The following is a 72,089-nucleotide window of genomic DNA, read 5'->3' on the forward strand; positions in this document are numbered from 1 at the left end:
AATCTAAACCTGGCACTCTACTACCACCTGTGGTGATGTCCTGCCAGGAGTGGCTACTTCACTCATATAGTGCCAATCATAGTCAAATGTCCTGGGACGAGGTTATCACCCTGACACCTAGAGGACAACTGCATTACATGTATATGCTAAACAGTGCTAGATGTGTAGCATTCGTAATCACAGCTGCCCAATGTAGATCCAACAATGGGGTATACTGACATCTGTGCAGTGAGGAACATCTGGCTGAAGGCTCATTTGTGCACAATAGCACTACCACTGTATAACTCGGATACAGACATGTGGGTCATAACACAGGTACTCCAGGTGGTGGTGTTCCCATGTACATGAAGGCCACTCACATGTACTGACCAGTACACCCTCAAAAGGCATCACAGATGTGTCAGGTGCAGATCACAGTGTCAAAAGCCGCATTCTAGGCTGTAGCCCTCAGACATCACCATGTCCTTGGACCAGCAACTCACATCCATACATGTGGTAGGACATATAATAGTACAGCACCATGTGACCTATGACCAGTGGACTGTACCTAGCTCTACATCAACTGTGCATGCTACCCATGTACTGACACAGTTGCATCATGTGTTATGCAATGCAATGATACCACTGTTTGTAACCAGGTCGGCTGTACACATAACAGGGGCCCTGGGTCATATACAGCCGTAACATATGACTGTTGCTGTACACCAGTAAACACCCTCATGTTTGGATATGACATACATGTACCTGCCATGGATATGTACATGCCACACACACACACACGCACAACACCTATGTATATAGCATAGCTGTTGCTGTCCTTCATGCAGACAAGTGGCTACAGCAATTACACACATGCACATGGAAGGTTGTTCCATGGCTGTTGAATGCTAACAGTACATAAGGTGTGATATCAATGTTGACTGAGTTAACATTCCCTCTGTACTGGTTACCCATGACAACTATCATATCATACAACAGTCCATGTGTCATGTATGTCATCACACATGTCCACCAATTGCAATGCCTACAAACATGGCAAAATGACAGGAATGTAGGACCTACACACATGTACATGTAGTGGTGTGTGTTCAGCTACCATGTGTGTGCAGTAACTGATGTTTGCAGGTGACGTGTGTCTTACTACAACATGCAGTTGCAATGCAGCCCCATCATTGCCAACTGTATATGGTGATATACTGACAGTACAGTAAGATATACATCAGGTATGGACAGATGTGTGGACATAACTAAGTGGTGGGCCATTTTTGCAGATGGATGTTTGCTGAGGACAGCTCACAGGTGTGTCACAAGCAGTCCTACAATAACATGTGCAAACACTAAGCTATTGTTCTGTTAACTGAAGGGGAACACATACAACCTACACAGCGGTCAGGGTGTCACTGATCGTAAATCACTTGACACCTGCAACACTTAAGACCTCCCGTGCGCTTATATCAGCACAATTGCCAAAGGTAGCATCGGTACACATTGTAATGCAGGCAATACTGCTACATGTCTGTCATACCTATCATAAGATAGCAGGTGTTTGATTCACAGTACTGCCGTGTGTGTTTGCTTGTGTGTCCATATATGCCATGTATGGTGGGGGATACATCCCAATTGTTACTCACTCTCCTGTACACTGTTGTAGAGATCTGTACATACTGCATTGTAGAAAGCAAGACATAGGCAAGGGTGTGTATCACACACATGTGAGCTATCTGTATGTGCAGGACATAGGTGCATTCAATTGTGGACTCCACAGTGTGTGTGTGTGTGTGTGTGTGTGTGTGTGTGTGTGTGTGTGTGTGTGTGTGTGTGTATGTATGTATGACTGTCTGGTCCATGGAGTGAGGATGTACGTTACCAGAGTGAACAGAGAGGACCCTTAACCTCTCCAGGTGATGCAATGTACTACCCTGTTAATGCCGTCGATCTTAGGTATTACTGACTACCTGTACATGTGTATTCTTTGTGTCGTGTCATGTAGGTGCACAGTACTGTAATGGTGATTACCACATAGGCAGGGGTCCTCACCTCAACACTATCAAATGTGTGTGTGTGTTACAGTGTCGTTGACCCCGTGAGTGTGGGCGTGTTACTGTGTGTCTGAATACATGTGTGCGAATACCTGTGTGTGTGTGTGTGTGTGTGTGTGTGTGTGTGTGTGTGTGTGTCTGTGTGTTCACATCCTGTAATGTGAATGTGTATTACTGATACACAGTGAGGCCTCAAGCTATCAACTGGCCTCTACCCTTGTCATCAGCTAGATTGCTAGGTAAACTCCACGCCCCATGTAACTATACCTGTGATGTCACCCGGTATGGATGTCACGTCTCTAGCCACTGTAGCTTAGTACACAGCTCCCATGCTCCTGGATCAGTAGATGTGTAGACATATTTGGAATGTCAGCCTTTCTAACAGTAAGGTTGAAGCTACGAATAGCATGCAGGTATTGCCATGCATACCTGTGAGTAGTCCACATTTACACATGGGAAACTAACTGCAAACACTGACACTCAATGGCACATGCAATTAGACCTGAAGGAGGGAAGCAGGACATCATGACCAACATGCTGTTGCTGTTGATACCAAGACACATAATGTGAACAGAAAACAATGCATTCTAAACCTGTACTACATGCTATGTCTGCTGCATGTCAACAGTACACAACAATTGTAATCTACACTTATCTCCCTATTGTGTTCACCCTGTGCATCAGACCATATGAGCATGTCCCTGCACTGATGGTGTGGATGACAGAGATGTGGCAGAGGCATCATCATATGCACAGGGTGATAATGTTTGGGGCCTAGGCTGCACCAGTGGATGACATAATGTGTGTGGATTAGGGCCGGTGATCTAATTGGCCATGTGTGGTTGTTATGCATGTGTGTGTTGCGGTGCCCTACAGACATTTCTGGTGTGTGCATGTATGTGTGCACACACTTCTGCCATGTGTCTGGCCTACACAGGGGTATTATTGACAACTCCAGACTGTACAGACCAGGTTTTACAGCTCACGGTGTCCGGCCATGGCCATGTGACCTGTGCCTGCCAGACATTGCACGGGCACTGCCATGCAGAGGTGCAGATTGGGTACTGTCCGATGACACATGTCCACTGGAACCGTGTCCCTGTTGGGACCATCCAGGGCCAAGTGTACATGACCTGCTATGTCCTGGTATGGACAGCACAGCACCAGTTGCACTGCTGCTGCTACCGCCACTTTGGGAGCAGGCATGTGAGGTAGCTCGTTCACTTAGACCTGCACCAGGTGATGTAGCTGGCTTACGTCCACGTGCCCTATGCCTCACTCCTACCAGATGTTCCAGCGCAGACAGCTTATGCTTGCAGATTGTGATGCCACTGTCAAGGATTCCAACCATGTCACTCAATCGTCTGTCCAAAACCTCAGCTATCTGCTGTTGAGAATTTGCCATTGCCTGGATGTTGTTGTTTAAAGAATGGATAGCAACCCTCTGAAATTTCTGCCCTTCTCTGTTCTGCCATTCAGCACATACCTGTGCTGCCATTACAGCCTGAAACATGCGTCTGATGACCCCAGCTGCTGCACTCTGTCCTGCAGAGGGATGTCAGCCAGAGGTCCTCCTATGAGCAGCACTGGCCACATGCCTGTGTGGCCCATCTCCAGTCATTTGCCTGACACCATGGTGTGAATACACACCTTCCATAGCCACCACACTTTCCTGTTCCAAGCTACCACATGCCAACTTTTCTTCCTCTATGGCCACTGATGATGTGGTATGTGTTGGCATGAGATCTGTGTGCAGGGATGAGGGGGATATAGGTGGAATGGCAACCAATGGCACAGATTCAGCCCCTGACAACCCTGCCTGTGTCTCAAGCATATGTTCATCATCACTGCTAGAGTCTGTGGGGACACTAACATCAGATGGACAGCAGGAGGGTAACACACCTACATCACCTGTGAGGGCAGACAAAGACTCTACATAACAATACAGACACACACAGACACACACAGACACACACCATGCATGTGATCTGACAGAAGGCATGCAACATGCATGTGATACAGCAGACGGCATGCAGCTCAGACAATAATAGTGGTAGTTATCATATATCCCTGGGTTGCACACAACAACATGCATGTATCATAGCAGAAGCCATGCATTTCACACAATCATGGTAGTAAGCATGCATTCCTGTGTTACACCATGTGGACCAGCACAGGTTAACAGTACACATGGCTGATGTGTGGCATATGACCTTGACAAACATGTAGTATGACATGTAATCTTCTGACGTGTGCATTGACATGCATACATGTTTAACACAATGGTGTCCTGTCACATATACAGTGGGGTAATGGTGTCACATTGCAGTGTTGTCTGTCCACCTTGCAGATAAAATGCACATTTAGTAGATGTGCATGACCATTGCAGGGTATGATGAGGCATCTATATTGCTATACAGTGTGAAGTACAGACACAGTACCATTGCATGGAATCATGAGACATCTCTATTGCTATACAGTGTGAATTACAGACACAGTGCATAGCCATGACTGTGTGCATACACAATACATATATACTGTGGATTGTGACCCATGTCGCTGAGGTGTATACACACTAAACCATGATGTGGAATGTGTGACACAGGTCACCAAAGGCCATACGGATGACACCCCTGCACATCTGCAAACATATTTTAGCTGCCTGGCAACCATGTCCACACATGGCAGACATGTCAATACACCATGTTCCACATGAAATTTGTGTACCACACACATGAGGTGCACTGCTGACAGTGATGTCCAACAGCAGCAAAGGAAATGTACTGTGTCTGTGACCTGATGTGGTTGTCTGTGTATGTATGTGGATGCTGTACAGGTGAGTACTGTCATGCTGTGACACAGTCATGATGTTCAACACATCTTATGTGGTCGAATAATGTTACGCCTCCACAAGCTGTGCACATGCCTGTAGGATGTCCAGTGTTCCACATCTGCAATATAACCATTCAACAAAGGCTATAGTAGGACCATGTGTAGCCAATGTACAACAAGGTGTACACACAAACACATCACATCTACTGTGTGTTGCTACATGTCTCTGGCCATCCTCCATGGCCATATGTGAACATGTGTTGGCCAAATCATTGTGATGGCCGTCTATCTCACATGTCTCTGTTGTCCCATATGACATACACCCATAGATGTCATATACTCCACTGTCCACAGGGTTATGCAGACAAAGGGTTGTATGTTTGGTATGTGGGGTATGTTTTATGGGATAGTGAGACAATTCTGTAGCCGGCATACTACATGTCATGGACATGTCAGATGGCACATCACAATGTGTGCACTCATAGCAGGGGCATAATTCACAACGGTGAAACCTGTGGGCTGCCCATACTCCAGCTCACTGTGTAGTACTGTTTGTGTACCCCACATGTGTAGTACATTTTCCTATATTGAACAACACCTCCACCGTTGTATGCACAGCTGTCCACACATCTAGCAATGACAGTTTCTGAGGTTTTAGGTTGGTGTTTCACATAGTTTGTAAGTATTGCACATGGGTAGCCATTGTGATGGACTGCAGATGCGATCTCTATATTGTGACCGGACCATACATTATGTATACATGTGTTAAATGGCCACATATCAAATAGATTTGTGCATTAACATGCCTGATACTTATAACTGTCTCACCTGCAATGGCTTGCTGTCTTAGCGGAACACCAGAGGTACCTATATAAGGGTGACACAGCAGTATGATCATTATCCACACCTGTATGACAGCTACAGAGTGCAATGTGCATGTTAACACATTCACCAGTACAATAGGATATACTATGGAGTATGCACATGTGTGGATACACAGAGTAGCATACTATAGTATGCGGCATGTGTGTATACATGCCTTGCATATGATGTTACATTACATATTGTACAGGGACACATGCAACTATATGGGATATAATAGTTATATGTGCAGTAGTGACTTACCAGGCAACTCCAGGCTTGGTGTTTGAGAGACACCCACCTCCACAATGTCAGCTAAGGATTGTGGATGCTGTTCTGCCAGTGTCCCTAGGTTGTCCAGTAGCTCCTTGGTACGTGTGAGTGGGGGCTGGGTTGGTGGCCCACCACCTGTTGCACTTTGTTCTCTGGCGATTGCATTCGCACGCTGTTTCGCCCATCTGATTAGGTCCGTACAGTGTCTGCGCACCTGCTGGTATGTGTGGCTATGGCCACCCACATCATTAACCCTCCTGCAAAGTTCCTGCCATAGGTCAACCCACTGCTGTGCATCCTGTGGCACATGGCTAAACAGGACATCAAAGTTGTCTTGGAGGTAAGGTATAAGGGCCTCATCCTCCAAGCGTGTATAGGCTGGTAGCCTTGCTCACGGCATACCTGGAAGACATAATGATGGAGACAGGTCACAGTATCGCAGAGATGTGCAGAGATACAGCTGCACATACATGTGTATCACATTTATTACGTATAAATAGTTGTCTATGCAAATCTTCATGACACTGACACCACTGACATGTTTGTGTCACACACATGTGACACCCAATGGAGATTGGATATTATCACCATATATGTGTGTCACCTGATTACATTGCTCATACTCCATATGGATGCTGTCTTGAAGTGGGCATGTCTGTTTGCCTGTACTGGTGTTCTTACCTATCAGCACATGCCTGGATATTTCCACATTAATGCTGTCGACCTTGATGCTGTGTATATGTCACATATAAACACATACACTGCCTTAACGGACATGACCTGTGACACTGCAGACATGCACATAGAAGGCTTTACATGCATGTGTTTTGCCATACACATCTACATGGCACTGTACAGCAGTTCAACATCCTTCCACACATCGCCTGTGTTGCACATGTGATACACATGGGACACTGGCTCGCCTGATGGTATTTGCAGGGATGGTCATCAACTATAGCATGTACGGCCAAGGTCATCTAGTAGTCTGTATGCCCTCGGCCATGTATGAGCCTAGGATGTAAGGTTACCTAGCTGTAGCTGACAGCCGTGTTTCCGGCACCAGGTGAAGCAGTGCCACATAACTGATCCACACGGTTAATGATACATCTACCATGCGGTCATCACACCATGTCTGACAGAGGTGAAATGTGCAGCTTTGCTGGACATGGTTGCATAGTATGGCAGGAGTATGTAACATGTCTGCACAAGGATCTATCCAGCATGCGGCGATCCTTGTACTAGGAAGGTGGATGTCAATGACGTATGTATTTAAGATCAGGATATGTACGTGTAGCATGTTCAATATCACAGTGTTGGACATGGCTTTATGCAGAGTAGGCATCGTGTTACATAGTGGAGATGAGGATTGTGAAGGCTGGTGTCGGCCATCCAAACATGGCCAATACCCCTTAAAGGTGATATGTGATCCGATAAAGGTCAGTTGAGTGATGAGTATGGCTGAACAATGCTCTCTCTATTCATGGATGGCACCCTGTCATGACTAGGGTTGCCACTTATGACTACCTAATAGGCTTGGTGACGTCACTAGCGCAGGCAGGTAAACTGCAAAGCAGCATCCCTTACACACAGTGTCCATTATGTTGACCGCTGCCTAGGTGGTAGTTCATGGGTACAGGGTTGTTAACCTAGCGGAGACAATGCAATATGCAGCTGTCAGATTGTGCACATATGTCACACACCTCACCCACAAACCCCTTCTGTATGTTGCCCACAACACTGAGTCAGCTATTGCTCCTAGGTCATAGCCATTCACATGCTTACATAGGTAGATGCCTCCCATTTTTCTGTGTGGTATGGGCTACAATGAGGGGGAGTACAACAAATTAATCCTGTTTTACTGTAGCTGGCACTGGTGTGATATGCACATATTAATCAGACACCTTCTGTAGTGTTGGTTCTGTCAACAGTCCACTGGCAGAACACTCCTGTGACATACGAATGTACATCTAGTATACTGAGTGTAGGTGAAACACAGTATGGGTGATGATGTCCTATGACCTGTCACATGTATGATATGCAGTGTGAAATCATCTGTACTGTCATCTAAATCTGTACTGCTGACATCATATACGTTGATTAAGGTTCATGGCCTTTCAGACCAGACTCATCAGGGTAGTAGTGCAGTGCCTCCCATTATGAGTGGTGTCTCCACTTTGTGGGTTGTGATAACTGTTTGTTTGCACCATTCAGTGTTTTCACAGACTGACATGAAGCTATGTTTTACATGATGTGTATGTGTAGAGCAAACTGTTTTGCCATATGTGTATGATACAACCAGGGATGTGGACAGGTCCCATGCAGCCTGAGTGTACCTTGTACCATCATAGTTATGGTTACAGGGGCTCTGTAGTGTAAATGGATATATGACTGTGTACCTGTTGGAGGGGCAGTGTGTTTATGTTATCCAACACCCTATCTGTATTGTTTATTCATGCTCAACACTTGTTCAGAACATGTAAGCACTACATGAGCTACTAATTACTGTAGCAGTAAATCCTCCTCATTACCTACAGGTAAACACTGTTTGTACTTACATTTCCCACTTGCTTAGAGTAAAACAGCTCTTGTACACACTTTTCTCACTTATCTAGTGGGAAATAGTTATATATTCAGGCATGTCCAAGTGTCAATTCCCAGTGTTCTCGCCTGTCTATATGATGAATATAGGCATCATGAGACAATATAGAAATTGTCACGTGTACACAATCAATCCTCCCCTCCTAACATCCAACACTATAACCTGTGGGAGATGCACATATCTAGCCATGCTAGAGGTAAATCTCTCTCCAACCCAGACTGAACTTGACAATCATGTGGTGAAGTTAAACATTTGCACCACACTCATCACATAGTCTCACTAAATCTCCACCACCACAGGCCACACATAGTAAGACAACAACATTTGTGGAGCCTCTCAATACTACTCTGTCTAGGCAACAGAGAACTCCAAAGCAGAAATGCAGGCAGCCCCCATCCCCCAACACAACACCAATTGCTTATAGCCCACAGACTCAGTGTGCCCATCAACCACAGCCAATAGGCCAAAATAACGTACCCAAACCACTAGTCATAGGTGACTCTATAGGCGGTCACACTGATGTCCCACTCACCAGGCTACACAAGGAGATAGTTACTGTCAGCTGCCTGTCGGGTAACAGGATCCGCAACATAACCTATGCACTCAGGTCACTCCTCAACAGGTACAATATCACTGTGTCATTGTCCATGTTAGTGTGAATGCCCTGAGATGTACCTTCCTGGACTACATGTAAAGAGACATGGAATAGCTCTCTGATCTTGTAGCCCAGGCAGGTATTGCCCTAGCCCTGAGTAGCATTCTGACATCATCCAGACTGATAACGCAGTACAAGGACAAAATGATTTACTTCAACAATTGGCTATGCTTCTGGTGTCATTCCAAGGGTATCCAGTATCTGTCTGCTTTGAATGACATGGTCGACAGAACATGATGCTTTGGCACAGATGGCCTGCACCTGTCGGCCCTGGGATTCCAGATAATGGCTAAGGCTCTTGCTGCTCCTATAGTGCCTGTTTTAGGCATGGTTCAAATAACATATTCACCACCATAACAGGAACAGGCAAGCAAAACCTGAGGGTAATGCTACTCAATGCTTGACGTCTTCATCTCAAATGCACTCACCTGAGGTACTCCTTGTAATGGACCACTTCGATATCTGTGCAGTGACTGGGACCTGCTTCTAGGCTCCTGAGAGCAGCCCTGCACTACCAGGCTATTACTCACACCACACCTTTCAGTCATGTAACCAGGACCGGAACACCCATGGTGGAGGGGTGTCCATATTTCCTAAGGATATCCACACCTCCAGGCTAGCTGCTTAGCACAACGCATCAGAGGTTATCCAAGTGCAACTAACTCTGGCCATAACTGCTATACAAACTGTAGCTTGCTATAGATTCCCTGCCATACCCCACAATTAATGGTCCTCTCTTCTTGGTGTACTGGAAATTAGGTTTCAAACAGACACATTACTGATGTGCGACTGACACTACCCCACCATTAACTGGAATACCTACTCATGTACCGACACATTAGGCCAACGCTTTCTGGGATTCATAACCTCCAATCACCTGGATAAACCTATCCACACCACCACCAGGGGCAACAATATCCTAGACCTGGTCATTATCAACATGTTTGACTGGTGTTCCACACCTGGGGTTATCTCCTCATTGGTCATATCCGAACGTATGCTAATCACCCTTGTTATCCACATCCCGGCACCACACCCTTTATGGAAAACACAGTACAATATTTCTACAAAGCTAACTTCAGGCTTCTTATGACAGCTGTAGTAAACGTCATGACACCCGTGCAGATGGACAATACAGTTACAACCGCTGAATCATACACAACTGCACTTGATTAGCACTTACACGACTGCATGGATCATGCTATCCCAAACAGAACCATGATGGTACCCACCAGAAAATGGATGCCACTCTGGTGGTCCACTGCCATGGACATAATGTACAACAGAAGGTGGAGACTGTTGCAAAGTAGAGCACAATCTCATGAGTGGAGGAGCTCCCTGGTCATCCTCAGTAAGAATCTGAGATCCCTTATCACATCCTCCAAAGCTATCTATGTAAACATAACTGCAACTAATTCCAAGGACTACCACAAAGCATTCTAGCGGTATGTCACTACTCTTGATGGTGATACCCACATCTGCTCTGACATACAGCAGTAAGACACGAACATTACAGAATCGACTGATATTGGCAACATCCTGGCAGATAGGTTCAGTGCTAACTTTACACCCCTCTCACACCCATATCTATGCAGGAATGATGCAGAGTCCCTGCGATCACAACTACGCAGTTCAAAGCTGCACTCTCTAAAGCCAGGAACACAGCATCCATGTGACCATACAACATCCCAGGCTGCGATTTCCACAAACTTCAGAATGAAATGGCTCCCCACTTGGGCACCATATTCACTAATAGCCTTGTATCAGGCATTCTGGCCCCTGAATGGCACACAGCAACAGTTATCACACTCCACAAAGGTGGTGCCACAATGGACCAGGGGAACTATTACCCTATACTCCTGACTTGACTGTTCTGCAAGGCTATGGAGCACATCATCATGGATCTCATTCATAGAGACATTGGTGGCCTCCAAACCTTTGATCCCACCCAGTTTGGATTTGTTAGGGCCAGACCATGACTCATAAACCTGGTGGAGTCCTTTGAGACAGTTACCAAGGCAGTAGATGAGGGTAAGGAGGTCCACACAGCCTACCTTGACCTCTCAAAGGCTTTCAACACCATTCCCCATTCTGGTATTATCAACATACACATCCACCTGCACATTAACCCCTACGTCATGAGATGTTATGCAAAGTGGGTCATGGACAGAACCCACACAGTGAAGGTAGCATACCCTAGTTCCTACTGTAAATCAGTTACAATTGGCGTCCCCCAGTCCTCGGTCATAGGGCCTCTCATGTTTGGTATATGCTTCTCTGAGGTACAGGCTAGCACAGGAGGACTTACCCTGAATAGGTCTGCAGACGACTGCAAACTAGGGGCCATGATTGATTCCCCAGCTGATACAGACACACTCCATAAGGGTGTCACTGGGACGGATACCTGGTGTCAATAACATGGCCTCAAGCTGCATGCCACAAGTTGCATAGACATCCCCTTTGGATTACACCAATCACCTGTGGACTATCACATAGGTACTAGTCACCTACATACATAACACATAATAAGGGATCTTAGACCCCAAGTAGATAGCATTCACTCCTTTGATAACCATATTGCCAAGGTGGTGTGGATATCCTTCTATGTGCCGACCCTAATCTCTAATGGGTTTGTAGCTAGAACAAAGGCAGCCATTATGCCTCTCTAATCATGACTGATGAAACACATTAAAGGGTACAACACTCCATATGGGATGTACCTTATGAGACAACTGCAATGGCATTAAATACCAGAACATTACCACAACAAGAGGAATACTGACCTCCGAAGGATGACATATGCAGCCCAACTACAGAAACCCCAACTGTACTCGTTTGCATACCGCATACTCAGAGGTGATCTCTGCTGAACATACAAGGCCCATATCTAAAACAATATTGATGGATATGCTCCACATAAGCAAAAGCCACTGAGAGCCACATGCTCTGGGATATGTACCTAAACACAACAATAACTAGGACGTGCTGGAGCGATACATTCCTGACCCGGACACTCACCATGCTTTGGAACATGATTCCTATGTACATCAGGCAGGGCTCACTAGCACTCTTCAAGTGATACCACGATGAGTGGATGGGAGACAGGCATGTACACCAGGGATCACTGCAGTGGCTCTGCTGTACAGAGGCACAGAAAATGAATGGCTCTACTGTTCACAGGCACAGGACACTAACCTAGGGAGGTGCCGCAAGTGAAAACACTGTAGTTAGGCTTACGAATGGCCTTGGCCAGACAGCATAGCACCTAACTATGAACCTATGAAGCTATTACATGTCCTTTGTGCATGGATTATTGACTAGCTCTTCCATTTCAATTAGCTATCATGCTGATACACTGTCTGGTGACTACAAGTCATATGTATCCTGTTATTGTGTATTGTACATGCCAATAGAGATACCTGATGTTTGCATAACATAACAGTAATGCTATGTAAAATGTTAGACATATCTACCTACAATACTGTACATTTTACATTTTTGCCACAATACCCCACAATGCAAATCATAATTGCACAGCAGGACCACCTTAGACATTGTATTCTCAGTTATACGCCCATACATATGTCTACTGTTACAGTATATCAACATATACTATCCCCTGTTATGGAACGTACTTGTTGGACAAACCCTGCCACTGACAGTGGCTGGAGTGGAATTGTTGTGTTTAAAGTTCTTATATAGCATCCATTGTGGTGTATGAGGTGTTTACTTTGTGGTCCACAGCAGTACACACAGTTTCTACTAGCGTTACTGTGCTCAACAATAGATCACTACATAATACCTTTTCCCACTATATGCATTGCGTACACTTTAATTAATACAGAACAGGTACTACAGACACTAACATACTGAGTGTTCTATTTGCCTTATTAGTATCCAGAGTTGATGGTAATATAAGTCCTATTTGTTTTCTGTTGTAACATTTTTATGGTATGTACATATGGTTTGAATGTATGACAAGCCATCCTTTTATACTTAAATATCAGTAACATGTGGTATCCTGCCACCAACTGGTGTTCCAGAGTAGATAATTACATGCACATCAGCTGTGCAGCTACTCCATTAGCCAATGACATGGCAACAGTGGGGTAAAACTGAATACTCCACTTGGGCATTGTCCCTTTGCCCTACCTTCGAGGAAGACGGCCTGGATGTGTTGTTTGTGGTGAATTGCAACAGCTATATGGAGACGCACAGAGTTATATTAACTTCATGGCCCCCATGGATTGTGTGTAACGGCTAGAGGATATAGTTCTACATGTGAGTCTAGCTGTTATATCAGCCGTCTGATACGGGATTATTGCAACCAAACCCTGTAACATCGGCATCTGTTCCATTGTACAACAGCAACGATTTCACATAGGGCCATTATAGTGTGTCTCTGACAAGGTATGTTAAGGCTTCTGCAGATGTCATAGAGTGAGTGGATGTTTGTGATGTTATTAAAGTCTGTATTGCAATTGTTTCGGGTTTGGGGGAGATGTAGGTGGGTGTACATAGCAGATGCAGGTGTGTAGGAACTGCATTTATACATATTCGATATGTGTGTGAGGGCTCCCTCCGTATTTGAAGACCTATCCTTTAGTAGACTAATACTATGGTAATTGCAGGCTTATTCATTAAGCTATTGTTAATTGGTTCCTCTATAGCATGCAGGTAATGTTGGTCCTTCAATCCCTTCAGAAATACATCGGTATGTAATGAAATGTTGATACATGAAAGCTGACTTGTGTATTTCTGTCACAGATATTTGCACTCATTGGAGTTGTGTTGGTGACTGAACCTCTTTGACATGGGTTGCCACCTTTTCAAATGGCCATAGTGGGACATTTGCAGGACACAAATTGGATTTTAGAGGCTGACACATACCCACGGTCAGTACAAAGTATAGAACTTTACATATATGCCTATATAAAAGCTTATATTCTTGTAGCGGTTTACTTGCTTATCCTGTTTCTTGTTACATGTAGGTATTTTAGATACAGATGACTATTTTATGCAACAATGACATTAAATATGGAACATGCCAAATGTCTCGAGATTGTAGGACATTAGTATTTGTACTCATTTTGGTCAGGACACTACCGCACATAGAGGAACTGCCCCTAACAAGGTGGGACAGGTGGTAACCCTGTCTTTGGCTCATGTCCATAGCACATATTTGCAATAGTGTATAGACATATATACTCTCCATATCCTTTGTTCATAACGTTCGGTCGTGGTGGAATGTGTGATTGCTATGGTCCATGTTATGCACATATTTGAAGACTTCACCCGCTGCATACGGCATACCAACGGATTCAGGAATGCACACACTTCCACCAACCACATTACCATTCCCAGACTATCAAACCCCACAATACCAAACACTCAAACTCACGACAGTCAAACTCCCGGAACTAATGCAAACACAGAACACACACATGCATACACAGACACACTGCTACCCATCACATCCAAACAAACCATCCTACACTACATATGGCCAGGGGGCCATGCCTCCATACACACACCATGTGGGTGGTTGCGCCCCCCACACCATACCTACTTTAATAATCTACCTCTGAGATAGCAGAAAACGACACACAAAGCAAACCCACATACACATTACAGTCACCCGGAAACACACATCACACTCAGAACACACACTTACACACACTACAGCAATCAGAAACACACTTAAACACAGTACATACCTGAACCGCAGCACCAGAAGCACTAACTAAATGTCCCTTAACATCGTGATAATAGTACTTGCGGTTCTGGTGTTCCGGTACTGTGGTCTTTTGGTCTTTAAGCCTCGTGATTACACACATCAGTATGTAAAGCATTCGGTATTTGGTAGTATCCTATATATATGTACCTCCATGGTTGTGTAGATGTTGTTAACCTATCTATATATTTGCATATATATATATATGTATATCCATATATATCGACATATATCTCTCTATCACCCTTTCTCTTTCTATATTATATATATATATATATATATATATATATATATATATATATATATATATATAGAGAGAGAGAGAGAGAGAGAGAGAGAGAATACGCCTTTCGTTGGGTATATGGTGGTGTATACTATTTCCCGAGCTCCACCCTTTTGTGTTTTAACTTGTCACAATACACACCTGCCGTTGCTACATCTCAGGTAGCTTAGTGGTAGGTTATTGTGAAGATTGTGTACATGGTTGCATGTTCTACTCCTGGCAGTGGTCGTTTTACCTCTCAGAGCAGGCACTATTAGCACAAGGGTAAATAACGCACATTTCAGTGGTTCTGGGCAGCTTTGCCCATGATCTGTGCGATATTCAGCCAAGGTTAGACCGGTGTTGCGCATATCCAGGGGTTTAAAACGATGCTTACCGGCACTTACCGGCACAAAACCCCGCTAACATGTGCTTAAATGTACTTTATTGACCTGCATCCAACATCCATTATTCGGGACATCAGAATTACGTAACAGCCCTTGCAGAACGTGGAAGTGGGACCATGCACGAGACAGTCAGTGGCTTTACCATTGAGGCATCTGGGATATGTACAAGTGTTATGGTGTTTAGTATGTAGACTGTACTATGGCTGCTCCTGCATACTGCAAACAAATGTGTAACTCAGTTAGTTTACATATGGATGATACCTTTTAATGGTATGTCCAAGTGATGCTTAATGGATGTGCTCCAGCTATGGGAACGCATGTCACAGTGAGCCACACACTGTAATGTGCTACACCCTGCCACAACCATAACTGGAGAATGCTGGGGTGACAGATACCTGTCATGGGTAATCCTCATGCTTTGGAACTACATCCCTGATTACATTATATGGAGCCCCTCATTAACACATCAGGGAATCCTTGCAGAGTGGGTGGGGAACAGTGGTTACACCCCAGGGATCCTGCAAGTGGCTCTGCTCCACAGAGGGACAGTTAATTAATTAATGGGGTGGCGACAGCAGACACATTTTGGCTAGGCTTATGAATGGCCTCTGACAATTAGGCAAGTGCCTACCGATGTACCTAGGAACCTATACATACAGTATCAACACATGCTGTTAGCTTAATTTACTGTTCAGGTATTGACTTAACTTGTGTCAATAGCAGTTGTGTGTGCAATAGTTGAGGGCTGCCTATGTAGGATGCACACAGTAGACCACCTATACATGACAATTTACAGGTGGTCATGTATGTGTGCCATCCCTTTTACTGTGTGTGCAGGTGGAGAAGTGTGTCAGCCCGTAGGGGGCTACACTGTCAGTGTATGTGCTATACGTTCCCTCTTTACCAAGGCATGGGCATACTGGGCATGCCTCTTTCTGCCTACTGGGGCTGGAACAGGATGCTCGTGGTCTGAATCCCTCTGTGCCTGTGGTGCCCTTGGCAATTGCGGTGGGCTGTGAGGGCCTTCACCATTATGTCCCTGCTGCAGCTGTTTCCGCAGGATCATATTATGTAGCATGGCACATACTATGAAGATGTGGGCACACATGCCTGGAGAGTACTGCAAGGCTCCACCAGATATGTCAAAGCAACTGAATCTTGATTTCAGCATCCCAAACACATGTTCTATGATGATTCTGGTTTGTGTGTGTGCCTCATTATGGCGTTCTTGCATGGGGGTGTGTGGGCATTTCTGATGTGAGTCATCATCCACGGCTCCACTGCATAGCCAGAATCCCCCACAAGGTGGCCATATGGGATGTCTCCCCTGACAAATACCTGGTACAGCTGTGAGGCATGCCAGATGTGGGAATCGTGGTAGCTTCCAGAGCTGCCAGCACACACATCCATGATAATGCCCTGGGCATTGCACACGGCCTGGCAGTTGATGGAGCGGTATTCCTTGTGTTTATGTAGCACCTACCATGTTAGCCGGGTGGTGACTTGATATGTATGTACGTGCAGTCTTTGCACCCAGTACCTCCAGGTAGTCTGCCACATGGTGGAAGAGGCGCATATTGTTGGCCAACTCCTCCTGAGTTCGGGGGAAGTATATATGCTCATTGGCATGTGGTAACATGGTATCCAGGAACTGGTGGAGTACCCTGCATGCTGATGCCTGTGAGATCCCCATGATATCTCCATTTGGCCTTTGAAAGGTACCTGTGGCTAGTATTTTCAAGCTTACACATACCTTCGTGTCCACTGGGATGGGTTCATCTCTGTTGTTTCTGGCTCTGAGGCGTGGCTGGCACAGCTCAACGATTTGCTGTATGATGTCCCTGTCCACCCTGTAACGCTCTACTATATCCAGATCATCTAGCCCCTGGTAGGTTACCCTTGGTCTGAACACTCTTTTCCTACTCTGGTGCCTGAGGTGGTTCTCAGCATCATCTTCCACACCACCTTCAGTGTCCAACACAAGCTGATGAATCACAGCTATGGCAGCTCCCAACATGTACATTGTAAAAGTTCCCCATCCGTTTACACCGATGGTGCAGTGTTTGGGAATACACGAGTGTGTGTGAGGTGCCTTCACACTTTGTACTATTGTGCTTTGGAAGCTGATGATGTCATAGGGTGTGTATGTACAATCCGAGCTGCAGGGTATCTTACTTATGTGTTTTACCGCAGGTACTGCTCTTGTGGTGCCTTTGGTGTTGAATTACATTTGGCTGCCGTGGATCACATCTTGCCCTTGCCTTCACTTTTCAAACCAATTCCCCTCCCATTGTCAGGCATGCATCCAGCAGCCTGCTTTCTTGTTTTGTACTTTCCCAACTCAGGATTGTGTTGTGAAATGTGTTCTATAGCCGATCTACTGCAGGTTTGCTTTGCTCTGCTGTGACAGTTCTCTTTTCTTTGCAATCCGGCACCTCCCCTTTCCTGTTCTGCAGGTTGCTGCTAGCAGCCTTGTTAGCTACCATCAATGGCCCACTGTGAGTTAATAGGTGTTAATTACTCAGTTGTACTCCAATTACCATACTGCGGCATTTCCTTATTGTCTTCCCTTAACCTTCCTCTTTCAGCTGTACTGCGTGCCGCGCACAGCCGTTTACTGGGTTTCGAGTGTGTTGTCATCCACGTACACATGCGCTTTCAGTCACCTTGTGTGCTCTCAGCTAAGCAAAGCTATGGCTCCATCCACACCCCTAACCTGTGGCTTTGCTTAGCAATGGGCAACCTGGATTAGCAATGCTCCAATGTGCTTACAGCTATGGTGGCACACCCCTCTGCTGATGTCATGTATACCTCCAAGCCACTCCTCGATGTTATACTGCTACGCCATGTGGTACAGCCTTACACTGAAAAAGCGTTTGCATTTCAGTATTACTTGCCTCATTTGCATGGCATTGACTACTAATTCATAGTTACCACGCCAAACACTGTTACAGACCCTTAGCAACCCTTGCGCCTTGGTTGTGGTGTAGCATGCATACCATTGACTATTATGGTGAAATTATGATTTGTGTTACATTGCAATTTTATGACATCTATATATATTTTCCTCGTGTTCCCGATTGCGCACACATGCCCTGCAGTTTTACTTTGCATTAGTGTGGCCATGACATTAAATGTTATTTTTTATGTGTTGGGCATGTTTTTTTATGACATTTGCTGTATATTTAGCCATTGGCATATGTTAACTTTGTAATACGTAAGTTTGGTCCGCTTTCATGGCTCTGATGTTCTGTTTGAAAAAACGTAAACCGTTTTTTTTTTGTTTACATTTCTGTATGCTTACGCTACAACTGCACCACTTCATGAATTGCTATGTACCTTCATTTGCATGCTGCACTACTGCACATAGGGTGCTTAGCATACATGCGCCGAGAGCTGCGCAGCTCTGGCGTATGCTGTAGTGCATGTGGAATCGGATTGTACCTGAATCGCTTGGCGGTCATATTTGGTGTTAGACTGCCTATGCTACACCTGTGCCTGGTGCAAGCTTCATGAATCCTGGAGAGTATGTATACCATGACTATATATTTCTACTCTAAAGGAGATATGGGCCTCCTTGAAATTGATTATATGTGTGTGTATATATATATACCTCAGCCATTAACAAATTGTATAACAAAAGAAGGAAGCTACTGCACGACAGAGCAAAATCCCATAAAGGGAAGACATCTCTGATCAACACTAGCAGAAAACTACGTTCTCTCATAAAAACATCCAAGGCCAACTTTGAGAGAAAAATCGCTAAGGACACTAAAGATAACCACAAAGCCTTCTTCAGCTATGTTAGAAACCTGGGCAGAAACCCTCAGATATGCTCAGAGTTAGTTCACAACAACAAAAAATACACTGAACCCACAGATATTGCCAACATTCTGGCTGACAGGTTCAGTGCAAATTTCTCCCCTCCCTCACCCCCAAAAGAAGATGCTGAAAGACACTGGAACCACCACGATATTAAAATCAATCAAATTCTGTTTAATTAATAAAAGAACAAGCGCTTTCACGCACATAAATCGTGCGCTTCATCAGGTTACCCCCAAAAGAAGAAATACTTATCCCAGCTGAATGTAATCTCCCTGTCATCTCAGATGTCCAGGTGAGAGCCGCCCTCAGCAAAGCTAAAAACACAGCATCAATGGGACCTGATGGTATCCTGGGTTGCGTGCTATGTGAACTCCAAGAGGAGCTAAACCCACACATAAAAATGGTATTTAACCTTAGCCTTACTACAGGATATGTACCTGAACACTGGCGTACAGCAACAGTGGTCCCACTCCACAAAGGGGGTACCTCTACAGACCCTGGGAACTACCGCCCCATAAGCTTAACCAGCCTGGTCTGCAAAGCTATGGAAAGAATCATTATGGAACTCATAAACAGAGACATTGGGGACCTACAGACACTTGACCCCACCCAGTTCGGCTTTGTAAAGGGCAGCTCCTGCCTTTTGAACCTGGTTGACTTTTTCGAAACAGTCACTAGAGCCATTGATGAGGGCAAAGCAGTCCATACAGCCTACCTGGACTTGGCTAAGGCCTTCGAGACAATACCCCACTCAGGCATCATAGATAAGCTCAACAGCTTAAATGTAAACACTTATGTCACTAGATGGGTTGCAAATGGCTAAAGGACAGAACCCGTAAAGTTAATATCACTGGAGCAATGTCAGACTCAAAGCCAGTCACAAGTGGTGTCACACAGGGATCTGTCCTGGGACCCCTCTTGTTCGGCATTTATTTCTCAGATGTTAAAGCAAACATGGGAGGGTTGTGGCTGACAAAGTTCGTAGATGATTGCAAACTAGGCGCCATAGTCGATACACCAGTGGACACATATATCCTACAAAAAGGCCTCACAGAAATGGACAACTGGTGCTGGAATCATGGCCTTAAACTAAATGCCAAAAAATGTATAGTCATCCCCCTTGGGAAAAACAAAGTACCCACAAATTATCACATAGACAGCAACCCACTGAGTATGGAAAAAGTAATCAGAGACCTAGAGACCCAAGTCGACAGCGACCTCTCATTTGACACCCACATTGCCAAAGTGGTTAGAAAAACATTCTACCTTGCACACCTTATCATGAAGGGATTCACATCCAGATCCAAGGATGTCATTGTACCCCTATACTCCTCCCTCATCAGACCCATGATTGAGTACAATGCCCCATTTGGTATGTAGCTCACACGGCATTTGCAACAGCTGGAGAGACCACAAAAGTACCTCACCAAGAGGATCAAGGGTCTCCAACATATGTCTTATTCTGCCAGACTAAAGAAACTCCAGCTCTATTCAGTAGCATACCGCCTGCTCAGAGGTGATCTCTGCCTGACGTACAAGGCCATGTCCAATCAGGAACTGATGGACATGCTCCACCTCAAAAAATCCAAATCCATCAGAACCACGAGAGCTAAAGACTTAAACCTCGGCACAAGTATGAATAGGACATGCTGGAGGGATAGATTCATAACCCAGAGGCTTCCCATGCTCTGGAACAAGATCCCAGCTCATGTTAGGCAGAGCCCCTCACTGACTCTCTTCAAGAGAAATTTTGATGAGTGGATGGGAGATCGTAAGTTTACCCCAGGGGTCACATCTGTGTCACTACTAGACAGGGGCACAGTAAACTAATTCTATTATATAAGGGGACCTTCACTGTGTCACTGCTAGACAGAGGCACAGTATTCTAAATCTATTCTGTACATTTTGTACCATTTTATGGGGTGGCGAAAGCCACATCACTATGGCTAGGCTTACAAATGCCCCAGGGCAGATAGCCTAGTACTAAACTATGAAACTATGAAACTATGAAACAGTAAAATTCCTTGCAGTATTGACATATGACACGTCAGCTAAATTTTGGTAAATTTTGAGAAGCCTGTAAAGGATTAAAATGGCTTTTGGGCTGATAGCCTGGTATCCACCTATACATTTATAAACCTTGAAACAGAGGACTCAGTGTAACAATTTTATTTTGAGAGATGAGCCTGAGGACATGATCCATAAGAAACAAAAATGACAGAATACAAAAAATGCTGTAGTTTGACAAACATCGATTGTTTATAACAACAAAAGAAAAAAGTGAGTGTCTATTAGATGACAAAAATGAAGCATGGAAATGTTGATGAATGACAATCAGCAACTTTTTGTCTTTTTAAAGCTAGGCCTTACATGAAAGGACTTTGCTATAACACTATAATTCCAAGAACCACCAAAAAAGATACAGCATAGATAGATAGATAGATAGATAGATAGATAGATAGATAGATAGATAGATAGATAGATAGATAAACTGACAGAGAGAGAGAGAGAGAGAGAGAAAGATACTGACAAAGAAGATTGGAAGTCAACAGGAAGAATGTTGGAAGTCCAGTTATTCTCCAAGATGGCAAATAGATGCTCATACTAACCCATAACTTATGAGATTCAACATGGTCTTATCACTGAAGATTAATTAATATAATATGCATAAAAAAACAAACATCAGCATCTGCACTGATTCTCTATGATGGCTGTAAATGCTGAGTCAAAAATATAAGCAATGTAAACTATTCAGGAGGCAGTCTGCATATGATGATTGTTTACAGAAAAGGAATCCTAATGAGCAACATTCTTTTGATTCTATGCATTCTAGTAGTTTATTAACTCAACACTTCCTTGATGATTATTTTAGTGCTACCTGTATTTTATGTTATATTGGAAATATCAGGCTGTGGGTAGAAATCCATAAAACACAAAGAAAACATTGAACTGTTTACAGAAGCTAGACCTAGGTCTGTGAAACTATTACATATTTTCCTCATTTGTGATGTATAACTATATGTAAAAAACAACAAAAAGCTGCACAGAGTATTGCAATAAAACAAAACAAAATCCAGCACAATAAGATTATAAATCTCACTGCATTATTCCAGCAAAGCAGATCAGCAGGAACAGGAGACTGCAGTTTCACCACTAACACATTGTCAGTACTAATATAAAGTACTCACCAGTATGTGTAACATATATATATATATATATATATATATATATATATATATATATATATATATATATATATATATTTATGAAGAAAATTAAGTCGTATGATCTTAAAACCTTTTAAAGGCAAAATACAAAAAATGTAAAGGCATAATAAGAATAGTATAAATTAATAAAGAGTACCTCAGCATTCAATAAACTCTGTGTGGGCTCCACACAAAGCCTACATGGAGTTTACATTTGTGCGCGGTGGTGTGAGGGGAGTGGCAGTGTGCACCACCACGGAATACATATTAATTCTATGTGCCATGTCTAAGCAAGGTTCTATGGCTGGAAAAAGTGTTCCACCTAGAAAACCATGTAAGTGAATGTTTAAAGCAGAGCACCTATAGTGCGCAGATTTGCACGGAAGGTCACAATGGTCATCATATCTTCACAAATAGCTGTCAATCTGCTAGTACAACACCTCAGCACAAAGGTTAACATTATGTGGGGAAAATTAACCAGAAATAAGGACATATTTGACATACTTGTCACATAAAAATGCGGTAGAATGAAACTCAAACATACCTCCCAACCTCTTAGAGAAAAAAATCTGGACAAAGCCATAAATAATGAGGGGACAAAATAGGAACAGTTTCTAATAGTGTTCTTTCAAACTTAAAAAGGAGATAAAATAATAGGTCGTGCAGTAGCATGAATTTTCTGGAGCATAAATCTTAAAAATCAAATGTCTGTCATTAGTTTCTGACTTCAATCAGCAATGACATGCCAATGATTTGCCAGAAAACCAAAATGTTATGAGGAATAGATAAAAAGTATGAGACAAAAACTGGATATTCTGCACAAATCAGGGCAGTTAAGAGGTATGAACTCACATGCATGTAACATTGACTCACATCAGTCCTGAGATCATCCCAGTGATATGGCAGAAAGCCACAAATTTGAAAAGGAACACATCTGGACACCCTGGGAATATCTGCACAGTTGAGAGGTATGAATGCAAAATATGTGGTCCAAACACAGTACAGTACACTGTATCTACAGTGCAGAGCATTGTGATATCCCATTCCTGGCATTCTGTACCGAAGCTGTGTAAATTATCTATAATGGGACATGGACTGCCATGTAGAATTAACACTAAAGGGACGTCTGTGTATTGAAAAGGGATGCAGAGATGAACTGTAGGAATGAACACAGAGAAAGAGGACAGGTGAAACAACCAAATGTACAGCAGGAAGAGCATGTCAATGGAAGATGATTGTAGCAGTAACACCAATCATATATCTATATGGAACAGCTGGGACTGTACAGTGAAAATGTGCTGTCTGTGTCTGTCACACAAGGTGACATAGCAATGAGGAGGATGTCTGTGTGAGATAAGTATCCTTACATGAATAATGTAGAGGACATCTATAAGTGATTTGACATAGAATTGCGGTAGGGTGCATATTGTAAAGCTGGTAAAACTGGTATGTCTGAATATGAGTGTACTCTCAGCAGAGGCATCCAGCAAGGTGAGCACAGGTAAAGGCTCATGGACAACATTACAAGAACCAACCACAATCATGGACAATATCAGAATAATACTACCAGTAAGCCCATGCCTCTGACATAACATATGTGATTTAGACTGATAAGAGATTAGTCTACACACACACACACACACACACACACACACACACACACACACACACACACACACACACACACACACACACACACACACACATATATATACATATATATATATATATATATATAGAGAGAGAGAGAGAGAGAGAGAGCACACTCCACACTGTCACGAATGATATACATGCCATTAATGTTCTCAAGCACCTATGTATGTAGTGTGTGCAAAAGCAGAACAGGTAGCACACATCCATCTGGTGTAACAACTTGATTGGTGTTTCGCACCATCAGACAGTCATGTATATTCCACAGAAAGAATGCCTAGGTATGGCCAATAAGCTGTATGACAGCTCAGTGGGACAAAGGTGTTACACTTCAGTTACACACCACTGGAAGATGTGTAGGGAGGGATATGAAGAAGGGTGCACTGTGCACAGTTATCGGTGTGATGTAGGCTGGGAACCATGAAGGTATTATGGCCTCTGATGTGGATGTCCTTCACATACTCAATACTTGTGTTACATTCAAGGGAGTAGTCAGTACTGTGAACACATGCTAGTGGATGTACCACTTATCATCTACCCCAGGACATAGGTCGCATGCCTATTAGTCTGATAGTTGGGTGTGATATCCGCATTATACTTGGGTGGTGTGTTTGTTTCCTGACTTAACAGATTTCTTGTCAATGCAGGTGTTGTCACGGCTGTGGCAGCATTTTTTGGTATGTGTTGATACTGTCTGTATTATACTAAAATCACAGATGAGTCAATGATCGCTGACAATCTGTAATCCTTAAGGCAGCTGTTTGGACAAAGGATGTGTATGTCATCTGTGATGTCCATCACTTAAATAATGGACAGGAAAATAGACTGCCTGATGTATGGACCTGATCACTAGACCTGATATATAGGTCACATCCCACATTTCAACATAGTGAGATGTCACAAATGTGATACATTGGCCTAACCATTTGGTGATATAGCTGTTTATGGCCACATATGACAGTGTTGACTGAATACTTCAGTATGGATTTGTGTCAAATGCCTTGACCTGCTCAAGTTCCACATGATGATACTGTTGTCATCATGCATGCCCTCAATTACCTTTTTGAGAACATCTATCAGATGTAACAGACATGATGTAGAATTAACAACTCACGCAGGTCTGTTGCACACAGCCAGAATATTCCTAGTGTACACGTAGAAGAGGTCTATGATGACATGTTGGTCTACCTCACAGCTGAGTAGAGTCAGGATGTCTATATAAATGCATGCATCGGGTGCTGTCCCTCAACTCAGATGGATGCATGTTGATGTACACCCTTGTATGGTGACATAGCCCATGTGGAGGGTGTGTTGGAAGTTTGTATTCAACTGTATTAGGAAGGTGTATATGCTGTGTCATGCCATAGATGATCTGTGATGTTGTCACAGCCCGTTGATTCCATGTGCTAGGCCTGGATGAAAGTAAGACAGTACATAATGTCTTTTGTGATCTAGCCTAGGGTTTTGACACCATCCCCCGTACAGGTATCATTGAGAAACCCTCCCAACTAGGGATAAACCATTATGTCAATAGTTGGGTAACCATCTGGCTCACCAAAAGAACATACACTGTGAAAGTTGGTGAATCAACCTGTACCTGTAGAGCTGTCACCACTGGCAAACCTCAGGGATCTGTACTTGGCCTTTCACTGTTTGGACTCTATTTCTTGACAGTTCAATGCTAAAGTATGTAGCCTTTGGCTTACCAAGTTTGCTGATTCTTGCATATTGGGTGTAATCATTTAGTTCACCAATGATGATAACACCATATTGGAGACGCTAACACAGACAAATGAATAGTGCCAAAGGCACTCAATCTACAAATAAATGTAAAAATGTATTTTTTATGTTGTCCATGTGAAATATAGAATTCTATGTTAATCACAGCATTGATAACAGTCTTGCTAGCACTGGGAACACATGCAAATAGCAATCTGAACTTCAACCAGCAAATGTCCACACTGGTATTGAAAACCTATGTTGTGCACATCATAAGTCATGCCATCATACTCAGATCTTAAGATTGCATGACAGTATAGTACTTGAACCTCATAGAACACTAATAGAGTATAATGCTCTGTTTTACTTGTACCTCACCAGACACATGCAGCAACTGGAGAGACCACAGGGCTTTTTTTGGCATGATGGCCTACAAACGATGCCATGATGTATGCAGATAGATTAAAAGCCATGTCACTGTAATCTTTCTTGTATAGGTTGAGGAGACTTCTGCCTGGCCTCCAGGCTAGTGTCTCACCCTGCCCTGTAATTGTACTGCATATTCAAAAAATTGACATAGCTGAAGACATCAACAGTGTCTGTTGAGGAGAATATGGTAAGAACAGTGTCCCACATGCTGGTGTAAAATGCTCTGCAATATCAAGAAAAGCTCATACACAGGCACACACCCAGTTAACTTCAGTGAGAATAGATCCCCTACCTAAGTACACAGGCAATAGAACTCAGTAATTTAGACAAGCACCACAGCATGTGCCTGACTTGGAGTGTCTCAGAAACACTTTATAGCTGATGACATCAGTGGTGTCTGTTGAGGAGAATATAACAGTATCCCACATGATGGTGTAAAATATTCTCTGTAATAACAAGCACAAACTCATACACACATACATGCCCACACCCAGTTCACAGCAGTGAGAATAGAACCCCTACCTACCTAAGTACACAGATTACAGAACACAGTACTTTATGCAAGCATCACGGCACAAATATGACTTTTATAAGAGTGCAGGTGAAGTTATAGTAGATGACATCAGCAAGCCATGCCATGTGGGAGACAAGATATTGGGTGGTCTGATTGAAATGAATATGTAGCCATCTGCAAGAATCAAAATACTGTCAATCCATGGCATTGGAGGAGCAACTGTGGGATAACACCCTTCTCCTCCTCTGTCTAGACAAACACACACACACACACCCACCCACCCACACACACACACACACACACAGAGTTGACTGCACTGAGAAGAGAACTCCTACCTATCTAAATACACAGAGACCACAGCACAAGTCTGACTTTTACAGGAGTGCAGTCAACTTATAGTAGATGACATCAGCAGGCCATGTAGGAGACAATATATTGAGTGGGCTGCATAAAATGGATGTGTAGGCATCTGCAAGAATCAAAATATTGCCAATAGATGGCATTGGAGCAGTAACTGTGACATGCACACTTCTGTCAAAACACACACAAGCACACATACACCCAGTTGACTGCAATACAAACAGAACCCCTACCTATCTAAGTACACAGACTATAGAACACAGTACTTTACACAAGCACCATGGCACAAGTCTGACTTTTACAAGAGTGCATGTCAGCTTATAGTAGATTTCATCAGCAGGCCATGTGTAAGACAAGATCTTGAGAGGACTGCATAAGTTCATAGCTTCATAGGTTCATAGGTGGCTACTAGCCTAATGGCCGTAGGGTGCTTAGAAGACTAGCCATGTAAAAACACAAGTACCCTTAATGAGCATAGTTAGATGGTAATTGTTAGCAGACCAATTTTGTGAGAAGCACCAACCGGACCCATCCATGAGGGACATAGGTGCCACACCACAGTTGACTTTACAATCAACAAACCATTACTCAAATCTGTGCTTGAACAGGTTCATTGAGGAGCACTGCTTCACATGCAGTGCGAGCCTATTACAGAGGAGTGTGATTCACTGGGAGATATATATGTCTCCCCAGCATGCTCTGTTTATGTCACAGGCTAGGTTGAGAACCCTTGGGCAAGTTATTCTTGTAAAACTAGAACAAAAGAAACTTTGCAGTAAACTAAATTGGAATGTAACTAACATCTTGCAAAAAAACAAATCCCAAAATAGACACGGTCATTCATTTATTGATGCAAACACAATCAAAAGTTTTGGGTTCTACCCTTCATCAGTGCATGCCATCATCTTAATTACAATTTAATTTATAATAGAGTCAAGTAGAACATGTTACACAGCCATCCAGTTATAAAACTTTGTTAATAAAAACATCAAATTAATGAATATTTAAAAAAATACAAGCTTTTTAGTGATACTGCATTTGTTTTCTAGCTAATACACATTTAATACTAACAGCATTATTTAATCCAGGAAAACATCTGCTTTTAATCTAACAATCCACTCATATTCACATATTTGTAAAATATTATTAACATCACCTCCTCTAACATTTTCTATACTACACCTTCTTTCTTTCTTTCGGCTTTTTCCTGGTTAGGGGGCACCACAGCAGATCATCTGTCTGCTCATGATTGGCAGTGGAGTTTTACAGTGTCAAGTTGCCAGCCTGGCACCCAACCTTCCACAGAAGGCGCACACACACACACACACACACACACACACACACACACACACACACACACACACACACACACACTCACACCTAGGGCCAATTTAGAGTGTCCAATCCACCTACCGCATGTTTTTGGGATGTGGGAGGAAACCGGAGCACCCGAGGAAACCCACACAACCACAGGGAGGACATGCAGACTCTGCACAGAAGGCACCCCAGCCGAGGATTGAACTGGAGAACCTTTTGCTGTGAGGCGGCAATGCTAACCGCTGCACCACCACCACCACTACACCAATAACTCTAAACTTAAACTCATGAGTTGGATCTGTATCTAGAATATGTCTTGCCAAAGCATTTGCCTTTATACCCCTATGTATGTCTGGTTTATGTTCAATAATGCAGTCCTTTACCTTTCAACCACATTTCCCACATAAAAACAACTATATTTGCAACAGGTTCTCAAACAAACAACAAGTGTAGTATTACAAGTACTCTGACAGTGAAATTCGTAAGATTCATTTGTTACTTGATGTATAAAAATTGTGCTATCAGTAATATCCTTACAGCAACTACAAGTGTAACACTGGAAAATCCCAGCTTTACAAATAATCTTGTTAATATTATTTGTCTTAATATCCTTATAATATAATCTCCTTTTTAAATGTATACAACTCCTATAGGCAAATTTAGGTCTTTCATCTGTTGGTTTCCTTAATTCATGCATATAAGTTAATATACTCCAATTTTTTATTTTAAATTTTTCTGTTTCCTTAGTCCTCAAATTATAAGGAGTCATATATCAAATTTGGGTTTCATCTTGCAGATACATATTATTTATTTATTTAACATTTGTTTACCAGGAATATCTGACTTGGAATTAAGCCAATTTTCAGTGGAGGCCCAGGGAGAAATGCTCCAGACCCATGTCTTTGTAACATGGAAGGAAACCAGAGGAAACCCACATGTATGCAAGGAGGACATGCAGACTCCACACAGAAGACACCCCAGCCAAGAATCGAACCAGAGAACCTTTAGCTGTGAGGTGACAAAGCAACTGCTGCACCACTGCACCATCCAAACCCTTATGCTTGATATACCAAATTCACTCAAATAAGGGGGAGCGATTTATCTTCTCTCATTCATTATTGTATTCATAGTTTCTGCTATTAACATTTCATTATATCCCTTTTTCTTGAACTCTAAGGCCATTTCTTTCATTTGTTCCAAACACTTAGTTTCATCAGTATTTAATCTACTGTCCCTCATGAACTGCCCTTCACTATACCTTTAAATACATGGGGGGGGGGGGTGCATGCATGCTCCTCCTATGGATGTATCTATTAGCATGATCCTGCTTCCTATGAACACTTGTTCTTGGTGGCCCCATGGTCCTATCTATTTTTACAACTAAGTAAGTGATTTCATCAAATGAGCAGTTGATTTTACATTTTAGAAAGTCAGCAGTATTATCCAAATATTCCACATATTTTACCAAACTTTCCTCATCACCATTCCAAATTAAAAAGCAATTGTCTACAAACTATTTGTATATTAACACATTTGCTTTAAAGGGATTTTGGTCAATATAGATACATTCAGTCTCCCACTGATTCAGCACTAAGTTTGCATAAGTGTTGGCCATGGGAGTACCCATGGCCACACCAGCAGGTTGTAAAAAGGTTTCGCCTTCAAAAATAGAAATATTCTTAGTACTATTTCAATCAAATGGCATATATTCTCAATTTCCTTTCCCAACATATCTGTGTCTTTGTACATAAAAAAATCATGAATAGCATTCACCCCATACTCATTTGGAATTACAATAAAAAGTGAATTTATGTCAAGAGTGACCAATAAATAGGTTCATAGGTTTATAGGTGTGTACTAGGCTAATGGCCCTGAAGCCTATATAAGCCTATCACAAGAAGATTCCCTAGCATTGTGCTTCCCGATGTTAGTTTCCAGTGCCCCTATCGAGCAAGGCCACTGAAGTGATCCCCAGAGTGAACTTTCAATTGTCCATCCACTTCGTCAAGATTTCTCTTGAAGAGGACCATTGAAGTTTTCTGCTTGATGTGGATGGGAAGTTTGTTCCAAAGTATGGGGAGTCTTTAGGTTAGGAACCTGTCCCTCCAACATGTTCTTTTTATTGTGTTAATGAGGTTGAGGTCCCTGGAGCGTGTGGCATGTATGGATTGGGATTTCTTTAGATGTAGCATATCTAACAGCTCTGGGTCAGACAAGACTTTGTAGGTCAGGCAAAAATTGCCTCTAAGCAAGTGATGTGAGACAGAGTATAGCTGGAGTTTTTTGAGTCTGTCCATATAGGACATGTGTTTAAGGCCTATGATCCTCTTAGTGAGGTATTTTTGAGGCCTTTCCAGTTATTGTAGATGTCTAGTGAGGTACATGTCAAATGGGGCATTGTATTCTATAACCATTCCATGTACTTGTGTATGTGCTCATACAGTGCACTAGTGTATGATTCAGCTGTCATGCACCTATTTTCCATTTGCATGGGTGAAGGGAAGTTTGCCACCTCTGTTTTTAGAAGCCCAAAATTGGCTTTGGAGGAGTTTTTCATGGTGGCTTCCTTTATGGGGGGTGAGAGTGGGATGTGAATATCCATGGTTATTATCTTGTGGTCAGATCTGACCATGGAGGAATTGATTTCTGGTGCAGAACAATGGTTGCCCATGTTAGTAATGACCAGGTCAAGGATGTTTCTTCCCCTGCTGGGGGTAAGAATGAGTTGGTCCAGGATGTTGCAATTAATGAATTCCAGAAAACATTGAGCAAGTGCATTGGTATATGAGTAATTTTCCCAGTTAATGGAGGGGTAGTTAAAGTCTCCCAGTATAAGGGTTGGGTTGTACCTTAATATTTTCCAGTTTGTTTAGGAATGTAGAGTGGGAGTCTTGGGACATGGTGGGGGATCTATAGCAGGCTACAACCTGGATTGCAGTTTTACCCAGTGTTAGTTGTACTGAAGTATTTCAGATGAGTTATGTTGGGCTACTAGTTGGAGGTGTGCATATCCTTTATGAATATGGAGATATCACAACCTTTAGGGCATTGGTTCAGGTTTAGGGGCCGAAAGATGCGGTATGAATTATATCCTGGTAGTGCTGGGGTGATCTCTGAAGCCTTGAACCAGGTCTCTGGTACTGCACAGATGTTGAAGTTCTACATTTTAAGGAGTGCTTTGAGTGAATGCATTTTGAGATTTAGTCTTCTAGCATTGAGTAGCATAATCCTCAGATTACATTTGCTTGTATCTGTTATGGTGGTAATTTTGTCTTCAGGACATTGCCTAAAAAAGGCATTGTAGGGGTGGCAAGAGCCTTGGCCAGTATCCGGAATCCCAGGGGTGGCAGGTGCAGGCCATCTCTGGCAAAGCATTGAGGTCTGTCGATCATATCATCCCAGGCAGACAGATACTGGATCCTTAGAATGACAGTTCAAAATCATGAGACCAGCAAACAGTGGCTATAATAATCAGAACCTTTTATTGTCACATGTTCACTTTCTAATTATATATAAAGTGTAAAATTGTTGTATTTTATTCACACTGATGACGGCTAAATGACAGTATAGCCGAAACCGGTCTTTTTTTACTCTATATGTGCTTTTGCACAAGAAAATAAAAGGTTCTGATTATTATAGCCATTGTTTGCTGGTCTCATGATTTTGAACTGTCTATGTTGGGTTGAGACCTTGCAGCTGCCTTATGTGTGGAGCGTCACTTCATTTTGGATCCCCTTAGAATGACACCAGAAACTTAGCCAATTGTTGAAGTCAATCATTTTCTTTTTGTACTGTGGTATCATTCTGGGTGATGGTAGGATGCTACTCAGGGCTACTGTCGTACCTGCCTAGGCTACATGATCTGAGAGCTCTTCCATGTCTCTTTTCATGTAGTCCAGGGAGGCATGTCCCAGGTCGTTCACACCAACATGAACAATGACAGAGTCATATTTGTACCTGCTGTGGCTTGACCTAAGTGCTTGTGTTATGTGGCAGATCCTGGTGCCCAACAGGCAGCTGACCGTAACCTTCTCCTTATTCAACCTAGTGAGTGGCAATGTGACTTACTATTGAGTCACCTATGACTAGTGTATTTGGTAAGCTGTTTTGCCTTAGTGGCTCTGGTTGACTGGCACACTGTTTATGTGAGCTATGTGTCTCATGGTTTGTGTTGGGATGTGATGGTTGCTTGCATTTCTGCCTCTGAGGTCTCTGTTGTTTGTGCAGATTTTTATTGACAGCCTCTGAGAAAGTGGGTCTGTGCTTAGTGATGCTATGTAGGTTTGTGGTGGTGTATGTTCTGGAGGGCTATGTGTTCCATGTGGTGTGGTGCAGGTGTTAACCTTCTCCTCTTGACTGGCTACTCCAGTCTTGGCTGGAGAGTAATTGGCTTCCAATTTGGCAATATATGTGTACCTCTCACAAGTCATAGTGTTGGGATGTAAGAGGAGAGAGTTGTCTGTGTACATGAGGTAGTTGATACATGATGCCTCATGATGCCCAAGTTCACCAGGTTAACAGGAGAAAGCACAGGGAACTGTCCTTTAGACATGCCTGGAAAGGTGCTCAATTTACTAATTTATTAAGTTCTGAAGCTGTTTTGAACTTTCCTATATTGAAAGTTTAGTGCTGGTAGCAGTATATTATGCTACGTTAAATGCTGTTCTGAGCAAGTACTATACTTAAATAGTCTAGTTTATTATTATTTATTTATTTATTTATTTATTTGCAGTTGGTTTACCAGGATAGTCCATTGGGCCAAAAGAACCCGTTTTCAATGGAGTCCTGGGGAGAAAAGCTCCAATATTGACAAAAATTAGGTACATACATTTACTACAATATAATTATACAGAGTAGAGATAAAAATTAATACATTTAGGCTTGAATTTGAGAAAACATTTAAGGATGAGGAGAAAGACTGTGATATAGGCAGAGTTAAATAGATGCTAAAATTACTAGACAATTATGCACAAGAGAGGTAAAACATTAATACATTTAGGCAAAATTTTGAGAAAAATACATTTAGGCATAAATTTGAGAAACATTCAGAATTAAGAACAGTATTGAGATAAGCAATCAGGGAAGTTATTGAGGAGGGAGCTCAGAAGGTCTAAGTTAAAATAATTTTAGTGTGGAAACATAAGCTTTAGTAGGGTGCGTGTGAGTGGAGATGGAATGTTGCAGATCTATGAGGGGAGGGAGCAAGAACAATCCCATTGGGATATTAAATATGTATGAAGTGATTTTTTGAATATGTGTTTATTGGTAATAGTACGAATGGATGGAGGAAGATCGTTTGAGATCAAAAAGATGAAAACTAGCAAGGTCTAAGGAAAGATTTGAAGAGTATACTTTCTGGCACTGGTAATAGTTTACCCTAGCTTAGCACCACTGCATGTTGTGCAAACCCACGCAAACACAGGTTTTTAAGGCAGAAAGTTAAAAGGGATAGAAAGCAGTGCAAAACAGACAATAAGGTACAATTTCAGAGCTGGAAACCACTCCCCTAGTGGTAGATAGGCTGCTCAGTGCTTACCACTCCCACTAATAAGCAGAAAGACTTCCCTCTATCAGAGCAATGTGTCGACAACTCAGAAACTCAAAATACAGGCATGAAATCAGCAAATCTGAAATCTGGACTATTCTCGAAAGAGAAAGTGGCGGGAAACGAGCCAGCAGATAGAATTTTTCTTTTGTTTGTTTTTTTTTTAAAACAGTCAGAAATACAATTTAAACAGCAGTGAAAACACTTTTAATGCACAGAAAAGGCTAGCTCACTTGACTGTGTAGCCTACAACAGTAAATACAGTAGAAATAACTTATAACATGACTAAAATAAAAGTGCAGTAAGCAATCTTAACAGAAATAGCACATTAACCGTATTACTACTATACCAATCATATAATTTAGATAAAAAATCAACTGTATCCTTTATATAACTATGACAAAGGACAAGGTATTTGCTTAAAACAGTCTACATAAATAGATAATAGTTCTGTGATCTGTCCCATTCCTGAGACTATAGGTATCATAGGTGGGTGGGTCACAGATTCGTGTACTTAATCCATATATTACTGGGATTACTTGGTTGGCCATGGGAGAGTAAACAAATTGAAGTGGTCCAAAGTAATATCCCCTTGAAGTTGCATATCATATACCATCATGTTTTCTTCAGTTATACATTTCTTTACATCCTTCAAATCAATCTTCCTAGAAGTATATCCATCAGATAATAAATCATACATCAAGTCCATATAATCACTCTTACTGAGAATCACAACAGCAGCACCTTCATCTGCTTCTTTAATAATTCTGAATTACATTGCAGGTGCTGACGTGCCTTATATTCCTCATAAGTTAAATTATAAAATTTCTTCTTTAAGCTAATGTCATAAAAAGCTCTTAAATCTTGTTCACATAAATCATGAAATACAAGAATATACACAATACACTCCACATTCAAGACTTACCTTGTACGTGTAGCATTTAATACAGTTTTAGTTCAGGGCTGATTCTGTCTGGTGCAAGCCGTACACAGCCAATACATGGGGAGGTAAAGGCTGTGTGAGTAGTGTGTCGTCAATGTTACTATATGTGTATGCATAGGAGGAAGATTTTCAGCCCCAGGTGGTGAGTGAGTGTGTTATGCATTGTCTCTTACCTAATGCAAGGGCATACTGAGCATGCCCATATCTGCCTAAATCCACAGTAGCTGGTGATTCCCCCTCTGACTCCTCACCTGTCTGTGGTTGCAGCCACCTTGGCATTGATGTTGGCATGTGTGCCCCTTCCCCTAGCTGATCCCGCTGAAGTTGTTTTCTCAGGACAATGCTGTGTAGATGTCACATACTGATAATATTTCTGTACATGTCTGTGGATTGCACTGCAGAGCTCCCCCAGATGTATCTAAGCACCAGAACTGTGACTTCAGCAGCCTAAAAACATGCTCTATGATATTTCTGGACTGAGCATGTGCCTCATTATGGGATTCTTCTGTGGGTGTGTGTGCATTTCTGATGGATGTCATCAGCCACAGTGTGAGTACATAACCTGCATCACCAGTAAATGACCCTGTGGGATACCCCCCCCTAGCAAACATCTGGTACAGCTGGGAGGTGTGCCAGATATGCGAGTCGAGCTAATTGCAAGAGTTGCCAGAGCACACATTCAAGTTGATTACTCTGGCATTACGCATGACTTGGCAGTTGATAGAGTGGTAGCCCTTTCTGTTTATGTAGAGGATACCCTGTTCCCTGGATGATGCCTTAATTTCTTTATGTGTACAATTGATAGCACCCAGTATTTCAAGGTAGTATGCCACAGGCTAGAACTCCTGCATATTTCTGGCTCTCTCCTCAGGACTCTAGAGCAAATATATGTTGTCACTGGCATGTTGGAGCATAATATTCAGGAATTGATGGTGGATCCTGGATGATGATGCCTGCTACACCCTCAGCATGTCTGCAGCTAAGATTCTAAGTGCTACACATACCTTTGTCTCCACTGGGATGGGTCCCCCTTGGTTTGCCCTGGCTCTGAGTTGAGGACAGCAAAGGTTCAGAGTTCTAACAGTGTATCCCTATCCACCCTGTAGCTCTGTACAATTTCCACATTGCTAGGTTGTTAAAAGTTAAACGAGACCTGAAAACTCATCTTCTTCTTGGCCTAGGCCTATTGGCAGGAGCAGCAGCAGCATTGGCTTCCTCCTGTAGCACATACAAATTTATTAAAGCAGTAGCAGCCCCTAATATTCTTTCCTTATTGACTCCTTTTCATGGCTGTATTTCAATAGGTTTTGGAATTTGCAGGAAAAAAATCAAAGAGTCTACATGGTTGCTTTATAGCTTGTTGAATAGCTCCACCATGTTGGATTGGTTGATTAGCATGCAATTCAGCTGCTTATGCTGTAATTATTGTGCCACAGCATTTACCTTGTTTGTGTGGTGGTGCGTACCTCTCAACAATGCTCACTGAATCTAAAAATGTGTACTACAGTACGGTAAAATAAGACCATGTAGGGTTTATTGACTCTTCCCCATATATTTAGTAGCTTTTATATTGGCCCCTCATTTTTAAACACTTTACAAATATCAATTTATAGCATAAATCCAAGTGCATTCATCCTCTAAATATCAGACTTCATCAGAGCTTAACTTCAGTGTAAATAATATTTTCATTTCTCCTTCCTGGACAATTTTTGGTGTACTACTTGTAAATTTTCTTAGGGTTGATTTTGGTGAGTCGGATTTGTGTTTTGATTTTATTAGTATTCACAAACATGAAAAGTCTAATCTGGCAAATAAAAGTGCAAATTGTACAATTACTGCACTGAAGGGAACCCCTTAAGGGTATTTTCAAACTTAAACAATGACATCCTTAAACACTTACATGCTGATTGGTATTGACCTAGACTTGTTTTCTCTTGTTGTAGCTCAATCTACAATCCTGGGAAAGTACTGTAGAAAAGAACTTAGCACTAGTTATTGATGCCAATGGTTTTGAATTATAGACTTAGGCCACAATTCATCATCATTTGAGCAAATGCAATAGGGGTATCACTGATGTTTGCGAATGAGTGCAGCAAAGATGGGAATCATAGAGGCCATTTATGCTAATGCAAAATGCCTTAAGTATAATGAGATACATATAAGAAATTGTGTTAAGCAGCATATGCTGCATAGTCCAGAATCATTGCGGTATGAACATCCCTTGTTAAGTGTGATGTTTCATCTTTCATATCTGTTTTGCAGTCCAAGAACTTGCCCCTAGCCATCCCTTCAGTAGTTTGTCAAAGTATGTACAAACACTTCACTGACACACACATTAATTATTTTCCCCAGCAACCACTACAGTAGCTTATGTAAATATGCATAAGCAGTAAAATGACACAAAATAAATGAGTTTGCCAATCTATCACTTTACCAGTATGCCCAAGTATGCACAAGGACCAACATGAAATATTTGCTCGCAGATCCCATCAGCAGTATACACAAGCACCAAAATTAAACATTTCCCCACCAATTCCTTCAGCAGCATATCTAACTATGCAATAGCACTAAAAGAAACACTTCATCACTGATCCGTTCGATAATATCTATAAGTATTTACAAGCATTAAAATGAAAAAAATCACAAGTGAGCCCTTCAGCAGTCCAAGTAAGCAGAAGCAAAAAAAAATGAAACACTTCCCACAATGGTCCCTTTAGCAATATGTCCAAGTGTGCGAAGCACCACAATGAAACATAACCTCATTGATCCCTTCAGTAGTTTCTCCAAGTATGCAGAAGCACCATTATGAAAAATTTCCCCAAGCAACCCCTTCAGTAGTATTTTCAATTTTGCACAAGCACCAGATGGAACATTACCCTCCTATCCCTTATGCAGTCTGTGCAAAAACAAGCAAACACCAAAATGAAAAAATTCTAATCAATCCCTTCAGCAGTTTGTCCGAGTATGCACACACATCAAAATTAAACATTTTCCCAATTATCCTTTCAGCAGCTTGCACAAGTACATACAAGCATCAAAAATAAACAGCTCCAAAAAAATCCCTTCAGCACTATGTCCAAGTATGCATATCCACCAAAATTAAACATTTCCCCTCCAATCCCTTCATGCACAAACACCAAAATGAAACATCTCCCCACTAATCTGTTCAGCACTATGTCCAAGTATGCACAGGCACCAAAATGAAACATTTCTCTGTCAATTTCTTTAGCACTTTGTTAAAGTATGCACAGCACCAACATTAAACATTTCTCCAAACAATCCTTTCCGCAGCATCTCCAAGTATGCACAAGTACCAAAATGAAACATTTCCCCACCAGTTCCCTCAGCAGTATATCCAAATATGCACAAGCACAAAACAAAGCACTTCCCTCACTGATCCCTTTAGCATTATGTCCAACTACCAAAATGAAACACTTCCCTCAATGATTCCTTCCTAATTTGCTCATGTATACACCAGCACTTCACTGACTCCAAATGAAATGTTTCCCTCAAAGGCCTATTCGGTAGTCTGCCCATGTATACACAACCATGTCCCTGACACTAAATGAAACATTTACGCAATGATCCATTCAGTAATCTGTCCATGTATGTGCAAGCATGTCTTTGACAACAAATGAAACATTTCCCATAATGATCTCTTCAATAGTCTTCCCATTTATGCAGAACCATGTTACTGACACCAACTGAAACATTTTCTGAAATGACCCCTTCAGTAGTCTTTCCATGTATGCATAAGCACATCCCTGAATCAAATTAAATATTTCCCCAGTGACCCTTTCAGTAGTTTGCCCATTTGTGCACAAGCATTTCCTTGGCACCAAATGAAATGTTTCCTCAAAAGGCCTTTTCAGTAGTCTGCCCACATATGCACAAGCATGTCCCTGACCAAATGAGAAGTCTTCCCTTCCCCTCACAACTTCATATTCCCCTGCTAAATTGCTACTTACCTGCATAGGTCAGGGCCACTTACATCTTTGCTATGCAAATGAGCTCATTATGGAATCATCTCTATGAATCCTACTGATGCACAAATGTGTAATGCCTCTTATCTGCATATTAGCTGCCTCCCACTATTGTTTATGCCTTAGGCATAATACACTTTTGCCATAGGCTTCCACATTTATTTATTCATACTTTATGTCCGTGATTTGTATAACTGTGTGATACCGCTCTTCACAGATTGCTCCTACAAAAATGTGAAGCCCTAGACTATGAATACTGGCCTTAATCTTAAAGGTATTAGTATCATATTTAATTTAAGATACTACCAACAACCAAATAGTGCTGCTGTATACTGCCCTGTCATAAAACTGACAGTGTAAACTCTGCTTCTTTGGCCTGTGCATTGATCTTTGTCCTTTGACATTTACTAATGTCACTTGTGTCACTCGTCTTGAATATCTCAATAAGACAAATAGGCTTGGGTGTTCATATAAGTAATTTATTACATAAAAACACATCAGGATGGATGGCAGGAACACTAAATGACTGACCACTACACACGTGCATGCTATCATTCTGGCTGCTCATTTAAAATGGCACTCTTGCACGCATGTGCTCAGTACTTATATGCACATGCCCACTGACTGGAATGCTTCTCAAAGGTATATCACAAACTCTGATCTACATTCTCCCTCTTTTCTGAGCTGTCTCATACTGACAATGACATTTGAACAGGCATGCAATTATACAGGCAATAGTAAACAAGACAACAGTCATGTCCAGGTTACCGTGTATCTAGAATTAGGTTTAGCTATGCTACCTGATCTCGTAATGTAACAGTTAGGACAGGGTTTAACAACAGGGACAGTCACTGGGGAATGTTCTGCTTCAGGACTCTTGGGAATATTCTCAGGAACAGGGATTGTGACAGAATGTCCTTTGGAACAGGAACATTGGACAAGTCACTCTTCGAATTAGAGTCTTTAATTACAGGCAAAATGCTGCAACACTGGCATGGACACTGGCAATAAATGCATAAGATTCTGCCTAAATTTCATTTCTTGTGATTCCACAATGTATGATCTCGGGTCTTGGCCCAAACTTTTCACAAATCCGATGCAATCATAACCTTTTGTTGTCTGCATCCTCACTAGCTCCCCTTCTTTTAATGAACTGAGCATTTTTTTTGTTCTTATCATAGTAGGACTTCAGAGACAAATGTTTTTTCAACAGTTGGATTTTCACTGCGTTGTTGTTTATAGCACATGAAACCAATAAATTGCAACTGATTGCTTATGTGGTTCTGGTTTGTCTCGACATAAGTCTCTGGGCAGGTGAACCAAGATGATTATCACAAAGAATGTTTCTGAGATTTAGCAAGTTTAGAAAAACATCAGTATTTTCATGTTTGGATCTCTCTAACAGCTGTTTTGCACTTTGAACTGCACATTCAGCAAAGCCATTTGACAAAGTCCCATGTTTCAGCAAATTGTTTGAACTGCTGACTTCTAAACTGTGCACCACTGTCAGAAATAACTCTGTGCAGACTATCATGGACATAAAAATGTCTCTTCAACTTAGTAATGACAGTACTGGATGTTAGGTTAGGAAGCAGTTTAATCTCGAAGTAACTTGAATAATATTCTACTAATACCAAGTAATGCTGACCATTCCACTAAAAGATAACTGTGGCTACTGTCAACCATATTCTACTAATACCAAGTAATGCTGACCATTCCACTCAAAGATAAATGTGGCTACTGTCAACCAAGGTAGTACATGTTTTTGGCTTAATTGAAGTGGTTCTTTTTGTCGATGTGGCATTGTACTATTACAAACAGAACAAGATGAAAGCACTTTCGCTATATCTTTTGAAACAGAAGGCCAAAATACTAGGCCTCTCACCCTTCGTTTGGTAGAATCTGTTCCTGGGTGGCCACAATGCAAGATCTTAATGTACTCTTGTTGTAAGGACTTTAGAATAATCACTTTTGGACTTTTCATGATAATACCATTGTCTGACAAAATCTCATCTCTGTATGGAAAATACTGCTGCACATCTACTGGTAAACAAGATGTTTTTGAAGGCCATCCTCAACTGATAAAGAGGTTGAACTTTTGGAGAACCAGATCTGAAGATGTGTGAGTTCTAAGCTCATCAAGAAGTGTGGAAGAAAAATTTCTTACTTCCATGACTTCAAAATCAGCATGCTCAATGTCATGCTGCTCTGTAGTTTTTCTGGGTATCAGTATAAGGTAGCAACAAGATAAAGAAGTTTGCCTTTTGTGTAAACAAGATTGAAATTGTACTTTTATAATTTGAGCATCATGTATTGCAATCTTGCAGGAGCTGTATGCATTGGCTTTCTCAAAATAGTGACTAGAGGTTGTTGGTCAGTTTCTATCTGGATAGGTTGACCATAAATATAATCATGAAACTTCAAACATACAAACAGAATTGCCAAAAGTTATTTCTCTAACTAGGCATACTGCATCTGGGTTTGGGTAAGAGTTCTTAATGCATAGGCTAGTGGTCTACCCTCTTGCAAAATGACTGCACCTAGACCAAACTTAGAAGCATCACAGGAAAGATCAACTGGTTTGTGAACATCATAGTAGCGCAGAGTTGGTGGACTAGCAATTTTCTGTTTTAGGACATCAAATACTTTTTGGTGTTGGTCTGAACAGGACCAAATTATGTCTTTGCATGTCAGCGCTCATAATAGTGCTGAAAGTTGGCTTAAATCTGGAATGAACTTGCCTAGGTAGTTGACCATGCCAAGAAAATATTGTAAGGCTTGGACATTGTCTGGAGCTGGGATCTCAAGGATTGCTGTTTGCTTGGAAGGATCTGGTCCTAAGCCTGAAGTGATAAACAAATGACCAACATAAGTAACTTCTCAGAGCCTGAATTTGCATTTCTGAGGATTTAGCTTAAGATTTATGTCACTAGCTCTTTCTAGAATGTTCTTGAGGTTTCTATTATGCTTGACTTCACCATTGCCTCCTACTAAAATATCATCTACTATAATAGCACATGGATAGCCAGAAAAAAATTGTTCCATTGCATGTTGAAGGACTTCACTTACAGAATTTATTTCAAATGGCATTTGCAGAAATCTGTATCTCCTGAATGGCATACCAAATGTGTTTAGCAATGAAGATTTGCAATCAAGCAAAATTTGCCAAAATGAAGTCTTTGCATTTAAGACAGAAGAAACAGTGTCATTTGGCATGAGGGCAGCAACTTCCTCGACTGTGCACATAGAATGAAAATGCCTTTTCAGTGCTTTGTTCAAGTTGCTTGGATCAATATATATTCTGATATCATCTGAGTTTTTCTTATGAACTACTAGCATAGAAGATACCCATTCAGTTGGTTCTTCTACTGGACAAATTTCTCCCAGCTGCACCATTTTGTTTAACTTGGCCTTGACTCTGCTCTGCATAGCTACTGGAACTTTCTGTGCTGGTCTGATAACTGGGCTGACATGTAGGTTTAACTTCATGGATTACACAACTGGGAACTTGGTAGTTTGTTTTCAAAAGTATCAGCATAGTCAGAAAAAATAGTCTGGGTGAATTTTGAGCTGTCCCATTCAAGTTTACATGGTGAACATCTTTATTAAATGAAAGCAGTCCCATTTTCAAACTGTTTCTGAGGGCTAATAATGACTGCATGTGTCTCTTGACTACATAAAACTGCAAGTCACATACCTCTCAACCTCTTACAGCAAGAAATCTGGGCAAAGCAATAAATAAAAATGGGACAAAGGCTCAAACATTGGGACAATTTTTATATATTGCTCTGACAAACTTAGAAAGTTGATATATTAGCATGTTTTTCATTAGCATGAATTTTCTGAAGGAAATGAAGTCTGTAACTCAAATCTTTGTCATTATTTTCTAATTTCAGTCTTTAATGATTTACCACTAATTTTCCAGACCACAATTTTATGAACAACGGACCAAAGATATGAGGCAAAATCTGTATAGCTGAGAAGTTTGGCAAGTCATAGCTTTTCCCAGTAGAGTAACATGAAAGCATTACTAAGCCTTTGGATTGAATTTCTTCACCAACATAAGCAACAAGCTTTGCACACTTTGTCAAATCAAGTTGTTCTGCAGCTCTTACTCTAGCAAATGTTTCTGCTGACATAAAATTGCACTTTGAACGAGTATCTACTTTGAGCTCTACGGGATTCCCATTAATCTGAACAGTACAAAAGATTTCACCTTTTGCCCATACATCTAATGTATTGACTGTTTCACCAAGCACAGACACACCATCAACATAAAAAGTAGAGTCACAGCTTTCTAATTCAACTTGCCTCTTTGAATGATCTATTTTATTAAAAGACTGTGCCTTATTTGATTTACAAAACATTTTGAAATTATTTCATTTATTGCAAGAATGGCACTGCTGACCAAAAGCTAAGCCCTTTTCTCATGTGGTTTCATGGTTTCCACTACAATTACAACAATTAACAATAACATTTTGCACTATAGCTAAATTGGTTGGTTTATAGATGGCATTAGAGTTGGAGGTAACCATGAACCCTTTTGATTTCTACTTGGTTTTACTGAGTATGCCCTAGGTTTTGCTGGAGCTGCCACATCCTTAAGCCTGCATCTCTTAACCTTGTGCTGCATACTATCTACATGAGCTTTAGAAGGTTATGGAAAACATGCCGTCTCATTTGTAAGCATACTTGTGGGCCTTTCTGTAAGCTTGCATATCTGACAATTCTCCATGACCTTGTTTAACATTAAATCAATGTCTTGAAGCAAAATGTTACTCACTGTGCCATTATTAATACCACACACAAGCCTGTCTTTATCAATTAATCTCTCAGATCACCAAATCTGCATGTTTTAGCCTTATTTCTCAAGTCAGTTATATATGCTGCAAATGTTTAAGCAGACTTTTAATCTCTTGTGTAAAATAATTGCCTTTCCATTGTAATATTCATTTAGGGGTTACTCATTTCTCTAAATTTATGTTTTAAGTATTCAAGGTCTTCCCACATTTCAGCCCACACCACAATATGGCTGTTCACCCCCTCCACTGTAAACACAGCAGGTGCATACACAAATGAATGCTCTCTTTCAGTGGCTTCTGAACCAGCTAAATTAAGCAGAATAAATGCCTTTGTAAGTGCATCTTTGTCAGGAAAAAGCCGCCTGTATGACAATATCATATTCCTGCTCAAACACTCTCAAATATTTTTTGCAATATTGTTATCAAACACAAGTGGTGCAAGTCTGCAAAATCATTCTGCTATGATAACAAATTATAGTAAAACACAATGCAATCTTGGGCCGTGTAATCATGTATGATCATGCACACACAACAGGTACTTGTAATAATAATAAAATGCACAATAAACTCTTTGAAACAGTGTAGTCTGTGAAATATTGTTTGAAATGACTGCACTTTGTGAAATAACTGCACTATAATACTGCACACACTTGCCACTTTGCAAACTTATGATATTTCAAATAGCTTTAATGTGAAAAGTAGCACATAGCGAAAAAATATGATTGTTTTCTCTTTTATGTACATTGTATGTGATTCGGATATTGTTTCAGACATTTTCATAATTATTTCAAATATTTTTATCAAAATATAACAGTTTCATACATTTTGTTTAATTAGAAATTTGTTTTGAGTATTCTGAGTACTTTGTTTTAAATTCATTGTGAGAAAAATCATTTAAGTGAGTTTTAGTACCTGGAATTTGTTTCTGACCTATTAGTAGGGATGATCCACTCCTGTATATTCCTCCACGTCTAACCAGTTGCCTCATGGTTATGACTCTGGATCCCATTCTGACACCATGTTGCTCGTGTTGTACATCTCAATAAGATGAAGAGGCTTGGGTGTTCGTTTAAGTAATTTATTACATACAAACACAATAGAAATTGATGGCAGGAACACTAAACAAATAAACTAGCTAACTGACTGACTACTACACACATGCATTCTATCACTCTGGCTGCTCACTCAAATAGCACTCTTGCTTGCACATGTGGAATGCTTCTTAAAAGTATATCACACACTCTGATCTACAACTTGCTTGCTTAGCTTTCTGCACTGTTTGGGTAGTACATCTGACAAAATTAAATATGAAATAAAAGTGTTCCAAGTTCAAGAGGCTTAACCCTGCATCCATCCACACAACATATGCACACACAGAGACAGACAGACACACACACACACACACACACACACACACACACACACACACACACACACACACACACACACATGCACATAGTGATGCTTTACATTCATGTGGTGTGCACTTGCTGATCACTTTTAATGCACTGGCTCTGAGACCATACCTAGTGTTTCAGCAGTGAAATAGAAGTGTGATAGTAACTGATATTCCAAAGGGAGAATGCTGACAGAGTATTGCAGATACAACTGCAGCATGACTTAACAGTTATTCATAAAAAGCCTTTGATGATACCGTGGCTGTTTAACAATGAACTGGGGTATAAAGAAATCTCAGGAAGTATCAAACCAAACAGGGCATTTAATTTTCCACATGTAGTTAATGCAGGATATGAGACATTAAACTTTTAATTAAAACTGTTCCATGCAGACCTGGACGGATGTCAAACTCATTAATGATTCCTATCAAAGCCCATGTTTTGCCTCTTTATGTTTATTCCTAACCCTTGCCTTACCCCCTCTTCTGGCAGTTCCATTTTTCAGTGTGTTTCATTGCTTGGAGCACTTACAATTATATATATTTTCTTTCTTTATTTTCCTGGCTCCTTGTCTTTCCTCCATGGCTTTCTTTTCCCAGTGCAGTCAGCACAGGCTCTCTATATTTCATTTCAGGCCAGACTACTCTTGTATACTGGAATTTCACTAGTTATCCATTTGTTCTTCTGACCACATGGAATCATCAGTAGATAGAGCAGAGAGTGTTCATTCATGCAGATCTATAGCTAGATCTTTTGGCACCATGTACAATCCTTCAATTAGTGCCCCTTCAACCAAAGAGGAGCACAAAATATCTCTAAATAGCTCTTTGCACTCTTGTAAAGAGGCCCTTGCCTCATTCCTTAGCATACATGCATGCATACATACATAACCACAATGAAAGCAAATCTTTTAAGCAGCCACTGTCTTATCCACAGCTTCTTGAATAACTACTCTTAGTGCTTGTTGTTGAGAGAACCCAGCAATTGCCCCATTGGCTTGCAGGGACCCCACAGTGCTGATGGTGCCCTCTAACAGCTTGATTTTGAGTTAAGTGCTACCTTTGCTTCACCCTAGTTTTGGGTTTGCATAAATGTCTTTTCATTTGTACTTTCTTCGTGACTCACCTAGCTAGTGTCATATCTGCAAAGAAGGCTTAGGTAACATTTCAAAACAATGTAGTTCAGAATGGCACACTGACACAAACATGCAGATACACATAGGAGATACTTTCTATTGGGCTCTTTACTTCAGATTGAAAATTCTGATCAGATCAGATGACTTACAACATTAACTCACATATTATGCATGTGACATCCTGTAGCTTACTGAAATAATGATGCCTTGTGTCATTATTTGCAATTATACAAATGTTTATAAGCATATATGAGTCAGCTACATGAGACATATGCCAAAATGTATTGAATCATTATTTTTATTTGACTTACGTTTATTGACAGGATAGTGCACAGATCCATCATGACCAAGTTCTGGCTCAGCCTGGTGATAACTAAAGAAAATATCAAAACAGTATAGAAGACAGAGCGCGGTGGGATAATAATGTTATACAGTATGACTTACCAAAGCAGCTGACATAGTAACATTGGATGAGCAAATATTACATAAGATCCTACTTGATATAAAGAAATATAAGGAAGTATAAATGATTTCATACATGGAAAGCAAAATCAGAGATACCAAGAAGTGAAGGGAAAAAAAAAAGCTACCTATGTTTGAAGGATTTGGTGAACTACCAATATATCTACATGTAATGTAACTGGTGTATTGTTCAGACCACTAAGAGTTATGCAAGTGTAACATCAGTGTTGCTTTTTGGCTAGTTTCTAATTAATTAATTGATTAATTAACTAATTAATTGTATTGTATTTGAAGCAGTTGCAGTTTGATTCCTGAAACAGGGTGGCTTTAAGTTTTATGTGGAATTCTGGTTAATTGTTTACATGATTATGTGCACTAAACCCCTTATTCTGACCACATGACAGGCTTTCAGTGTACAAATTGCATTCATTGCTTTTAGACTGCCATTGCTTCTACCTTCACCAACCTAACATCAGCAGCATTGAGATGAATAAACTGTGATTCATAACCAAGACTATAGTTAGCAGAACTTGCTTCAGTACAAAGCTCAGTAGATAATTCTCTTTCATAAAATTTTCTGCAGCTTTACATAACTCCTGAATAATCTCAGTTGTTTCTTGCATTTGAACCATATTATCTGGCAGTTTCAGTAATTGTTCCTGATTCAGCATCATCATCAACCTCCTTTTCCCCATTTTTCTACATGGGGTCGGGGTGGTATGTTAACTGTCACCATCTCTTTCCATTCAGTGTTACACTCCTGCCTTCTTTGACACTCATGCCTGACTGCCTCACATCTTCTCTCACACAATCCATCTAGCTCTTTGCTGGATGCCCTTGTTTCCTCTTACCTTCTTCCTCTGTCCCAAGTCTTCTTCACCAGATGGACTTCTGCTTTTCTGCACATGTACCCGCACCACTGTAATCTGTTCTCTTTCATTGTTTCTGCAATTGGAGCTACTTTGACTTCTGCTCTTATGTTCTTCATCTGTCCTATAGTGAGCATCCTACCACCCTTCTCAGGTACTTAATTTCCATCACCTCTAGCTTTTTCATCTGCTCTGCCTTTACTGCTAAGCTTTCTGTATCATACAGTAGTACTGATCACATCACTGTTTTGCACACCTTACTTTTTAGCTTTATTGGCATTTTTTGATCATACACTACACCCGGCACTCTGTGTCAGTTGGCTGCAGCCCCTCTGATTCTAGTTTTGACCTCCTCATTCAGACTTCCCTTCTTGTCAACCACCTCTCACAGATACTTGAAGCTGTTAACCTGTTCCACTATCTTCCTTTCTACCTCAATTCTAAACTTCTTCTCAACTCAATGAAATACAAATCATGGTGACCACCATGGCTAAAAACCTGTTCTTTAATCCAATGAATAAATAAACAAAGACATGCAATAGAGACTTAAAAGATAAGATGAGCACTTTCACACAATAAGTGCTTCTTCAGATCTACTCGTTCAAGAAAATCAGCCTAATTAAAGGAGACTAACAGCTAATAGGACAGTAAAATCAATTAACTCTTATAAAAAGGCCTGAAAACTTTTAACACAGGCTTTAAAGGTGCAATGCCATTTAAACCAGGGTCATTATCAGCCTGTGCAATCCACTTCATTTCTTCCACTTCAATACGATTCACAATGTCTCTACCTCTTAAACTTTCTTCTACTATTTCCAACACCATGAAGGTAAAAGAATGTCCTGCTTTTTAAAATATGTTTATATAAGGCATTAGAAGTCTTCCCATTCCTAATGTTACTCATATGCTGCAAAATGCATTGTTTTAAAAGCCTATTGTTTTTTTCCTATGTAGTACCCATTGCATTCCTTGCAAATAGCCAAATAAACTAAGTTCTTAGTTTTACAATCAGCAAAACTTTTTAAACTATATATGTTGTATGTTGAAGGAAGTTCAAATGTGGAATGTAATGCTCAAATTGTTTTTTCCATCTACTGATGTGAACCATGTCTGTGGTTTTAGAAAACCTAGAACTTTTTTGCCACAGCTGCACCCACTTGTTGAAGCTTTCCTTAAAGTCTGTGAAAATGATGTGCTTAATGAACTTAACACTAATCATGCGCAGAAGTTTTATAATGTAACTGAACGTGAATGGTTAGCCCTGAGGGAGCTACAGGACAATCCTAACATTTTTATACTTCCTACTGACAAAGGGGGGGGGGGGGGCTATTGTGGATTTTGATGTAGATGCATACATTAAGAAAATGGAGTTAATGCAAAGTGATATGCACACAGTCCATAATCAATAGATCAGAAGTTTGTAGGATAACTAAATACATGCATGACTGTTTATGCACTATGTTCATGATGAGGGTATTTACAAAGGAGGTTTTTGAGTATTTGTAATAGATCCATTGATTCTGATACTCCATGGCCTTTCTAAATAACCCAGGGAATTCTTTTAACTGTATGGTGTTGAAGGTAGTAGAAGTAAGTTTAAGAGGTGGAGACATTGTTAATCATCCTGAAGTGGCAGAAATGAAGTAGATCATCAAATTACAAGCCGATAAATACACCGGTTTAAATGGGGCTGTACCTTTAAATCCTCCTTTAAAAGTCTTCAGGGGTTCTTGTCAGAGTTAAAAGTTCATTGTCCTTTTGGCTGTTGGTCTCTTTAAATTAGGCTATTTTTTTGAATTAGTAGATCTGAAGAAGCACTTATTGTATGAATGTGCTAATCTTTTCTTTTAGGTCTCTATTGTATATCTTTATTTATTTATTCATTGGATTAAAGTACATGTTTTTAGCTATGGTGGTTACCTTGATTTTTATTTTGTTGGTTTTATTTGTGCAAGATTGACCTGTGGCTGCCTGTTGTATTTTTTCTGGTTACTTCTTCTGAACTCCACCATTTGCTGCCATTACCACTGCCTTATTTGTACTTAATTTCATCTCATGTGCCTTTGATTTTGCATTCCATTCTCCTATCTTTAGCTGAAGTTCTTGCTCAGAGTCTGCCTGTAAAGTCACATCATCTGTATACAGCAACTTTGTTGATCTGATCCCCCTGACCTGTTTGGTAATGTAGTCCATCAGCATTATGAGCAGAAGTGGGCTCAAAGGTGATTCTGGTATACACCCATTCCCAATGGGAACCCCTCTGTGAGAGTGAACACTGTTCATACTTGAGTCTTTGGGTCCTTGTACATAGCCTGCACTAATTTTGCCAGTGTTTCTGGGACTTTCTACCACTGCAATACTGCGCAAATCTAGCTTTCCTTGGACATTGTCATACACTTTCTCCAAGTCTAGGAATGTCCAGTTGGACTCTTTCCTCATCCCTAGCATCTTGTCAACTATCTCTCTCACTATATACATCAGGTTGGGTGTGTTGCATCCTGCTCTGAATCCAAAATGATTATCTCCTTTCTCTCCACACTGCTATGAGTACCCACAGGAGCCATTTCTTCCCTATCTTGGCCATCTGCTGTGACCTCATCAGAGCCTGCTGCTTTCCTTCACTTCATTTCTTTAGTGCTGTTCTTACATCTTCTACACTGGGATCTTCCTCTTCTCTCTTCATAGTCTATGTCTGAGACAGTACAGCTTCTGTGGGGTTTTCATCATTCAGAAGCTGCTCTAAGTACTCCTTCCATCTGCCTTTGATGTCCTGTGGACTGGTGAGCAGATTGTTGATGGCATCCCTTATGAAGGGTGTCTGACTATCTTCTTTATCTTTCTCTCTTTGCCTTGCTACCTGATAGACTTTCTTTATGCCATCTACTGAGTCACTTTCAAGAAGCTTGATAGACTGACTCTGATGCCTTGTTCTTTGCTTGTGCAACTCATCTCCTAGCATCTTTGTAGCCATTCGGCTTTCCTTCATAGTCTTGTCCACCCTTTCTATATCACACTTTTTCCTGCACTCCTTCTTTCTTTTGATGACTTCTTGGGCTTCTGCATTCCACCAGCAGCTTTTCTTATGTACCGTATTTTGTTGTTGGCTCAGCTGCATATCTGTTCTTTAGTCCTCACACAAGCTGTTTTGAGGTGCTGCCATTCTTCTTCAACTCCACTTATTTCCTCTTCTTCTTGAAGTGCTAGAGCCAAGTACAAAATACAGCATCTCAGCATCCCAGGAAAGCTTCATCTTATGACATGTAGAATCTGCCTTGAATATAGAGCTAACATTTCAAAACAGTACAGCTTAGAATGGCGCATACAATAGCATGTACAAGTCTACACAGAGATAAGATGCTTTCATTTCAGTAAAGACACCACCAAGGCAACATGATCCAGATCTAGATTACTGCATCTGTTAAAGAAACACTTTATATTTGACAGTCAAGTCTTTAATCCCAAGTATTTGAAGTAAACCCTGATGACAAACAGCATCCTTGTCTAGTTCTGCTTAGCATACAAATTGCCCCTTAGAGCCCGATATTCATTTTATGGTGAGATAATAGTGTAACTGACCTACAGGGCTTGTAGACAGACCTGTAAATTCAGCCTGCACCCTCAGTGCTAGTAGAACCCATTACAGATAATCCTATTCTTCTGAGGCAAATTCAGGAATACACAAAACAGGATAGTTTAAGTTTAAGTTTGGTTACCTTACCAAATACTCTAGAATTAGCCAGCTCTTATCAATAGATAACCTGCCCCTTAACAATTCCATCTTTGCTTCTGCTGTATAATAATTAGGGGTGCTTTTTCTAGTTTAGTTGCAACTACTTTTGTGGCATGGTGGCTTGCAAGGTTATTAGAGACATGCCCGAAGATCCCCTTCTAATATCACTTCTCTTTCTTTCCATTAAGTTTCATCCTAATAGGATCATAGGACCGTAGGAAGTTACTAGGCTATTGGCCCTGAGGCCCTTACAAGCCTAGCTAAGAATTTAGCCCATGTTCCTGCAAGTCGGCACCCACTGCCCCTGTCCATCTGGGACACAGGTAGAATCCCAGGGGTGTATTTTCTGTTCCCCATCCAGTTATACAGGTTGTGCTTAAAAAGCATTAATGAGGTAATCTGCTTGACATGGAGCAGGAGTTTATTCCACAGAAGGGGGAGTCTCTGGGACACAAATTTGTCCCACCAACAAGTTCTGTTGATGTCACAGACCAGGTTGAGGCCGCACATGTGGGTTACTTGAGTGGAGCTTGACTTGCAGATATGCTGCAGTCCCATCAAGGTAGAGTCTGAGATTGCTTTGTATGTGAGACAGAGGTCACCTCTGTGGAGAGTATAGGAGACTGAATAGAGGGAATTTAGCCTATCTGTGTAGGGTAGATGTTTGAGGCCCTGGAGTCTCCTGGTGAGGAACTTTTGTGGTCTCTCCAGCTGCTGCATGTGCTTTGTGAGGTACATACTGAAAAAGGCATTGTACTCTTACAAGGGAAGAATACAGGGATTTTATGACTACCTTGTCCCTGAATGAGATGCCTTTACTAATGAGGTGGGCCATGTAGAAAGCTTTCTGTACAATAGAGGCAATTTGGTGGTCAAAAGTCAGTTTGCTATCAACCTGGGTGCCCAAGTCCCTCACAACTGATTGCATGCTTAGGACCTTGTTATTAATGTGAAAATTTGTGAGGATGTCACTCTTCCCAAAGGGATTGAATATGCATTTTTTGGCATTCAGTTTAAGGCCATGTTTCTGGCACCAGTCATATGTTTGGGTGAGACCCTCCTGGAGGATGTCCACATCACTAGGGGAACTGATGACAGCACCCAACTTACAGTCATCTGCAAACTTGGTCAGTCATAACCCACTTGTTTTGGCCTGCACCTCAGAAAAGTATATCCCAAACAACAAGGGCCCTAAGACCGGTCCCTGGGGTACACCACTCGTTACGGGTCGAGTGCTTTAGGTGGCTTCCCCTATTTTCACTAGGTGGGTTCTATCAGTGAGCTAGTTTGCTACCAATCTGTAACATATGGATTGTTTCTTAGAGATGAGCACTTTTTGTTCAGTCTCACAAATATTAAAAAAATTGTGCTGAGTCTACATTTTATTAGTCATCTTACCATTTTACACATTTTTGTTAATATCTCTGTTTTCCCAGCTTTCTTGACCTTTACAGTTTGATTGTAATTTTCTTTTGTTATGATCCTTTCTTATTAATCCATGTGAGTCTTCTTAATTATATAGAACCGTGATCCTGACAGTGCCGAGCTGGGGTATAGGTTTGGTCTGGAGTTGTGGTGGTGGTTTGTTATTGTGGAATGTATGGAAGTAGGGATAACTCATAGTGATATGATGAATGGCTAGAATCAGAGGGGCTGCAACTGACTGAGTGTTAGGCAGAGTGTATGACAGAAGTATGACAAAGAAGCAGAAGACTAAGGTGAACAAAACAGTTGTGTGGCCAGTACTACTGTATGGTACAGAAACTGGGAAAGTAAAAGCAGAGCAGCTGAGGAAGCTAGAAGTGATAAAGATGAAGGGTCTGAGACAGGGTGGCAGGATGTACACTGTAGGAGATATGAAGAAATGGGACATAAGAGCACAAAGCCAAAATAGTTGCAAATGCAGTATAGGTAAAACAGAACAGTTAACAGTCCTTCCGCCACATGTGCAAAAAAGAAGACAATCTGGTGAAGAAGAGTTTGGACAAACAGAGAGAATGCAAAAGGAAATGAAGGCATCCAGCAAAGAGGTGCATGTATTGTGTGACAGAAGATCTGTGGCAATTAGGCATGAGTGTTGAAGAAGGCAGGAGAGTGGAGGTGAACAGAGAGAGATGGTGGCATTTGACACAACAGCCTGACCCCGTGTAGAAAATAGGAAACAAGGGGAATGTTGATGATTATGAAAGGCATTTGACCTCATTGACCACTATCTGCTTAAAACAAACTAACTGAAATTTGTATCTTTCAAGATGTCACTCCATAGCTTGAAAACTTCCTCACTGGCAGACACTTCTAAGTTAAAATAAAATCCTCGTGATTAGAAAATGCAGCTATTGCCAAAGGTGTAACACCAGGATCCATTCTTGCCCCCCCCCCTCCATCTCATATTCATTAACAAACTTGTTTGTGCCTTCCACACTATCCTACTTATCCTCTGTGCTGATGACATAGTCATTTACGGAGTAGGTCACTTTCACACCAACATTCAAACAAACTCCAGTCAGACTTGCTCCACCAGTGGCTCATAAACCATAAACTACATCTCAACCCCCCCCCCCAAGGCCAAAGCTATGCTTTTTGGAACTCCACAGAAAATTCACCAAGCACCTGATTCTTTACCAATCTTTGATCTACACAAACATTCCAGAGAGACAACCTCCACCTTCAAATACCTAGAACTATGGCTTGATAAGTCACAAAACTTCCATTTCCACATAAGCAATGTGAGAGCTAAACTCCCTCGTCATCTAGGCAAAAACGATCTCCCTTTTCTATCCCAATCAACCAGAGCAGCCACTGGCAAATGAGTTATCCTTTCTCATCTTGAATATGGGCTCCCAATTTTTAATTCTTCTTCCAAGAAAAACATTGCCACACTCCAGACTAAATCTAATAGCATCTGCAGATTCATTACAAACTCGCCTCTCTGTGGACATCACTGTATCACCTGAGAAAAATCCAAATGTTTACCCATAAAACAAAGATCAAACATACTTTTAGGATCACAACTCAATAACATTTACTCCCTAGCAACTAGATTTTATGAAAAACTTCCTTATACAACCTGAGACACAACTCACAAGCCACTTCAACTCTTATTACCCCTACGTCCAAACTCCACAGCCCTGCACATGTTTTCTCATCTCAGCCACCTACTTTTTTTTTTTTTGGCAAGCTCTGCCTATTGACATCAAGGAAATCAGCACATATTCCAAATTCAGAATCCAACTCAAAAAGCACTTCTTCATCCAAGTCAAATATTTCTGCTTTGACACAGGACATATCACCTTACCTGTTTCTTTTCTGAGTCTCTTCTCTCTCAAGATACACTGAAGATTCAGCCACTTTAGAAACTAATATATATATATTGTACATTACACTCTGCTGTATTGTATGGTGCACTGTGTATGTTCACTGCCATGTATATACACAGTTTTTTCTATGTAATTAGTCTGGACTATTCTGTTATTGCTGACATTTCTGTATTTTTTGTTTGTGAAATGTTTCATTTTTCACCAAGGCTAAGCCTGAAATTTATCAATATTGATCAGTGTGCTTCATAGTAAACAATATAAATAAGCAGATAAATACATTTTGCTTGATTATTATGAATAACAATAGCATCTTGGATAAGTATGATATACCATTGATATTGGACCGAGCTGACTCTCCTGTATTCCTTTGTAACAGATTTCATGCCAGCTCCATAGGCATAGTGGGATAAAATTCTTTCTGTGACCCAGGTGACTCATATTCAACCAGTGCTTCAGACAGTTGATGGGTTTCGGACTTGCAAAGAGGGGAATGAAGAGTCTCTACCTACTCCTCTGTCACTCACTTTCTTTCTCTTTCTCTCTGGAAAAGGATGGGGTAAGATGCAGGAAAGACAGGAAGGAAGTCTGTTTTTTTGGTAGCTCTGGTTACAAATGAAGCACAGAATTGAGGCAAAGCAGGTGATAAGGCTTGCACTAGTGTCACTGATTGAAGGAACAGGGACATCCTAGCTCAAGACTAAAGAGAGACATTAGCATTTAACAGAGTTACACCAACATATAGATGGTAGAGCCTGTCATGAAAAATTCTATCGAACCACAGTATGATGGCCTCAGCTTCTGATGTCCTGTCCACGGTAGTGGGAAATTCAATATCTAGGTGGGCATGTTGTCTTTTGTTCAGATAGGCAGACAGACAAGATCCATCTGACCAATGGTTATTCCCGGTATATCCCCCCAATTAGTTGTGGGAAGTCAGTGATAGCCTGCTAAAGAAAATAGCTTAATTAATGAATTAATAGATGAGCTAATTGTTAATTTTTGTTGAACACTTTTTGCTATAGTATAGTGTATAGGTGTCTACTCTGTGGCAATTCTAATGATGGTTACCTTCTCTCTAGGGCTAATAAAGGGAATGAGACAAACAGTTTTGACATTGCCATTCTGCCTTAAAATGTTGTGCTGGATTAGAGAGATGTCTTCCTTTATTCTAACAAGGATAGCTAAGTGCGTTGCTGGTATAATCATATTTTCCCAGGATGTTCTTGTTTAATGGGTGCACTCTTTCTTTTGACTGTGGGTTTTGTGGACTTCAAGTGAAATGGCGTGAATTCCTTCACCTTGACAACAGATTAAAATACTTGGCTGAAAAACTGCAGACCATCTGCCACTCCTTGGTCAGATATCCTATGTCTAGAAAGTATGGCTTTTCCAACTGTTATCATAGTATACCATAACAGATTTCAACTGAATGACCACATCATACTTAAAATAGTCGTCTACACACAGCAGGAAACTGAGATCATTGTGCTACAGTATGCTGACACTAAACTTTAACCAAAGCAAATAATCAATTTTATGCATAATTAGCTCCATTTTGTTACATGGTTTTTAAACATACAATGTATTCCACAGCCATGATACATTTGTTCAGGTTTTTTAGACATATTCATTCTGCACATAATTTCTCATTTTTCCCTCTTTGCTCTTTGTCATTCTAAGGTGTGACTCATGCAGTTCCATTAATGTTTGATTATGCAACTGTATAGGGATAATTATTTTAATCATGTTTGACAGCTCAGCACAAAAAGGGAAAGAAGCTTTGAGTAATGGATGTAACTCCAACTCCATGCAGCCATCCTGTCATGATGACATTCCACAATAATCCTAAGTCACATCTTGTGGGTGGTTTGAGCTCTTGTCATATCTTAGTTGTTAAGAATGACAGTAACAGATCATGAATTCCTCCAAATCTTTCTCTAGCAAATCTTCTCTGTATTCCTTCAAATATATTCTGCTGAATGTGTCTGAAATGTGTATAGGCTTCTATGACCTTAATTTACTTTCACATCATACTTCTGAAGTTTTAATAGTATTTTTTGTAATACTGCAGGTATAAAACTTTGAATTGGCTTGTGATCAAATTCTACTGCAATACATTACTTTTAAATGCAGTTAACAGAATGTCTAACATCAGAAGCTCACTGCTAGCATTTAATTGTCAGTTTGTGGACAGTATATCTGTGGATCGGTCTTTACCCTTGATGTACAATCAACATGTCTGCTTTCTTGCAGTAAAAGCTAAATAAATAAATGAACAAGCACAGGAATCTGTCTAGTTCCAACCTCACCACCATGAGTGATGAGGAAAAAATAAAAAAAAACAGACAAACTAGTGGTCTTAAAAGTTCATTGATGAGCTCAGTCATAATCTTCTTCTCCTTTTGGCTGTTCCTGTTAGGGGTTGCCACAGTTGATCATTGCTCCAAAGAAAGAGTGGCAGTAGAGTTGTACTGTGTCAAGTTGCCGACCTTCCTCAGAAGACACACACATGCACACCTAGGGCCAATTTAGAGTGTTCAATCCACCTGCAGCATGTCTTTGGAAGGTGGGAGGAAACTGATGAGCTCAGTCACAAAAATTTCCAAAAATAATGAAACCCAGGTAGTGTTCCAAAGCAACAAGCCTTTATTAGTCACAGACTAGCGATCCTCAGTAGTAAAAAAATCAAAAATATTTTAACAATGTTAAACATATCAGCTTTTATATTCTTAGAAGTGTATAAAAGCAGTCTCAGTGGCATAGAGATCTCAGACAAGTGTGGAATAAATTGTCACAAATACCAGTCTGAAGAATCACATGTTAGATCATTTGTCAGCAGCTTCTTACATATTCAGAATTACATAAGCCTTTGCAACACCTGTCTGTAGATCATTCTTCAACAACACATGATCCATGTACTTTGAAAAAGTGGTACTTATTTGTTTTTTTTTTTGAGCTTTGAACCCTGTAACCTCAGTCCTTCTGTCAGCTTCATTAGCAAACTGCATCTCCCACTCTGTACCATCCTAGACTAAAATGGATTTTGTAATATTAACAGCTCCGTCTATCCTTCAGTTGTCTTTGCTAAGGCATTAAGAAAAGCTTCTGGTGCTGATGGCAATCATGTTAGGCTGCAGTGGCCTAATGGATAAGGCATTGGCCTCTTAGGCCACAGATTTTGGGTTCAAGTCCCTTCTGCAGGTGTTTGCATTTGCATAAGGAAGCATTAAACATGCAATTTTTGGGACTAGCTTCATCCAACTTGATTCACAAACAAAAAAAGCTGATTTTTATCAAGAACCAAAAATATTATGATATTGGTCATAGCTGGAATAACCTCTTTAATAATTTGAATCAGATAAAACTCAATGTAGATCAATCTATTTAAGATTTTGTGGAGTCAGGTGAATATTGACTTTGTCCTGTTTTATCATTGTCACCATAATATTAATCAATTCTGTAATATCAGTTTATTTCTCCTAGTAATTCTTCATACTTTGTGGCATGACATGCAGTGACTGCCTTCAGGTAATGTCATTTTTATGGTAGTCAGAATTTAGGCAACTTAAGGCTTCAAAGATTTCAGCAAACTCTTTCATATATCATTCATGTTCTCTTTTGCAGTTTTTGTAGTCAGTGACTTATACTTTTGCACTTACAGTGAACTACTAATTTTAATTGCTTTTTTCAACTTTAATGGCCAGTTTCCCAACAGCACTTTTAACATGTCCTCTTGTGCTTGAGTTCTGCACTCTGCATATAATACTAGGTTGCCCTTTTATTGAATTAACTTAAGAATTGCTCAAACATTTGCAGAGAATTTTTGTTCTTTCACACATTTTCTCACAATATTTCATCAGTGTGTTGCTGCATGTGTCAGTATCATTAAACTATTAATTCTGTAGGCACTCAACATATTTATTGTTCAATCCAACAGAAACGCTTTGATTTTTCATCTGGATAACATGAATTGTTTTTGTCATGCACCATCAACATCTCTGTCCAAAATATTTGCTTGTTGTTTTACTTGCGTTTGAAAAGCAACATGCTTTGAAACAATAATACATAATGCTTATGTTTATATACTTAGCAGATCCAGATTAGCCCAAATGGCTTCAGCTTTATGTTCAGAATATGGGAATAATATGCATGCTGATTTGTAACGTGCTGTTTAAAAGCAAGTTTTTGTGTGAACATCCATCAGACATATTGCATTCTGCATTGGTGTCCATTAGTAGCTGTGCCTGTAAACCACAATTTTTCACACCAAAATTATCTTTTGCAGGATTCTATTAATACACGTTCCTTTATTATTTATTATCTTTAAAGAATTCTGATATGGATTTAACTCTGATATCCTTAAATACTAATGGCTTAAACAACCCATATAAGAGAGCCAACCTACTAAGGTATAAACAAGGCTCAAGTAGTTTTTCTCCAAGAGACACACTTTAAAATAAATGACATATTTATGTGGGACTCTAAGGAATACACAATACTTGCTCAATTTTCTTATAAAAATAAGACCAGAGGAGTAACAATTCTATGGAAAAAGACTTTCTTAAATCCCCAAGTCATTTACAAACATGTAGATAATGATGGACTCATGGCCTTAGTTATACTTAAGTTTAATAATAGAAGTTGGACCCTGGTTAATTTATACTGGTTCCCGGGTATGGGGGTTGGAGTAGCTAAGAAACACTTAAACTTTATTATAACTACTTCTAATGGTAATATTATACGAGGAGGTGATTTCAATTATATCACAGATATTACAGAAACTACCAATAGGAAATCTCCTAGACTATTGTCATCAGCCAAACAGTTAAAAAATGGACAGAAATGTTTAAATTAAAATATACCTTTAATGCTTTGGGACAAAATTCTTTACTATTCTCACACCAGGACTATAGACATGGTACCCAAATAAGAATAGATAAAATTTATATCACACGAGATCTTTATTCTAAAATCTTGAATTTTTCAATACAACCTTGTCCCTTTTCAGATCATATTTCCCTATTGTTAACAATACACTTGGAATTCAATCAATTAGTTATTACTTTAAGGATTCCTTCATATATTACAGAAATTAAAGACTTTAAATCTTGGATAACTTCTGAGCTTCAGCTTTTCTTAGAGATTAATTATAAATCTGAACACAATTATGGTATGGGATTCTCTTAAGGCCCATCTATATGATAAAACCATTAGCTGGTACAAAAATAAAATTAAAGAATGGGACTCAGAGTTACAGCAACTCCAAAATCAAATATTATCTCTTAAATCTAATAAAAACTTAATTGCTACAGATAATAAGAGGAAACAAAAAAAGCAAATAAGAAATACAATGCAATATTATCCCATAAAACTAATTTAGCTATGGAAAAACTGAAATTAAATTCTTATGCTATCGCTACTAAGCATCTTCATAACCTATTTATGAAAGTTAAGATACAATCAAAAATTAATAACATTGATAGTACCTTTCATGAAGAGAAAAGGAAAAAAGTCTCGGACATAGGGGGCATTCTGGAGGCTTTTAATTATCATTATGCAGAGCATCGTAAAGGTAAAATAAGTACAAATTAATGTAAGAAGTTAGAAAATATAATTCCCAACATAAGAATTCTTGAAGAACTTAATTTAGATCTACAAAAATCTATTTCTCAAAAAGAAATTATAGATGGATTAAAGGAAGTAAGTCTAATAAAGCACCTGGAATAGATGGCTTAATTATAGAAATTTATAGATTGTACCCTTCTTCTATAATCTCTCTCCTGCATAAAACCTTTCTTGAAGTTCAAACATTAGCAAATATTCCTCGTTGGAGATATTCTCTAATTTCCCCTATATTAAAAGAGAATAAGGACCCTAATCATTGCAACTCATATAGACCTATTTCTTTGTTGAATAATGATTATAAACTATTTATGTCAATTATGGTCAATAGATTGAAAATACCCAGATCTAAAATAATTAATGAAGACCAGACTGGTTTCATACATAACAGGCATACGCAGGATAATATTAAAAGAGTATTAACTCTGATAGATTACCTCAATAGAGGAAACCATGAAGCATTGATAATAGGTCTAGATATTCAAAAGGCCTTTGACTCCTTAAATTGGGGTTATTTATTTAAAGTCTTACAGTTATTTGACCCCCCCCCTTTTTTTATAACAATGATAAAAAAAGATACATGAAAATAATCTAGCATGTATCAAATTAGGTCCCTTTACTTCCAAAGCAATCCAAATCACTAGAGATACTAGACAAGGATGTCCCATGCCCCCTATCCTACTTGCTCTGGCCGTAGAAATACTTGCCATTTTAATACGTAATAACCCCAAAGATAAGAGGTATAAATATATATATATATATATATATATATATATATATATATATATATATACACAACATTGTTCACTCGCAAAAACAGCGCTAAGCACTGTTCTCTGAATTATTCTGCTGCAAGATATGTTGTTCACTAGGCCACTAAAATGCTAAATATTGTATAGTTTAATATATAGATCTCTTGCATGACACAGCGCTAAGCACTGTTCTCAGCTTTATTCCACTGAAGCTATACGGCACTAAGCTACTTTTATGCTAAATGATATATGCGTTAAAGTGATTTACTATCCAACTATAAGAATTGAATTACTATAATTTAAGGAGTCTGTAGTAAAGACGTTTTAGCAAGGCAATGATAGACAATATTGTGCATTTGTTCTGAACTGTGTTTTTTACTGCTTAGGTTTTTTTATCTCTTATGTGTCACTCAATAGCATTGAATGTTGCTACAATCACAACTATAGCTCCACATAACCTTATTTGTTTTCTGCTCTGCCCCTTTTCCTCATAGAATTCTATCCAGTGAATCTGTATTTTTCCACCTTAACTGAAATACAGAGTATCCTGTCCTACGGCTATATAATGAGATCTCCTCCCCCAGAAAACGGCAACAGAATATTGCTGCAAACAGTCTGAAACAAAGTACGTTAGATGTTTCTGTAAATTCCAAACCTGTTACAATCTATTAAACTGCCCTGTTATTTAGGCAGTGTACCTAGGAAATGCTGTTGAGCACTGTACATTAAACGACCAGCTGAACAAGTCCCCTCTCTCCCTGCATTTCCCTTCTCTCCCAACTATTAAAACCCTATGCAGAACACTTAATTATTTTTATTAAGCCCTGTAGTGCTCCTACCCATCTCCCAGTACTCTATAAGGCCTCAAAACGAAAATGCCACAAAAGGGTCTATCCTACCTTGTATTATGGTTGTATTTTACTAGCTTTTTCCCTTTAAATTGGCAACTAAACCTACTGATAGTCTTCCTTCATCAATTGCCTGCTTCACTCCCCTCCCTTCCCCCAATTCTCACCCACCCCCAGTGGTTCTACCTTTATTACAAACAGTAACCACTTCCACCTTTCAAACAACTTATAACATCACTACACCTACACTACCTCCTACAGCTTCTCACTACTATCCCTCCTACTCAGCTCATATGTACAAGCACACCATACCTATACTCACTGCATGCACACTCCTTGCATACATCACATCTTACCAAACCTGCGCCATTCCTGCACTCAACCACTACCACTGTGCCACCACACACACCACCACTCATATCCCACCTCTACTCTACTACTCGCCCATCAGGTCAACAACCTTCCCAATACACCCTCTATATAGACTACAGACCACAATACCTAAACTAACAACAACCCCACAACTTAACGTTACAACCCTAACACCATAACTATTACCCACATAACACAATCAAAAAACTTCCCTTATAAGCAAGCATATCCAGAAACTGATAAAACTAATAATCTTATCCATATCCAACCTAGCACTCAGTGGAGACATTCATCCCAATCCTGGCCCCTCAATCTCTAACCCCTTCCCTCATGATCAGACTACAAACCACATCTTCTCCCAAAACACAGCCAATAGAAAGCCAACCAACCTCCTTCTGATAAGCCTAAATATTAGAAGTATATGCAACAAGGTGCATGAACTCCATGCCACCATAGACTTCTACTCCCCTGATTTAGTGATCCTTACAGAAACATGGTTAAAACCATGCATTACTAATGAACAAATCCTCCCTACCGGTTACAATATACAAAGAGTAGACTGACTAAACAAAAAAGGAGATGGTACAGCTATAATATTTAAACATCTAGACATCCAGATCCTAAAGTTAGCAGCTCCCCAAATAGGTAGGGAAGAAATAATATACACCAACCTTAACATAAACCAAATTAAAACCCTAAACATAATAGATTGCTACTTCCCACCTGGCCAAAACATCCCTCCACTTGAAAACCTCCTCATCTGGACTATCCACCACCAACCCCAAGAAACTTTAATTCTAGGAGACTTCAACACTGACTGGCAATCCTGTTCTAGCAACCACCCAACCCATCATGCAAACCTTCATGGCTTCACTCAACTAGTCCAGTCACCTACTAGGATAAATAAAAACTCCAACAAACACACTACCCTTGATTGGATACTAGTCAATAAGAGCCCCCAGTCATATACAGCAGGCTGCCTATTTGACAGCCTCAGTGATCACTCCCCAACCTTCCTACTAAGATAACACCTTTATAAAGCAAAACCCATCATCTACTATCAAATACGCAAAAAAATTAACTTCAGTCCTCTCTCATTCAGCTCATCCCTAAAAGACTGTAACTGACAACCTCTAATATACCTCAGACTAGATGACGCAGTTGACTACTTTAATAAAACATTCCTAAGTATCCTTAATTACCACGTCCCCATAAGATGTTCCCAAACTAGAGCCCAACCATCCCTATGGCTACAAAAAAACACTAAGTCTGAAATGAAAAACAGGGATAAAGCATGGGACAATTGGCACAAAAGCAAAAAACCCTCTACTAGGCAAAGATTCCTAGAACTATGCAATAGAACCAAAAAGCTTATAAAACAGGACAAAATCCAATACTACCAGTCTGCCCTTACCTCCTCCCAACATAACCCCAAACAATTCTGGTCCTTATGGTCCTTAATAAACTCCATTCTCCACCCAGGTAAAGCAAGTACACCCACTCCTAACTTAACTCACTCCTCCGAAAATATTGCTACCTCTTTCAACAATCACTTCACACAAACTGTACTATCACTAACTAGAAACAGAACCCCCCATAAACCCACACCATCATCTACAACTAACAATATGCACACTAGCTTCTCTTTCTCTCCTGTTCCTACCTCCAAAATAAAACAATTATTACCTGAACTTAAACCCACCAGATTAGCAACAGACAACCTCCCAAGTGAATGCCTTCAACTTGCAGCTGATGCTCTAGCCTACCCAGTATCACCTTGATTAACAGATCTCTGTCAGAAAGTTATGTTCCCACACTATGGTAAGTCTCATGCATAATTCCCCTACACAACGGAGGCCCCTCCACAGATCTAACCAATTACCACCCCATAGCTATTCTCTCACCACTCTCCAAAATACTAGAGATGCATCCATTCTCAAGTCTCAGATCACCTCCTTGCTAACAACCTCCTCTCCAACACACGACACGGTTACCGACCTAACCATAGCACCACCACTGCCTTACTCTCTTTCTCTTACACTGTCCTACAATATAAAAATGCAGGTTATCTCTCTTCAGCGACCTTCCTAGACCTCTCTAAAGCTTTCCACATGGTTCCACACAAACAACTCATCTCTCTTTTCAATAACCTATCCTTCTCTCAAACAGTCATCAGCTGGTTTCACAGTTACCTATCTGACCGCCAACAAGCAGTTGTTTGGCAAGATGACCTATACCCCCAACTACCAGTTTCCATAGGGGTTCCCCAAGGCTCCATCCTGGTACCCCTACTCTTGTCTATTTTCACCAATAATCTAGCCTCAGCTGCAACACATAGCACACTCATACAATACGCAGATGACTCAACCATCATCTGCACAGCCCATTCCCTACCAAACTGCAAAAAGTCACACAGGGAGTATTTTCCTCTATTGAAACTTGGTTATCCGATGCCCAACTAATACTCAACTCAGACAAAAGAAACTTGCTAATCTTCCAACCCACCAAACATACCCTAGACAGCTCTCACTTTAACATCACAGCAAAAGACAACACCATCATCCATCCTACAGAACACACCAAATTACTAGGAGTAGAAATAGACAATAAACTGAACTTTGACATTCACATTTCCATGACCATTAAAAAAGTGTACAAAAAACTAGGAGCATTATATAGAAATCAGCAACTACTTACCAAAGCAGCTAAAATTTTGGTAGCAAACTCTCATCTTATCTCCACCCTACTCTATGTCTGTCCAATATTTACTAACCTTAGACAATGTGACCTAAATAAGCTTGAAACCTGCTACAACAAAATTGCCAAATTCACCACAGGGGCTTCCTACCATACTCACCACTGTCTCTCAATAGCAGAACTGGGCTGGCTAGAGCTCCCCCTCCTCCTTCAGTGGTACCAACTCACACTTGCCCACAAACTAATAAACCAACCACTAAAAGTCCCATCTCTCCAGAATCTACTCCAGCCCTACATAACCATGAGACCACTAAGATCCAGCCACAAAAACCTCCTACAGGTCACAAGAGCCAATAACTCTGCTGGAGAAGCATTATTCACCTGCACTATAGCCAAACTCTGGAACTCCCTCCCATCCTCAATTACCTCTGTAACTTCTTGCACCCACTTCAAATCCTTACTAAAATCACACTTGAAAACTTGCCAGATATGCCCTTGCATCCCCCTCTCTAATACCATTCACTCCACCCACCCACTACCTCTCTCAGCCCCCTATCAACAACCTACTTTTAGCAAGCTTGGCTATTCATGTTCCTAGCTACCTACTACATAGTACTAACTTCTTATAGCAACAACTGCTAATGGCTGTTATGTACCTCAAAAACAGATTGTATCAGTTGTTCACTGATGAATCTCAACTACGTTTGTAACCATGTTTAGTATATGTCACCATATTTTAAAATTGTACTATGTTCTACAGCTGTTTTACATCCATGTTTTATTCTTGTCTTATGTCTTCAGATGGACTAATGTCTATATTTTAAATGCTATGTTTTTTAACTGTATAATGTAAGTAATAAATGCGGAGCTTTTCTCCCCGGGTCTCTGCTGAAAACGGACCTGTGTCCAGTCGGACTCTCCCGGTCAACAAATGTAAATAAATAAATGGATAAATAAATATATGACCGATATATTTCTAAAATAATGATGTTTGCTGATTACCCAACTCTAAGGAACTGTTAGGTGAAGTGGATATAGTAACAACAAATTTCCAAAAAATCTCTGGACTCTCCTTCAACAAATCTAAAGCAAAATATTTACTATTAAATAAAAAAAGAACATACAGTTTCCAGTTAATCATATTATTGAAGACCAAGTTTCAACTCTAGACTATTTAGGAATAATCCTAGGCAAGAACATAGAGGAAACCTTACAGTTTAACTATGCTAAAGCCATAGATTTAATCAAGACATTAATAAGCAAATGGAATAATTTGTTTATAACAATTGATGATAGGTTACAACTGATAAAAATGGTTTTGTTACCTAAAATATTATATATAGCACAAGCCCTTATACTTCCACCAGGAAAGAAAATCCTTAAAGAAATCACTTCAACTCTGATGAAATTCCTATGGTACCCCAAAAGAAATAGAGTGACATATTCTCATCATATCAGAAAATGGGAACAAGGGGGGTTAAAATTCCCAGAGACTGAAACTTATATAAAGGCATCTATAATTAAAATAGTGATGAATTGGATAAATCCTAGATACTCTTCCAATCGGAAACAGTTACACTCCATGATACTAATGAATGAAAATTGTTTATCAAAGAATGTTTTGGTAACTGACAAAGATAAGATATGGCACTATTTAAGTTTAAATTTACAATATAATACAACAAAATTAACTAAACTAACACTAATAAGCAATATTTTTGATGTGTTTAGAAAATTAATTAACATAAACTTAGATATAAAACTGTGGCATAAATTTTTAATACCATTTACTATTACAAGGGATTTCCCTGATAAAACACATAGAGAGAATTTTGGTTTATGGGAAAATAATAACCTATTTTGTTGGTTACAATGTATTGAAAACCAACAATCTTTGAACACACAAAGTATATTATCAACTTATGGCCTATCCCCTAATGACTGGTTGGTTCTTTAGAGTGTCACAGCATACACTAAGGATCTGTGTAGAATAATACATAACTCATCATTAATACATAACTCATCCTTCAAAACTGTACCAAAAATGATAAACTTTTTTGGAATTCTATATAATAATATCAATGTCAAGAATGAATTATCATATCTCTATAACATTTTAATTATCTACAAGACAGCTCCTAAGATTCTTACTGGCAATATCTAACTAAAGGGTTTTAAGTATCATTATCAATGGAAGATAAACATTTTATTTTCAGTTAAGCTAACTTCTTACTCACAATTCTGGTGGATTTCTCATTGGAAATTTCTACACAGATCCTTTTTGACACCTGAGAAACTCTCAAAATTGAACCTTTCAAACAGCAAGTTATGTTGGAGATGTTATCTGTCCACTAATGCTGACTGGTCTCAAATTTTTTATGACTGTACTAATATTAAACCATATTGGAATGAGATTAGCAAATTTCTTCAAGCTATCTATACTGATATATTTGTATTGACAAAGTCTTTAACTTTATTGAATGCTGTTAATAGTAATAATATGAAGAAAGATGACCTGTATTTGTTGTGGACAATGTTAACAAATGCCAGAAAATGTATAACTAGAAGATGGAACTCTAATGTAGCACCCACAATGGAGGAATTCCTATCATCACTGAAGAAAAGCATACTAATGGAGAAAAGAACTAAAGAGTTAAGAACTTTTCCTAAGCCACTGGTTAATAGTCCGTGGAGGAAAGTTTTGAATTTGATCGATACCCTACAGATGGAACCAAACTCTTCCTAACTATCATAGTTTATATGATTGTGTTTTCGGCTTTTCCCGGTTAGGGGTCGCCACAGTGGAACTCTGGTCTGCTAATGATCGGTAGTTGAGTTTTACGTGCCGAGTTACCACCACTGACGCACAACCTTCAATGAAGGTATGCCCATTCATGCATGTCTCCATGCAGAAGACGCTCCAGCTGAGAATCGAACTGGACAGCGTCTTACTGTGAGGCGACAACGCTACCGCAGCACCACCAATATATTAACTTATTATTTAACTACAAATATTTTTATCTGAATCCTTTTTGTCAGGCTGAATGTAAATACTGTAGTTATTGAATGTTATGAATGTATTAAATTACTGTGTTATTTGATTAAAATAAAAAAATCATTTGTATAAAAAAAAATAATATTTTGCCCTCTTTCATAGCTTAAATAATATGCACACAACAACTCTGCCTATTAATGAGTGCATTATCACTGCACTTGCCATTCAATGTATTCACTAAATAAATTTGGTTATGACTGCTCATCAGGTTCAGCAACATTGACATTTTGCTGCTACACTCTTCAGTTCATATAGAGTTTACTGAAATAAATTATATCTGCAGAGTTTATAGATAATCTTAGCACTTCAGAGTGATTTTCCGTGTCTCAGGTTACAGTGTTGACAAGCAGCTTGGTTCTGAATATTTGCTTGTTACCATGTACTATCATGGTTACCATATCTTACTTAAGGCTTCTTATTTTTTATTATTTTAACATTTCTAAACTTCATTTTTAAATAACTATCAAACAGTTGGTTGTATAGCTTTAATATGTTCATAGTTATGCAATCCAGGAGACTATTGAGGAGCCTAGCCCAAATTCCTAGATGTCCCTAAACACTGTAAGGTTAAATGATTTGCTCAAAGTAACACAGTAGGCACATGAGGGCTGAGGGAATCAAACACTGTTCTGCAGAAAGTATATCTTAGAGTCTGAACTCTCTCTACTACCTAGCAGACGTAAACTATTCAGTAATGCCCTTAGTGGCACTCTTGGCAGTTCACTCACATGACCCACATATGTCATGCATTTCAATGTTAAATCAGCTTGTGTCAGTAATTCACTTCTTAGATGATCATTTCTGATTCCACAAACTATTATATTTATTATTATTTTCCAGCCAAGTCACCAAATTCTCAGTCTAACCTTTATGCCAGTGGCATAAGCATCTATCACCTCCTGATCCATTGACTTATAAAAATTCAGATGTCTGATATCTATTATGTTCCTATTTGTCTTGCAATGTGCCTGGAATTCACTTTTTAATACTGCAGTGCTTGTATTCTCCTCACTTAAAAAAAGTGTTGAATATTCGGATGAGTGAATTATCTGACATGGAAAAAAATGTGACACATAGGATATTCTTTGCTTTCTCCCAAAGCTTTTCCAATGAGATGAAGTGCAAATGATGAATCCACGATTACTAATTCTCAGAGAGGTTCTCCTATCATTTCTGCATCATTAGTGGTTGTAGGATCTTTGTATGTAGTCAAAAACATAAGAACCAATGTGGAAATACATCAGTAATTCAGTCAAGTAATCTATTTTTTTGTGATTTTACTTTAAAAATACAAAATAAATAAATAAATGATAGGCAAGCATCAATAAGCACAATGTATGCCTTGTTTGTTTCATTTTTCCCAGTCTTACAAATGGATTATTAATGTGGGGCACTCAGTACTGGCATAAGTAGAAAGAAAATGTCACCAGCAAATGTACTGAAGCAAACCCAGATCCGAGTACAAAATGTAGCATCTTAGCATCCCAGTAAAGCTTCATCTTATGACATGTAGAATCTGCCTTGAATATAGAGTCAACATTTCAAAATAGTATAACTCAGAATGGCACATACAATAGCATATACAAGTCTACACAGAGATAAAACACCACCACCAAGGCAACATAACTCACAATCCCAGCCCTAGATTACTGACTCTCTTAAAGAAACACTAGCATATATAATGTATATTTGACAATCAAGTCTTTAATGCCAAGTATTTGAAGCAAATCCTGATGACAAACAGCATCATTGTCTAGTTCTGCTTAGCATACAAATTGCCCCTTAGAACCCCATATTCATTTTATGGAGAGATAATAGTGCAACTGGCCTACAGAGTTTGTAGTCAGACCCGTAAATTCAGCCTGCACCCTCAGTACTGCTGGAACCCATTGCAGATAATACTTTTCTTTTCATGCAAATTCAGGGATAACCAACATAGTAACATTTTAAGTTTTGTTCCCTTACTATATATTTTGGAATTAACCAGCTCTTATCAATAGATAAACTGCCCCTTAACAATTTCATCTTTGCTCTGCTGGATAATTTTTGGGGGTACTTTTTTCTAGTATAGTTTCAAATATTTTTGCTAGCACTGTGGCATCCAGGTTTATTAAAGAGACACACCAGAAGATCCCCACTAATATAATTTCTCTTTTTTCCATTAAATTCTATCACAATAACATGTTTCTTAGAACTGAGCACTTTTTGTTCCATCCCACAAATATTAAAATTTTTTGCTTTGCTTGGTTTACACTTTGCAGATATCGTACGATGTTGCACATTTTTGTTAATATCTATATTCTCCTAACTTTCTTGACATTTACAGTTTGAATGGTATTTTCTGCTGTCATGATCCTTTCTAATTAATCCATACTTTCTTGTCTAGCTTACACATCTTCCAATATGTCCAGTTTCCCAGCTCTGGATCTGATATTTTTGTTCCTATATATACCTGAAGACTTGGACCATTTTCTTCCTTAATGTATCCATCTTTCTGCAATAACTATAACATTCCGCAACTTCATAATTACATTGGCCTTTCTAAATTCCGTTATCTTTCAGGCTACATTTTTATTTGAATTTTCAACACTAACCAGCAAAACCATTAACCTCAAGGATCACACTTTCAGTTTCTGCTTTTCTAGCTCTCTTCCACTCTGATAAATATAGTTTCTCCTGCTCCCTGTGTGCTCCCTTCTGCTGCTTTCCCTGTCACACTGTCATGAGTTTAACACCTTCCCTCATTACTTTTATGTTTTCTAATCTCTCCTGCATTGTGTATTAGCTAACATCCTGCAGACATATTAATGCACCCCACCTAGTCACTCCCATGTCTACCAATTTACCCTACAGGATATTTCTCATGACCTCAATCTGTATGGCAATCCCTTCTGATATTCTTCACTTGGTTTTATTTTCTTTCCATCCACTGCCCCTTCTTTCTCTTTATTTAATGTAAAAAATTAGGGGATACCTGCAGAAATACCCCAGCCCCAAATACAGCTTTCTCAACTCATCTTCCTATCCTCTCCTTAATAAAGCACCAGTTAATATGTCTGGCCCGTGGAACCTACCCCAGTCATATATGCAAATTGAAAAATAATGAAGTGTCTGTCACTGCAAATGTCAGACCATTTCCAGCCACCACCTCTTGCTCTTCTCTGTCCATTGTATTCCTTTCTACAATGTAGTTCCCTCTGTCTCTGCTGACTGTACTCCATTTTTTATCATGAAAATTCCTCTGCCTCTCTCCCTGAATATTACTTTCCTTTATTTTACACCTGATACCAAGGCCTCGGCTTTAATATGACATGGTGTCTATCAGTCCAAATCTCTGATGTAAGTGCTATTGCAATTCATTGTGTCTCAGTCCATTGTATTCCTTTCTATCATGAAGTTCTCTTTTTCTCTTCCAATTACACTCCTTTTTCCCATAGATCTTCCTTCCTATTATATAATAATCATCATCATCATCATCATCATAAATCCCCCTTTTCCCATTTTCTACATGGGGGATGTAGTATAGTATCAAATGTCACCATCTCTCGCTCTATTCAATGCCACACTCTTACCTTCTTCAACACTCATGTCTGATTGTTGAATGCTTTCTCTCTCACAATCCATTCACCTTTTTTCGGGATGCCCATGTTGTCTCTTACCTTTGACCTTTTCTGCAATTAGAGCTACTTTGGCTTCTGCTGTCCTCACTTCATCACCTGTCCACTGTGTGTATCCTACCACCCATCTCAGGCACTTCATCTGCATTACCTAAAACTTTCTCAACTGCTGTGCTTTTACTGCTCCAGTTTCTGCACCATACAGTAGTACTGGTTGCTTCACTATTTTGTATGCCTTACTTTTCAACTTCATTGGCAGTC

Source organism: Protopterus annectens, chromosome 9.part0 (assembly GCF_019279795.1).
Source record: "Protopterus annectens isolate FY-2018-M chromosome 9.part0, PAN1.0, whole genome shotgun sequence".
NCBI classification, from domain to species: Eukaryota; Metazoa; Chordata; order Ceratodontiformes; family Protopteridae; genus Protopterus; species Protopterus annectens.